This window comes from Alnus glutinosa, chromosome 10 (assembly GCF_958979055.1).
Source record: "Alnus glutinosa chromosome 10, dhAlnGlut1.1, whole genome shotgun sequence".
Taxonomy (NCBI): Eukaryota; Viridiplantae; Streptophyta; class Magnoliopsida; order Fagales; family Betulaceae; genus Alnus; species Alnus glutinosa.
This window is the reverse complement of record NC_084895.1, coordinates 11,263,211-11,324,354: the sequence shown is the minus strand read 5'-3', so window position 1 is coordinate 11,324,354 and position 61,144 is coordinate 11,263,211. Positions and strand designations below refer to the sequence as shown.

The following is a 61,144-nucleotide window of genomic DNA, read 5'->3' as shown; positions in this document are numbered from 1 at the left end:
ACTGAATGAGTGGTCTGATTAAGCAATTGACCGTAAATCCCAAAAGAAATCCAGTGCCATAAACTAATTGGACATGGAAATGACGGTAAACTAAGGGTGTAAATTCGGAGCTAGTTTTCGGTTATTGGGTAATAATCGGGAACCAGTTCCGGGGTCTTTCAATAACCGGCACCGGAACCGGGTACCTCGGTTAACCGGGGATCCTTTACCCTTGGTAAAATCGATTATCCGAACCGGGTAGTTATTTTATATATATATATATAGAAATCTGATGTGTTCCTTGTACTCTGCATTTGCATGTTGCAATTCAACTCATGAAAATGATATAACAGAAGGGAGTTGATACCATTTATTTGCATAAAGACTGATCAACAATGTGATTATATATGAGATCGATTATTGTTAATTTGATTTTTATGAAGAAAGTAGAAACTAAATATTAATAGTCAACAATAATGGTAGGGAGCTCCTAAGTTCCTTTGATAGCAAAATGGAGTACATTCCAACCTCTATTATCAACCAATTTGCAACAATCTAGACACCTTGATTCAATGAGAGATGTCCTACCCTTTGTGTCTTTCATGTATGCTACATTTCTATCTTTATCCAACAACATCATTGCTAAGTCATCACGTATGCAGCGAAATGAAGCGGACTATTCTACTTATACCTTCAATTTTATCCAGAATACTTTCGGTCATACCTAAAATAATTAAAATATGTTAAATGTAATGAGAGAAGCAAGAGTACTTGTTAGGAGATTGAAAAAGGCGTCCTACTTTATGATGACTCGAAGAGATAATTGAATCTCAATCTAATTTATTATTAATATTTAGTTTCTACTTTCTTCATAAAAATCAAATTTACAGTAATCGATCTCATATATAATTACATTGTTGATCAGTCCTTATGCAAATAAATGGTATCAACTCCCCTCCGTTATATACACTTGGAGCCGGTTACTCGGTTATTTACCAAACCGGTTTCTCGGAGCCGGTTAGTGTCCAAAGCCAATTTTTCGGCCGGTTATAATCAGTTCAGAATTACACCCCTACAGTAAACGGGGCCTAATTTTTAAGGAAGTATATATTGATAAATAAAGCAAAGAAACAAGAGCAGCAAATACAATACAAGGGAGGATAAAAGAGCAAAAACTAAACACAACTACAAAAGAGGTTGACCAGTCGGGAAAGGGTCTAAGAACAAAAGACAATACCTCATAGCAATTATAAACTAAACAAACGGCATAACAACAAAGACATGTTCAAAAAAATTATTCCACAATGTTGACATAGCAATCTCGACTAATCATTGGAGAGAGCATGAGGAATACAATCCAACTCTTTCCAAGCTTTCTACAGCCATAAGTCTGTTAGTCTTAGGAACTTCAAGTTACTCCTAACATAATAAAAATCAAGGTGACAGACACTGTACAGCTGCTATACTATTCTGCCCACTTCCTTCGAAATCAAATAAACAAGTGAAAGCCACAAAAGAGGTAAAAGAGTGCATAATAATAGAGAGCTATGACCAGATATAATTCCATTATTTTAGCAGAAGCATGTTGGGTGGAATTTTCCTCCACTTAGAGATGTGCTCTTCTATCTCATGAATTTCATCGACCTTTCTATCACAAATTAATTTTGCTTTAGTGGGACAATGTTATTCCCTTTCAATTATGCCCTCTCTCTCATTCCTCCTTTTTCATGTCGACAATGACCGCAACAGGGTTTATGCTTCGCCTTCCTTTCTTTTTTCTCGAGAACCCAAAGCTTCATTTTTCTCGATGTATGATTCGATAAGCTTTTATTGGTTTTTTTTTTTTTTTTTTTTAATAAGAAGGATTTTACTAAAAAGCGTAAGGCGCCCCTAAGTACATAAAAAGTATACACAATAACAACCTAGCCAATCCACAAAATAGAACCCAAAAAACCCTCGAGGACCTAAACACCAACACCATCCAAAACTTACATGAAACCCAAAACTCAAGAAATAGATAAGGCCCCATCAAACACCCAAACCTGCTCCGAAGGCACCCAACCCAACAAACCCCCCCAAACCCACAAGAAAACTCGAACAACCTTAAAAAAAAAAAACCCACAAACTCAAAACCCAAACCCAATCTGACTGAAACCAAAATAAAAAGCAAACAAAAATACAAAGGAAAAGCGAGAGGCGTGTGTGCAGAGAAAAGGTCCCAAACATCGTATAGATCTAACACCTAAGCTACAAAGTCCCTTGGTCACACGCACTGGAATGGCGTGTGGTAGTCACCTGCAGCAGCGCCGATGCTGGGGAAAAGCTGGAACACGACATAGAGTCCCCGAGTCCCCCTGATGAGGCACGTGCACGTAGAGGAGGTTACAAACACCGTAAATCTACAACCCAAGAAGCAAAAGAAGCCATTAGCCACGCACACTGGCGCTGCAACCATCCACAGAAACGACGACGACTGTTAAGACCGGAATAAGTTGGCAAGGCCTCGGGCAGAGTGTGCGCTTGCAGAAAATGACCCCACCACTGCAGATCTACTCCCAAAAAGCAGAGAAACCCAAAACTAACCAAAAAGAAGAGAAATCACTAGACCTAGGCTGGAAGAGAGGAGGGGAGGAGAACCTCACTAGACCAAAAAGAAGGAGAGAAATCACTAGACCTTGGCTGGAAGAGAAAGGAGGGAAGGAGGAGAACCTCACTAGACGAAATAGAGAGGAGACCCAAGGGTTTTTGGTTGGGAGGGAGACGAGAGAGAGGGAGTATGTTTTGTAAAACGCCCTGTTGGTGAAGGTACAAAAAAATCAATTCATCCCGATTTCTTCGCCTCTCACGCAAATATGTAGAATTTCCAAACAACTAGTTCAAATAGTTTCCTCTCAAGAAACTGAATATTTTCTTGGCCTTGATACAGATCTTCACATAACTGAATTGCAGGTAACCAGCAACAGAACCACAATGAACCCCATGGAAACTTAGCATGTCAGGACCCCACCCCCTACAGAAACTCTCATATTGCTTTAGTGCTGATGGCAAAACAAAATTGTACAAACAGCACAACTAACCGGGTGTAATGGATACAGCAAGGGAACCAACGTCACTCTCTCTACACAACCTGAATTGGTTTGAGAGATCAGAGCATAAATACAAATTTAGGTATTCACAGCTACCAACATTTTCAGATTCAGCAATGGATACGAGTAGTACATCCAAAGAAATTGAAGATAGTGACCTAAAAATATAGTTACAGACCCAAACGCCTATTATGGTACATAATGTGGTTTGCTTTCTTATTTCTGCAATAAAAGTGTTCCTGTGAAGCATAGCATGTGATGATCAGAGCTTTACAAATCAAAGCCAGATGCACACCAAAGCTCCCTATAAGCCTTCTAATTCCCTTCAATGCATATTCACTTTGATTCTTGGTGGAGTTGTCGCCAAAAAGAAAACACCTTAAAAAGATGAGCATAACTTGTGAGCAAGTTTTTTTTTTTTTTTTTTTGATAAATAGAACGTTAAGCCATAATGGAAATGAAAGCTGTTTCAACTAAAACCAGAGCTTGATGATTTTGAGGAGCTGACCTGTGTCCAAGCCAATCAATTACTTTCCCAGCTCTGGTATATTCTTCTTCTATTCTCATTCTTCATCATCATCCGTTGTAAAACATAGCCCTCAAAGACCTCATTTAAAAGATGGAATTGGTAAGCCCAGTGAGCTTCTTCATCATTCATCAGATATGCAAGAAGCCTCCATCAAAACCAAGATGGTCGAGTGGATAAGATACTGGTTTCCATAAATTAATACATCCACTTCGGTCCATCTCAGTCCTCTATGCCTGCACTCCTGCCAGCTAAGATAATATGTGAAAATGTGGAAACCCCTCATCATATTTCGAGCTCCAGCTGGCAGCGTGCAGGCATGGCCCATGCCCCTCATCGGGGCCGGGCTAATCCAAAACTTGCATCAGGTTGCTGTTGATGAGACTGCATCAAGTAAGCACAAGAACAGTTAATACAGTGATTTAAAATCCAAATTGTAAAAGGGAAAAGGGCAAACTACCAAAGTATGTAGGAGATATATCAGACATAAGAAAATAAGGTCCTAGAACCTTCTAAGAAATAGAGTGTAAACTTCGGTTCTCCAACCTTCATGAATGTTTCTATTCAGTTCTTGTTCTTCTTGTTGCAACAATCTTACCCTCCAATTTTAAGTACTGTTTCAATTTTATCCATCCATCCAAATTGAAATAACAAATTAGTCACTGAAATTCACATCACTCAAATTGCAGACAGGTTTTGCTCATATGGCACATATTTGGAATGGACCCCAAGGGGAGATTCCAACTAAAAATTTTAAATTAAGCATTAGAAGAAAAAAAAAAAACTTGCCCCTTCTTCCCCAAGCCATCTAAAAGCTAATCTGACTGACACCTTCCACCACTACTCTTAAATGTGAATCTTGGTGCACATGTCCTCCACGTCCACAGGCTCTAAAGTGTTCTCCACCCATGCTCACCAATCCCCACCTAAAATTGATGTTGATTATATCTTTGGTTTCTTCACCGTCATAAAAGTAACCCTGAGCTCCAAAACCTCTATACAACAATACCAAGAGTTTCACTTTTTTCTCTTTTGACTTCAGAATCTCACCCAAATCATTTCAATCCTTTCAATCTCAAACACCAAGCAAAGGAATATAAATATGTATAAATTTGAATGCACTGGTATACCATGAGGAGTTTGTTGTTTTAATTTAATTTTAGTTTGTGAGGTTCAATGATAAGAAAAGAAAGCTGCAACGCATTCAACGACAAACAGAGGCAAGTGTATTTGTACAGCTATGCCAAGGAGTAGTGCTCCACAATGACGTACAGCGATCTTTTAATCCAATCTCAAAAACCCAAACCCAAGGAAAAAAAAAACAGTAATTTTTATAATCAAACTGATACTAATATGCGGGATCAACAAATAGAGCTCCATCTGAGATAGGCCTCCAAAGAGGTCATTAGGAATGATATTGTGGAAATTGGATGGGTGTGTTGGCAAAGGAGGTGGTGGCCTTGGTTTCAATAAATGCAAACTCTGACAGTGGTTTGATGTTATGAATGAGTTTGGTGATAGTGGGATGGGGCAGGTTGAGCTTAGGGTTTGAAGGGAATGGGGAAAAAGGAGAGGAAGATGGTGAAAAATATACACAAAAAAATATTTAGGATTCTTGTATTTATATTAATTTTTTTTATAAGTATATTTAATTAAATAAAAAAAATTAGTCACATCCATTGCATGCCTCTAGCTCTGTTATTTAATTCCTAACCAATTAGGATGAAAGGGTAACATTGAAACACCGCTGAAAATTGTAGTGTATTGCTATTGCAATTAAAACAAGGACCAATAGAAACATTTTTTTATAGGTAATCAGAGAAGTTTTATAAAAAGCATAGCCGTCCCTGAGCATATAGGAAGTATACAAAAGGACACAAAAACAGAAAAGGCAAAAAACAAGAGAAACAAGAAAAAGACCCAATCACAACAGAAATCCCAAAACACCCTAGCGAAAACCAAAAACCATCAGCAACATTACAACACGGCAAGAGCTCTCTTGCTTTTGCACCGAGTAGAACCAAGGCTCCAAGCATCATAATTGGTATCGCACTCAAGGTTTTGTAGTCCTCTTTTCCCTTTAATTTTAGGAGTGAAAATTGGGACCTCAAGACGCTGCCCCTCAACCACGTGAGCCATAAAATCCAAAAAACCCTTCACATTCCCCTCAAAGGAAATCCCCACAAGCTTGAAGGCACAGCGTAGCGTCAAACACTGCCCCGGGAGAATCGACAGCCTCTTTCGAATCACCTTCCCTCGAAGATTCTCCCACCTCAATTGGCCGGGAAGGACTGCGCGGAAGAAGTTACCCATGCCAAAAAAAAGCTGACCGGAGGCTCCCTAACTACCACGCTCTCCATTGGAGGCGAAGAATGAGGACCAACGGAGAAGGAGAGGCGATGATCGCCGCCAAAGACTCGACAGTAATGAGAAAACCTCAACACCGACTTAGACTCTGATGGATAGATAGGCGCCCCAAACTCTGACATCACGGGAAGCGAGAGACAGCCGTTCACCCAACGCTGCCGCCCCTGAAAAATCTGACCCAAAGTGAAGCCCGGCACCGAACGAAACTCCTCAATACCCGTATCTTTGGAGAAGGAAAGGCAGCCTTCCTTGCCTTAAGGAAAGCAAAGGCTTTCATACGAAATCGAAATATTATTAAAAAAGCGCAAAAGCACAACCCATATACCAAAGTATACAAGAGATATACCTAACCAAAATGGGAAAGAAAATCAATTACCACTGCAAACAAGTAAAAAGGTTTACCACTCGTTTTGGCATGACCCAAGCTAACCCAACACGGCTGAAGAAAGAATTCCGCAAGACCATAGCAATCCCACGATAGAGCAGAAGACAATACACAAACTTCCCGCTCCTCTTACACATACAACAATAGTCAACCACTGAGACATGCCGCTTCTTTGGGTTATCCATAGTGAGGATCTTTCTAACGGCAACCAACCAAGCAAAAATCGTCACTTTCATGGGGGTGTTCTTCCACCAAACATCCTTCCAAGAGAAAGGAGTACTACCATGGGAAACAAGAACATTGAGAAAGATCTAACGTTGAACAACCCTCTCTTAGAAGGGGCCCAACATAGTTTGTCTTCACCTAGAAATTTCATCATAGAAGGCAACTCTTTTGTTATAGTCTCTTCTCTCACCAATAATTCTCCCTCATGCGAGTGGGAAATTGAATCGATCATAAAAGATGCACAGCTCCTCCGAGATGGAATCCTTGATTGCTCTATTTTCAGGGTAAATCACAGTGTAAATTGGTATACGCACAATCTAGATAGATGAGCCGCATCCACCTTCTCATGTGGAAACATTCCTACTCATTCTCTCCCTCCTATGGTTCCTCTCAGTGACCTTAACCCCTGCTTGAGCTTCCTCCCTCGTTGGTTTCTTTAAACCAGCTCTTTTTCTTTTTTCTTTTTCTTCTCTTTTGTGTTTTGTTTTTGGTGTTTTCTTTGGGTTTTTTTTTCGGTTGTGTTTTTGCCTTTCTCCTTTGCACTTTTCTTGTGTTTGCATAAAAAAATAGTATCAATTTCTAAACCATGTAGGAAGCACTTCAACAGGAGCAATAGAAAATTAAATATGTTAGCCACCACCACCCTCATGGCACGTAAGAAAAGATAAAAAGAAAGAAAGAAAAAGTATGCCAGAATAGATAAGGCTGAAATCTGATGGTTAAAACAAGAAGAATGATGGAAAATGGTTCACAATAAAGGGCTCTGAAGACACGTTATCAACAACCTTCACTGTTACCTCTCGGAATCAAATACAAAGCTTAATCCAGCAAGTTTGCGCCACTAGAAGAGAGTTAGACATGCATTCTCACATGTATTAGCATCAATTTTTTACTTTGCAGTTGTCCCCAACTTTCCCAGATGATAATGATCATTATTGCGGTCAATATAGATAACACCTACCAGAATCTAAAGCATAATCTTATTCCAAAAACACCAGAATATCATAAGCCACAAATTTGTGTGTAATTTGATGGTTTGTTAAAGTGGAAACTGCCCTATTGTAAATAACGGAAACATCATCATTTTTTTTTTATAAGTAAGAAAATTTCATTAAAAAAGCGTAAGATGCCCTTAAGTACACAGGAAGTATACACAGGAGCAACTTAAGAAACTAAGTAAACATGAAAAACCCAAGAAAACCCAAAAGAAACACCCAAAACCCACAGGAAACCCAAGATACAAAGAATCCCCCGTAATACAATAAAACCCAAGATTCAAAAGAAACCCCCATCAAACACCCAAGATACAATAGAAAACGGAAACATCATCATACTAAACTTTCTTTTGTAATATTGCCTAGGAGTCTAGGACATCATGCAAAATATGTAAGAGCTTAGTGAGAAGGAATATAGACTGTGGGACAGCAAGGGACTGGAAAGGGTTAGACATGTCCGATGTCGTTGTCGTTGATGTTGCATATATTTTGTTTGTGTGCGTGTCTTTAAGGGAGGGAAGAGGGGCGATGGACATCAACTGTCCAAGCCATTATTATTGAATTTACGGTGTTGTTCCATAAATTTGTCCAAGCCATTATTATTGTATTTATGGTGTTGTTCAATTAATTTGGACTAGAATGATAGAAACTACAAAGCAAAGCTATTTATAAGATCTGGGAGTAGTGTCCACTGCCCTTGAAAAGCAGGACATCTCTTACTACAGTAGCAAGTAAAAAGAAATGGTGCCTCATCCTGTTTGGGAAATATTTAATACTTCTATTTTAACAACATAGGAGAGAGGTGAACCACTGAAGTCATCATACCTGTGAAAAAGGTTGGTGAACTTGTTCATGAGGATGGATGAATGGCATTCCTGGCTGCTGACAGGGGTACTGAGAGGAATGCAGGTATATGGCAGATGTGGAGCGGGCACTGACATGACTAGGATTGAATGCCGTCATCATGGTCTCTGGATGGCCATAACCAATTCCTGTAGGGGTTGATGGTGCACCCCATGGCCCAGGCAGATGTTGAGGGAGCGGCCGGGGTTGGTGATCAGGAGAAATCTGAGGCCTATGATTAGATCCAAGTTGTGGGAACTCAGTATTGTAGTTCACTGCAGGTGTGTACATAGGCTGCATTGTGTATGGTCCTCCATTGAACCCAAATCCAGGATCAAATCTTTGCAAATACCTGAAACATTTTACTTTTAAAACGTTTGGGCTACCCTACAGAGATAAACACACTCTATCTTTCAGCTAATCAGTATCTCAATATGCACAAGAATAATGCAATATCTGGACATGATGTAGAACTTGAGACTCTAGAACAGTAAAATCATTCGGGTCTCTGCATTTTTTTCATATTGGATGTGTTACTGCATATGCCACAGGTCCCATCAAGGAGTACATATGGCAATGCAAAACCAAGCACCTTTTCTAATCGCTGGACTATTTGGGTTAAAATTATCTCACTTCCAGCTAGTAGTCGATCTTTCCATGAACAGCAGGAGAGAACTATTCAAGAATAATACGATTGATTGCAACTGGCACAGAAAAGAATATTAGCTTCAAGTGATTGATGGGGTTCAGGAGGAGGAAGAAAAGAGTAAGAGGGGGGTTCCTACACCCCAAAACTGCCGTGAAAAGGCATGCTTCCAAGAGTAATCAAACAATGCCCAGACGAGATCCAGGGGAAACTTGATTCATGATCCATGAAACATTGCTGCATGCAGCCACATAACCAGCAAAATAATGGAAGGAAAGAGGTGATCAATTTTGTGGACCATGCAGTATTAATATGGAAAGGGGGGTAAACAAAGTTTGGGGAGACAGAAAAAGGTTGAAGAGCATACAATTAGAAGTTGGACAATGCAAGTGAAAATTAGTCAAAAAAGACAATTGTCACAACATGGACAGACATCATCACAAAGAATGGGCAGAGGCTTCCTTGCTATACCTTATAGCCATATCATCAAGGAAACTAATTTGATAGAAGACAGTTAGGGGACAAAAGCCTTCAAAGATTTTTCTATTAGAATGTATGAGATTTTTCCAATACTAAAGAAACACAGAATCAAATAACTTTTCAGAAGCCAGCGAAGAGACCCAAATCACTCCTCCACGTTGCCCGGCAGGGCATAGAAAGAACAGAGAAGGCAAATAAAAAAACAATAGTGGCATACCTGTCATAATTCCGGTCATAATCAGGATCCTTGCGGTCAACCTCACGGTCCCTAAATATAGCCACCCTACTATTTGGTTTGTTCCGACCAATTGGCTCTTTCTCTGTTCTACTTCTAGCTGATCTACTGCTACTTGTCGAAGAATCGATCAGACCTCTGCCAGAATTTACTTCAGTAATGCCCGGAATAGATTTCTCTTCTATCCTCGGAATCCCCAAGTAACCATGCTGGGAATTATCCTGCAGCCTTGGTTCATTTTCCGGTTTCCCACTCACAACACAGTTAATATTATTACTAGAGTTGAATATTCTAGCACGAGCCTTGTTATACTCCTCTTTTCTTTCCTCCACGCTTTTGGAATTGCCTGCCTTTAAAGAATTTGAATTTGCACTACCGACAGTCTGAGACCGTTTCTGTGGTCTCTGTTTGATTGCAACCTTAATAACACCACTCTCTTCTGATGGTAAATTTGCAGGTATATCTGCAAGTCGAATCAGAGGAAGCCGGCACTCAGACGTTTTGCGAACAATAATTCTGGAGCCCGAACCATCAGGCAAACTATTGTCCAATAAAACCATTGACTGCAGTGAGTAGTGCTGTGCCACACGATGTGCAGCCAACCGTAAATAGGATGTAGGCAGCTGCGGGAACTCAAATTGCTGTTGAATGGGATCACGAATAAACTTTTCGACATCTTGCTCCATCCGTAAAACTGAGCAAAGGAAATTACAAGTCTTTGTCAGTGACAAGATGAAAGGCAATGGTAATCAACAAATCTAATTCTGAGGCACGCATTCTTAAACACTAACAGATCGAGACATAGATATGCATCATGTTCAAAACAACATGACAAATGAAAACACTGTCAATGACGACGAGGATGATAAAGCACAACCAATCAGAATGATAATCATATTGACTTATATGAACTCAAAAACCGAATATGCATGAAAACTGCAATCACATCATTGAACATATAGATAGAGTGAAATACACAATAAAAAAAGCCATTAAGCCAACCATTCAACTGAACTAATTCTACATAATTCTCAGTAGACCCTTTTTTTTCCCTCCCAGAAGAAAATTCACCCCATTCATTTATTTCCTTATGCTTCCAGGATAGATAACTTTAGTCATTAGTTTTCTTGTCTTTTCCCTAACAATTTTCAACAGTCTTCCCCCTTACTATTTGCCTATTCCTAAAAGTTCATCAAATCTTCTTCTGTAATGCTGTTTGCAAGCCTAAACATTATGAGCCTAAAATTAGACTCCTATTTAATTCCTCCCCACCCCTACCGGCAAGGGGTCTCTCACAAAGCTATACATAATTTTTGTCAATAACATTTATTTTCAAGACCAGGACATTCTCTCAATCACGGAAAATTGAATTCTATCATTCAACTTCCATATCTGTTAGAATAATGACTATATTCTTTCCATATTTTCTAAATTTATATTCCAATTCAAGCACAATTGGCCATCCATCCAAACAGCCTCGGGTTTTCTTAAAAACTCCTCTACATTGAAACAATAGCACCCTATGGCTCTCAAACTCACGACCTCACCCTCTACCACATTTTAAGAAGGAGAGAGCTAACATTTGAGCTTAGAGCTCATTGGCTAAACACTCAACAAATCTACAACACGGTATTCCATTAATTAGATTAAAAATTATTCCAGGATCAACAGATATCAAACAAGATAAACCTCGAGAGACACGAATGGGAGGTTACGTAAGAAGCTGCTTCTCCAACTGCTAGACACTTCCTGGTCAAAGCATCATGATACTCTTACGTTACATCCTACACTGATTGAGGCATAGTGATCCTATTTAAGCCACCTAGAATAGCAGAACCAAACATCCCAGACTCGTAGTCCTAATTTCTATTGATAAACACACATCATTAGAAGACCACAAAACAAAACCAGAATCAACCAACAAAACAAACGAGGAACCCTTTCAAGACAAGACCACTTCGTCTACCCACCCCTTTCGGATAAACCTCAGACCTATGCAAAACACCCGCTCCACACGAATCGGATAATACTCCAGCTTCGCCGGCTGGCCCCAAGGAATTGTTTGCCCCCAAGGGTATTCAAACCTTAGACTTGATCGAAATGCCAACAAGACCAAAGTCCTTACCACTTGAGCCAACCCCTTGGGTTAACCAACCAACAAGCTTTATACCATACACTGCCTGTAAAACATAGCAAGTACCCAAAATATTACCTTATTCTAATGAAACAGACAATTTTGGCAAAAACTTCTTGAGATAAACCACAAAAACACATAACACAGCACCCCTAGACACAAGACTCATACATACATACATTTTTTAACACGGCTTAAGAAACTACTCTTCACCATTCAACATCGTAAACTAATACAAGTTACAGAACGGCCAAAATCATCTTGTCAAATAACAGTAGTATCGCAGCTAACGCAAAAGAGATTAATTTTACACTGACTACATAATTAACCAACCAAACAAAATAAATTCATGGTTCGAAAACCCTAGAAAACAACAGAACGAATTACGAACTTCCAACACTCTTCGTAAAAACACGTACGAAAATACGCATATGGGCTTACTTGACAAGCGCTCACGAGGATTCTGCAGAGCTTCGCGAAGGAACTGATCAACCTGATTGAATACATCGTCGGAGGCATCCTCACCATCGGCCGACACCGAATTCGAAGCAACAGAAGCCGATGAAGCGGAAACTGAAGCTGAAGCTGAGCTATCGCTCAGCTCTTGAGCCGGCTTGGAGTCTTTCTTGGAGGAGAGCATGAGGCGGCTCATGGACTCGTCCAAATCGGCAACCTCCCACGACTCCGGGGCTCCGAGATCCTCCACAGAGCCCTCCATAGCCTCCGATAAAAGAAAACACAAAAACACTAAAAAAACAAACAAACTAGGGTTTGGGGGGTACCGAAGAAACCATCAAACGACGTCTGGGTCCAACAGCAAAACCCTAGGGTCGTCGAAGGGTTTGATGAACTTCATGACAAATCTAGGGTTAGGGTTAGGGTTAGGGTTTAGAATTTTTTGAGAGGAAGAGAGAGTGATCTGGAGGAGAGACGATAGAGGATGAGAGAGGAGATATGGTTTGACGATGGCGTTTTTTGGGTGAGCGCGTGGTATACTCCTCACGCGTGACGCGTGATAGTTTCGGTGCTTTATCAGTAGGAGGAGGTTTGGGTGGGTGCTGCGCTTATTGGGGTCGCTTCCGATGCACTCATAGGATTTTTATTTTTTATTTTTATTAAAGTAATGCACTCATAGGACTGAAATCCATGAAATAACTTTTTATTATTATTATTTTTTAAGCCGTACAAATCGTGATAAAAATTTGGATGATCGTTTAATAAATTATTGAGTTGAAACGCTATTTTAAATTGACTCTCACTCTCTTTTTTCAACATTATTGCTTTAAGTTTTTTGCGAATTTGAAATCAATCCTTCGTGATTTTTTCGTCCATTTTCGCAATCTTTGTTAGCGCCACGTCAGCATTTTCGACACATCATCTTAAAATATTAATTTTTTATTATATTATAAATTTAAAAACTTAAAATTTTATTTTATTTTATATATTTTTTTTAAAAGAAAAGGAAAATAGGGGTTTGGAGGTGGCTCGCTATATCCATCTAGGGGTGGCATGAAAGCCACCCATAGGGGTCGAGGGCAGCCATGCGGCCACCCCCCAGGCCCATGGGGTGGCTTGCGAGCCACCCTCATATTTTCCTTCTTAAAAAAGTTATATAAAATAAAATAAATTTTTTAATTTTTAAAATTTATAATATATTAAAAAAATAATATTTTAAGATAATATGGCAAAAATGCTGACATGGCACTAACGGAAGTTGCGAAAATGAAAGGAAAAATCAAGAAATGACTAATTTCAAATTCGCGAAAAACTTAAGCAGCAAATGTTGAAAAAAGAAAATGAGGGATCGATTTCAAGTGGCACTCCACTTCATGGATTTATTAGACATTTACCCTAAAAAGTTAAAACAATAAAATAAAAAATCGTTGGGGTGAATTTTTGGTTGGATGTTTGGTAGCTGAACCATTCAATTGAGTAGTTTGATCATCCCCAAACTAGGTCGAAGAAAGTGACTGAACCACCAGAAGTCCTTAATATGATTTGTTACCCCAAGTCGATTCTTCTAGGTTGATGGTTCGACCACTAAAGATCTAACCAAAATTCACTCAAACATTTTTATTTGTAAGATTTTATTTTTATTGTCATGATATTGGCGTTTATTTAAAATGAACGGCCACAAGCATGAAATCTCAATCCTTGTGAGAGATTCTGGAACATAGGTAGATAAGCGAAAATTAGCATAAAAGATTAGATGGAACCACCCACATGGTACACTAAAATTAAAAGGAAAAACTTCACTTAATACCTCGGCATATTTGTGTGTTGTATTATATTGAATTATATTTGATTATATTTGAAAAAGATGTTTGGGTTGGTTTTTTAAGTTAAAATTGTACTCGGGCTTTACTCGACCCCGTTTTTAACCCAACTCAGAAAAATTTAACACAACTCAAAAGTAATTAAAAAAGTTAAAAAAATAAAAACCTAAGGATGTTTGGGACTAACAAAGCGATTTTCAAGGGTGGCCAATTCGAGCCACTTGTAAAATAGTGTCTAGGGGTGGATCAAACAACTGCTGGGCGTGGTCGGCCACCCACTAAATTGCTTGGGAGTGCCCGATCCGTCTCTTACGGGTGTTTGAGCCACCCCTAAGCAATTTCGAGGGTGGCCAACCACCCCCTCTGGGGTGGCTTTGCCACCCACCCTAGGGGTGGTTCAAAAACCAACCTAATTTTGTTTTTTATTTTTATTTTTTTTTTAAAAAAAGTTTTTTAGTTTTATAATAATAATTGAAAATTATAGAACTTCTAATTTATCAAGTTTGTGATAATGTGCAACAAAATATCACAATGCAGAAAATAAAGAGACAGATATTTTGTTGACGAAGTGAAAATTCAATCAGAGAAAAACCATTTCGGAGCAGCCAAACCTAGGATATCCACTATTTAGAAGACAAAGCTAGTACATAAACAGTAACACTTACATACTCGATGCAGCGATTGTATCTAGCATTTTGACGTGTAACCCAATACGAATGCTTCCTAACCAAGTCACCTACTTGAAGGGGTCTTCAATGAAATATTTTACCTTAGGGTCAACCCCTAAGATAGACTTCAGTTCAGCACATCAACAGCACTTGGCAACGGCTTGAGAGAGACCGATTCAGCACTGGAATTCAATACCGAATTCTTACAAACAATATGCCTAGGGGCCTCTATTTATAGGCTACAGGAATCCAAATTCACGTCTGACTTGAATTACCTAGGCAGCGTCCAAACGGTAGCTGAGAATGTCCGGACGGACAACTATGCAACCGGCTTTCCACATTCACACGATATTCTTTCCTAAATAAGGCTGAGTCCGAACGGTGTTGCCCTAGCGTCCAAATGGTTGCACTTTAGTTGCACGCAATTTTCATATCAAGGCTTTGAGCGTCCGGACCATGAAGGCTGTCCTTCGGATGGTTGAATTGATGCACGTAATTTCCATATATGAAGCTTGAGCGTTCGGACCATGAAAAATAATGTCCGGACGATTGATCTTTGTATGCATGACTTGTCTTATGAAGGAGAGCGTCCGGACGGGAACACACATCGTCCAGACGGTTGCAGTTGTCTTCCCATATCTGTGTTTTTGGAAAGAATCTTTCAAGCTATCGAACACTGAGATCGTCCAGATGTGTTGCTGAGAAGTCCAGACAAATATAAGCTAGAACAGTTCAAAGGTTCTCGACACAGAAGAAGGTCCAGACAGAAAGTTCTCGTCATCCGGATGGATGATGCTTGGACAGTTGAGCGCCCGAACGGAATATCACGTCGTCCGAATGGATGCAAGGGATCCAATTTTTCTGTCTTGGAATCTGTGCAGAATCTTCTAGAAGCATATCTTTGAAAATGAAGACTTTGAAAATACCGAACCCCTGTATAAAAAACATCATTACATGAAAGTGATTTTGTCCAACAGAATGTAGCCAATTACAAACCAACAAACTCCCCCTTTGGCCATTCTGGGACAAAAATCACTTGGTCGATTAAAAATACAATCCCGGTTCAAATCAAAAATTACTCTCCCTTTTTGTCACAAAATTACAAAGGGTAAAATAGAGTAATAAGAAAAACCACAAAACACTTACTCCCCCTAAATGTCTTAGCAGGACAAGGGTAAACAAAATAATAATTATCCAAGAGTTAAAATATTCAACAATTTATCCAAACAAATAAAATGTCTCAAAATGGATAAAAACCAAACACACAAAAAAAAAAAAAAAAAAATCAAGCAGCCTCATCCATAGGCACATCATCCTTGTCATCATTGCTACTGTTGGATGGATGATGGTGCTTGAGGTACTCTCGAATATCTAGCTGGCTCTGCTCCACACGGAGGTTGATCGAGTGAACCTCCTGTTGCATGGTAGAAACGAACTGCTGCATGGAAGAAATTGTCAGCTACATGAAACTCATGCCACCCTGAAGTGCAGCTAAGGCCTCTAAGATTTGAGCATATCCTGCATCCTACTGTGGAGGTGGTGGAGCAGTTTGAGAAGAGGATCCTATATCAGGTACCACAACATGAATAGGAGGGGGCTGTGGGCATTTGACTTCATCAATGTATGCTTGCTGATGGGATCTTTTATCCTCATCTTAGGCTCTCCAGGTACAGAAATGCCTAACTACAGAATGATTTGAGTGAGCAAGCAGCCAAAGGGGAGGCCGGTATTATTCTCATCTTTGGCCTCTAAGATAATACCCATATTATGCTTGCACAGGCAAAAAGGCAAGTGCAGACAGATGGCATATACAAATTGTGCCCTCTTCAAAATCAGATTACTCTGCCGAACAATAGGCCAGAGATTGTGCTGGACGATCTTTGCTAGCATGCGGTGCGGGGGAGACAAAGCACCAATGTTGATGGCAGTAGATCACTCCTCACCCTGGGGGACAACATAAAAGAATTCTCAGAGCTCATCCAAAGAGGGAGGCAATACAACTTCATTATAGGGACTGGCAGATATCTGAAGAACTGGCACTCCATTGATCTGGCTGATAACCGGAGGATCAACCATAATAATATGCCTGGCAATGGTAGACTGTAAGACAATGCCATTGTCATCATTTTGCACTACCTCGAGATTTGCATAAAATTCCCAAACCAGCCTGGTGAGCACAATGCAAGGGCAGTTGTGGAGGTAGCCCCAATGATATGTCTGGATGATCTCATGAATACTATCTAGTGGATCCACCATAATGTCCGCTCGAACAACATTCCGCTCTACAATGATGGGCATGTTCATAATTTTGGCTCTGAAGGCTACCAAATCTTCTTCTGTCCTTTGTCGGACTCTGCTCTGAGGACTGCCACCAGACATGATTATGCAACAAAATGACCAACAAGATATGCAAAAATATTCTCAAAAATATTAGGTTCTTGTTAGTTAAAAAAAATTGGCATTATAACGACAGTAAAATGGACTTTGCCAAAAATTACAACCAGCAAATTACCCAATACAGTCCAAAAGAATGCCAACATATATAATCCCAACACAACAGATATCACAAATACGCAATATTTATCTCAAACAAATTCCACAAAAGATTCAATATTTTAACAGTTTAATAAAACACTGAAAAGAATAACGAAAACTTGAAAAAGTACCTGGAATGGAGAGAAATATGCACAAAAGGACAAAATAAGCCGAGATAATGCAAAAACCCACGAGAAAAACGCACTCGAAGACAAAGTACGAAAGACAAATTGAGTGAAAACAAATGAGATGCGGCAGCTAGGGTTTGAGCATTGATATATAACCTGTGGGGTCCCCGTCCAGACGGATCACTAACCCGTCCGGATGAGCGTTGCCACATAGGCATGCAACAGGCCGCTCGCGTCCGAACGTGTAACCTTATCGTTCGGCCGTCTGAGCCGCACCCGTCCGGACACTTCACACTGAAAAACAGAAACTGAAGGAAAATTTATAAAAAATTATTTTCCCTATTGTCAGCTTCAGAATACGCATGTATAATCAACTGATAAAGCAGTCAAATAACATCTCAAAAATATGCAGAGATATAAATGAGAGTTTTAGAGTTCAATCAGCATAAAAATTTCTTGTAGACAGAAATTTCAAATAAATTACTCAACTCATGCAATGCGTGTGTGTGTGAATACTTTCTCAATAAGGTATGAAGTTCACTGATATGACAAAAAGCAACCGGATTTTCTAAACAAGAGAGAAAATCAAAGAAAGATCAATCAAAAGTCAAACATTACTATAGCCTAGCCGCCCTCATCTAATACACTCCTCCTAAGATGCAGCACCTAAATGTTTTACTTGTACCATGAAGGACAAGATAAAATTTTTACTTGCACCATGAAGGACAAGAAATAAATTCAGCACAGAAGCAATGAATAACAAGTAAGCACATAACAAGTAATTCAGAAGAATAACTGCTTGTTTCTTTTTGGTGCTGCAACCTAGAGAGAATGCTGAAATTTTTAGGTTCTAGGTTCAACTAGCATATTGGTCAATTTGACCATCTTATCAAAAACATCTCTCATTAGAATTTTCAGAAGCAAGAAGTCAGAGAGGAAAAATGTTCCTTAGGAGAGCCTTGGATAGTGCAAATTTTCATTGCATGAGGAAAGTAACTATCCAACTTTTACATGCACAGGAGAAAAAAACTTGGCAGATATATAGACATAAACTTTCAATCATATCTAAGCATAGTCAATTAATGCACAATGAATTGAGATATTAGGCAAAAATACAAGCAATCTCTGACATGCCAAGAAAAGAAAAAATAAAATTTCCTACATTTTCTCTCCCAATTTATTTATTTATTTTTATAAAAACAATAAAAACATGCTATATGGAATCAACATCATAGGACTAGCATGCAAAGTAAGATCACACCTGTGAAGGATCAAAATTGCCAATACAGAAAAACAGTAGCCCGACATGTTTTTTCTGTCTTCCCCAAATAGTACCTGCAAAATTCTCTCAAGAGAAATAGGGGCAAATAACAGTGGTTCCTAATTGTAAAGCAAACACAAGATATAACAGTAGAAGATCATGCAATGCAATCAAACTTGATGCTCTAGGATTAGGAACCAAACCCTAGGCGTAAATACATTCACCAACTAGGTGAGTCCATTTCTCCTCAAGGGCTGAATGTCTTCCTTCTTTTTGACCCATGCCTGCCTTCCTGTAGGTGGTTGTTGATAGGATTTCATCTGATGATTCATCTGATGATTCATCCATTGTATCATGCTTTGCATCCAAATAGGTAGTTCCTTGCAGCATTGATCATCTTCCACCTTCTGCAGCTTTTTAAAGTGCCTGGATTTGTTAGTCTTGGATTTGTTACTTTGATTGGTAGGAGCAAATCTCTACAAAGGCCGCTGATGCTGGGGAGCTTGGCACCGTGGGGCATGATGCCTTGGGACTTGATGCCATGGGGCTTGATATTGAGAAGCATGATGCCTTGGAGCTTGATTCTGTGGAGCCTGATGCCATGGAGTCTGATACTGGGCTAGAGGCCTTGTGCTGGAATTTGCTTGTCTAGGCACTTCTTTCTTGACCTTTTCTCTCTTAGCTTTGAGAAGGGAGCATTGGGGTCGGACATGCCTGCTTAATCCGAAGTGGTGGCATATGGGAGATCTTCTGATGGTAGGGAGTTTTTGAGTGATCGGAACATCTCCATTGATTTGTCCTTCTTTTTATCCATGACAGTGGGTGGAGGCTTGAGGACTGTGGGCTTCACAAAGACAGTCCTAGAAGTAAAGGGAATATCAAAAGGAGGAGCTACATACTCGAGTCCAGTCTTGTTTGCTGGGCTCTTCTGGATTGACAGCATATGAGTCAGTTTTTCATCGGTGACCTTCTCCAACTGTAGTTGTGTCTCCAGTAGCTTCTCCTTTAGTCTCTGTATCTTGAGCAGCAGTGGGCTTTTTTCTGTCTGTAAACTGTTTCAGCTCATGAATGTGCTGCTTGTGTGCTTCCCTCAGCTTCTCGAACTGTACGTAGAGGGTTTTATAAGCCTTCTTGAGTTCTTCCCCATCTTCATCACTATGCTCTGAGTAAGCCTTCCCTTTTTCCTGCTTGAAATTCCCACAGTCAGCCAATATATGCCCAAACCTTGAGCATTCAAAACATCTTGGGCCTCTGGGATCCATCTTCTCAGCTTCCTCAAATTCAGATTCTCTGGGGGCGTTCTTTAGTTTTTCGAAAAACTTCTTCTTGAACCGATCATTCCTCATTGTTGGGCCACAAAGAGTGCAAACCCAAGTGTAGGTTTCGCAAGTAATAAATCACGGTAAGTCCGAGGTCGATCCATAAGGAATAATTAGACACGAGAGAATAATTTTTATTATTATGCAGAAAATAAAAATTAAAAAAAAAAAATAGGAATTTTGCTTATGGTTTCCACTCGAAAGTGGAGGAAAGGGATATAATTTAAATTAAAAAGTAAACTATGAAACTAAAATAAATAAATTTGATTTGGAAGACAATATTGGAAGAGACTAGGGTTTCGAGGATCCACCTAGTATTTTATTACTTATTCATGAGACATAAAAATATAAAATAGATCAAACATGGGTTGATTGAGAATTTGATTTCAAAAACATAAAACAATAAATTAAGCATTCCATATATTTTCGAATCATATCAAATCAAACAAAGTAAGCATTTGATATAAACAAAAATTATAAGGATAAAAATAAACTTGTCTCATTAAATTACTCTCAAATAAAAATCATCCCCAAAATTTAATCATTAATCTATGAAGAACAAACAACATGGTCTCAAGAATACATAATAAAAATACTAGGCTTCACCTCTAGCCCTAGCTAGAGGTTTAGCCACTCATGTTTATGAAGATAAATTACATAATCAAAGTACTAAACATAAATTAAAAACAAAGAAAATAAAAAATCAAACTCAGCGCCTCTATGCTCTTCTATGCTCCTTGGCTCTTCCCTCCCTCCTCCCTTTTACAAGAGAAAAGCATGATATTTATAGGCAAGTCCTAAGGTTCGGTGCCTCCAAAAACTAAAGAGCGCGTTTTTGTTGCCAACTTGTTGCCCATTATAGAAGGAGATTATGCATTGAATGCCCAGGTATGGAAAGAAACGCATGTTTTTTTATGGAAGGAAGATCGCTTGTCTTGGAAAGAAAAACCCATGCATTCATTGAATAGCCGCCCAGGGCTTGGAAAGAATTAGTAGATTCGGTCCCCACAGGTCTGTGCTATCTCATTGTGCATGGAAAAAAAAATCGTATCTCTTCAAACTTGCGCCGCACGTTCAGGTCTCCAACTTTCCATGTTTTGTTCTTCCTGGAAAGAAATTTATAAAACAAACTCATGCACGGCTACGTCATGGTGAGGAGGGCTTTAAAAATTTGTTTTTCCCCACTTCTTTGTAATTTGACAAAAAGAACATCATTTTCTCTTAATGACCTATAAAACACGAAGACACCAAAACTAACTAAAAATATTAGAAAATAACAAAACTAAAGGTCTAGTAAATGCAAATTAAAGGGGTCTAAATACACAATATTTGGCGTTCATCACTCATTAATCTTCCGAAATTTTTGGCCAGCATAGCCACAACTTTTTCTTCATCCTCAGAGTCGTCTCCAGACGAGACTTCGACCTTCTTCTTGGAAGCTTTCAGGGCAATGGTCTTCATCTTTTTGACCGGGGGCAGGGATAACTCATAAGTTTGAAGAGATCCCACCAACTCTTCAATCTTCATCTCTTCCAAGTCTTTGCTTTCTTCAATTGTTGTCACCTTGATTCTGAAACGCTCAGGCATAGATTTTAGAATTTTACGGATAGTTTTACATCCGAGACGGGTTTCCCAAGACTCACCATTGAGTTTCTTAGGTCGCTCATTTTGGAGTAAAACTCTCTGAATGTCTCCTCTTCCAACATCTTAATTTCTTTAAATCTAGAAATCAACATTTGAAGTTTGACAGATTTAACAAGTTAAGTGTCTTCATATATATTGTTTCTAAGATTTGCCATGCTTCTTTAGCGGATTCACTGTTTGAGATTCTAGAGAATTTAGACGGTAAAAGCGCTTGACATAGAGCATGGAGGGCTTTGGGCTTGTTTGGTAAGTGATTGGGTTGTGGAATATTTGTGTGTTGTGTAGTAAAAAGTGATTGATGTGATATAAAATTTGGGAAAGTTTTATAGAAAAGTGAAAAAGTTTTGTTTTGTAGTGAATTATTTTATTTGAATAATAATAAAAAATGATTGATGTGATATAAAAAGTGTAAAAAAGTTATAATGTTTTTGATTTGATATTTTTTAAAGAAGTAAAAAAAAAATAAGGGGGGAATGACAATGGGTTGCCAAACTAGCACTTTATCATTGAGAAGTCGTAAGTTTTTATCATTGATTGATTCGGGAGTTGCATCCGCTAGCTTAGTCCAACTAGTTTCAACAATTTTCTAACGGTCAATGGATTTTAAAAAGAATCCATACGAGCTTTCCAATAGCCATAGTTCGTACCATCAAAGGCAGGAATATTAATAAGATTTAGAGACATTTGAAAATAAAACTAGAAGTCAAAAGGAAATATAACACTCAAGAATTGAATCTTAAACAGAGTGTACCAAGCTCTGATACCAATTGAAAATTATAGGACTTTTAATTTATCAAGTGTGTGCAATAATGTGTAACAAAATATCACAATGTGGAAAATAAAGAGACAGATATTTTGTTGACGAAGTGGAAACTCAATCAAGAGAAAAACCACTCTGTGGCAGCCAAACCCAGGATATCCACTATTCAGAAGACAAAGCTAGTATATAGACAGTAACACTCACATACCCGATGCAATGATCGTATCTAGCACTCTGACGTGTAACCCATCACGAATGCTTCTCAACCAAGTCACCTACTTGAAGGGGTCTTCAATGGAATCATTTACCTTAGGGCCAACCCCTAAGATATACTTTAGTTTAGCACAGCAACACTTGGCAACAGCTTGAGAGAGACTGATTCAGCACAAGGACTCTAAAATATAACTCTTTAAGCTCTACGGAATTCAATACCGAATTATTACAAACAACATGCCTAGGGGCCTCTATTTATAGGCTACAGGAATCCAAATTCGCGTTTGACTTGAATTACCTAGGCGGTGTCCGGACGGTAGCTGAGAGCGTCAGGACAGACAACTGTGCAACCGGCTTTCCATATTTGCACGATATTCTTTCCTGAATAAGGCCGCGTCCGGATGCTGGCGTCCGGCAGTGTTGCCCTAGCGTTCGGACGGTCGCACTTTAGCTGCACGCAATTTCCATATCAAGGCTTTGAGTGTCCAGACCATGAAGGTTGTCGTCCGGACGGTTGAATTGATGCACGCAATTTTCATATATGAAGCTTGAGCGTCCAGACCATGAAGAATGACGTCTGGATGGTTGAACTTTATATGCATGACTTGCCTTATGAAGGAGAGCGTCCGGACAGGAAAACACATCAATCGGACGGTTGCAGCTGTCTTCCCATATTTGTGTTTTTGCAAAGAAATCTTTAAACCTGTCGAACATTGAGATCGTCCAGACGTGTTGCTGAGAAGTTCAGACGAATATAAGTTGGAACAGTTCGAAGGTTCTCGACACAGAGGAAGGTCCGGACGGAAAGTTCTCGTCGTCCGGACAGATGATACTTGGACAGTCGAGCGTCTGGACGGATGCAAGGAATCCGATTTTTCTGTCTTGGAATCTATGAAGAATCTTCTAGAAGCATATCTTTGAAAATGAAGACTCTGAAAATACCAAACACCTGTATAAAAAACATCATTATATAAAAGTGATTTTGTCCAACAAAATGCAGCCTATTACAAACCAATAATAATAAAAAAAAATCATATATATATATATATTATATTTTACTATATTTAAAATTGTGAATACCGAGGAAATTTGTATTTTTAAAATTATGTGTTAGATGGTTTATATATATAAAAAAAAAAAAAAAAAAAATTCAAACACCCAAACAAGCCTTGAACTTTTATTACTTTTTCAATTATGCTCCAAAAGTAACTCTCAATTTAGTATATCCAACATTTTTTTGAAAAAAAATAAAATAAAATTGCAATATCATCATCCATTATATTTGTCTTTCACTCCACTTCTTTTCTTTAATACTTTTGTCTTTTACTCAACTTTCTTTTCACAATCTTCTTCTACTTTATCTGAACAAATCTTCCTGTTCTCCTTTTGCTTTACTATCTCTTTTTATAATTCCTACAAAAGCACAAACTCTTGCATTAATATATCATTTAAGCTTAAGATTAATAATTAAACAATATTCCACAACTAAATGTAAAATGCAAGAATTAAATGATAATAAAGTATGATAATGCTTAACTTAATAGGGAAAATTAACACTTTTAAGCTATTATCACACCCCCAACCAACCTATTGCTAGTCCCTAACAATTCAAACGATTCAAAACACAAAGTAAAACAGACTCAAGAAAAGAAGATTTTTTTTTAGATGTCTAAAAATAACTAAAATAAGATTTCTAACAACACCACTTTCGCTGTCATTGTTGATTGCATTTAGTGAATGCAACAAGCCTTTAAACCCCTAGGTGTCTCTGGTGGACGAGTTATAGTCTCATGGGGGCTTACCAGAAGCGATACCCACAAACGCTATATTATTTCCAACAACCTGCTCAGTCTTGACTTCAAATTAAATAAATGTCAAACTATGTTATCTGTGATAGTGGAGTAGCACAAAATATAGTTCTTATTCATTAACAAACTTAGAATCACAAACTTCAATTTCACAAGTTTAGGCCATTCAAATAAGTTACATCACCTATAATTGGCTACTGAAACGCGACATGTCCCCTTTCGGTGTAAAGTGGACCATCACACAATCATGGGACTTCAAAGTAATTCATATATACATGATTCAATACCCCAAAATTCATTGGAATCACCATTAAATGAAACAACCAAAGCAGAAATTAAGATCATTTTTCTATTTCTTTATTTTTTTTTATTATTATTTTTATTTCTTTTTTTTTTAACTATGTGTGGACTGTGCAATGCTTAGTTCCCTTAAGTTTTCTAATTGACCCATGTATCGAGCTTTAGACCAATGATTCCCAAGCTAAAGGGCTTTAGGGCATTAGGTGTAGAAGGTTTACTAACTCAAGTCAAAAAGACTACGAAGCTAAACTAGCCACAACATGACATCAACCACTCCAAACTTCTCACATTTTGAGGCGGACATTCTCTGCTTACCGAGGCAAGAGGCCCGGTACTCAGCAAAAAACTCGAAGTGGTCAATAACTCTTTTTTTTTTAATAATATATATATAATATTAATTTCATTAAGGTCACTCATCCAATGAATCAACCAAATGAACTTAAGATATAAAAAATGCATATTTGGTTTCACATTTCATACCCCACGACTATATGCTAGTGTGCTTGTGCTAAGTTCAAAGTGAAACGAGTGAAGTATTCAGTAACTAAAAATAAGCAGCAAAATTTAGATTTCCTAGTCCTGTGATCATGTATTCATGAGTTTAAGCATGCCAATGAACTTCGAATTAAAATTAAGGTTCCACAACACTCTCAGAAATGACTTACTCAGGTATTTGAGTTCAACATAACCATTGAAGAAGTCAAGACGTCATTGCAATTATTATTATTATTTTTTTTAATATTTTTTTTTTAATCACTATCAACTCCTCCCCCCAACCTAAAACTTATGTTGTCCTCAATGTAACAAAAGGAAGCAAAAAGTATGGGTTAAGAAGAGTACCTTGAGTTGATGACAACTAAAGACACTTTATTATCTGCAATATGGGTTAGAAAAAATAAAATAAAAAGCAAAAGAAAATAAAAATAAAAACAAAAACAAAAACACAACCTAACTAACACTACTACTACAGTTGCCAGTCACATTCAGGGGTTTAGCAAATCTTGATAAACGAGATCTACCAGATCAAAAGACTCATCCTTAAGCTCAAAATTTTCAAAAAATGATTTCAAATATTTTTCTTTAAAAGCATTGCCAGTTTTTGGTTTTTCAATTTTCGGTGCTTTGAAATTAGATGGATGAGTTTTAATGGGACTGTACAAGTCCTCAAAACATGGGTTCCATCCATTAGTGTCCATCATTGGATTAGCATCCAAAATATCATTAGCCCTGTCCAATTCTATATCATCACTGTTGGGATTCAGTAAACATGCCTCTATAGGATTAGAAATCATATAATGAGCAAGTTTACTTTCCACCAAATTTTGGATCATGTCTACCTCAACAATTTCCTCCTCATCATCAATGGCAGGTTGCTTATAAATGTTGAAGATGTTCAACTCAACGGTCATATTTCCAAATGTAAGCTCCATGATTCCATTCCTGCAATTAATCAAAGTATTAGAAATAGCTAAAAATGGTCGTCCTAAAATGACAGGAACGTCAATGCTAGATGGTGCAACAAGCTTTGTATCTAAAACAATGAAATCCACAGGAAAGTAAAATTTATCCACTTGAACTAAAACATCTTCTACTATCCCTCTCGGTATAACAACAGATTGGTCAGCAAATTGCAAAACAAAGGTTTTAATTCACCAAGACCTAACTGCTTAGAAACTGAGTAGGGTAGTAAATTGACACCAAATCCTAAATCAATCAATGCTTTATCAATCTTAGAATCACCGATGATGCATGAGATAGTGGGTGATCCAGGGTCTTTTTGCTTGAAAGGGATTTTCTGCTGAATTATCGAACTTACCTGCTCTGTTAAAAACGCATTCTTTTGCACAAAAAGCTTTCACTTTACAATGCAAAGATCTTTCAGAAATTTTGCATATGATGGAATTTGTTTGATGACATCTAACAAAGGGATATTTATCTTTACCTGTTTGAACACTTCCAAAACATCTTGATTTGTTGTCCCCTTTTTAGGTGCAAGCAACCTTTGGGGGAATGGGGCAACAGGCTTGTACACTCTTTCCTCAACATTCTCAACCTTACTAGGCTTGTCATCATCCTTGGTTTCTAAATTTCCCTTGGGTTCTAAAACCTTTGTTGGAATTTCTTTGTTTACCTCCTTTCCACTCCTAAGAATAGTGACAGACTTAGCATGTTCCACTTGAGTGTTTTGGACTTCATTTACCCCATACTGAGGGTTAGGTTAAGGTTGAGATGGAAACTTTCCTTTTTCTTAAATGCTCATAAATGAGGTGAACTTGGTGAGAGTGTTTTTTTATATCATCGATAGCTTGTGATGTTCAACTATTGAAGGTGTCTTGCCCTTACATGAATGTTTGCAACGTATCCTCAAGAGTCCTCTTATGTGGGGAAACATAAGGAACAAAGTTAGAGGACTCTTGAGGTGGTGTTGGTGCATTATTCTCCTGTCTCCAACTAAAATTGGGGTGATTCCTCCACCTTGGGTTGTATGTCTCAGAGTACGGAGAATTAAAAGGCCTTTTGTAAGTGTTTATGGCATTTGCTTGCTCATGCATTACTTCTTTAAAAGTTGGAATAGTTGGACACTCATGTGTTGTGTGTTCAATGACTTCACAAATGATACACACTTCCTCTTTTTGCACAAATTTGATTTCATTATCCTTCCTTAATTCCATGGTTTCAACTTTTCTGGCCAAACTTGAAATTCTAGCATATAAGTCACCCCCTTCCCTATGGTGATACATAAGGTGATACATACCCCCACTAGATGTAGTGGTAAGAGGCTTGGTCTTACTAGAACTTTCAGGGGCAGTGGTGTCCCAAGATTGAGCATTTTCAGCTAGGTGGTCAAAGTATTCCTAAGCCTCATTGGGTTCTTTGTTTAAAAATTCACCATTGCACATCATTTCAACAAATTAGCGCATTTGGGGCATCAAACTCTCATAGAAAAAATTAATGGTGTGCCAAATTTCATAGCCATGATGTGGGCAAGAGTTTAACAAATCTTTAAAATGTTCCCAATATTGATAAAATGTCTCATTTTCCTTTTGAACAAAATTCATGATTTGTCTTTTAAGAGCATTTGTCCTATGAATAAGAAAAAACTTTTTGAAAAATTCAGTTTGCATCTCTTGCCATGTGCCTATTGTCCTAGGTCTCAAAGCATTAAGCCAAGTCTTAGCTTTATCTTTTAGAGAGAAATGAAACAATTTAAGCCTAACTAATTCTTCACTACAAGTTTGGTCATGAAAAGTGAAACATACTTCCTCAAATTCTTTTATGTGCAAATAAGGATTCTCAAACTCAATACCATGAAATTTAGGAAGTAATGGAATCGTACCTGGTTTGAAATTAAATTATTATCTTGGTGAGGAAAAATAATGCATGAAGGGGTACTACTGTGAGGGGGTTGCAAATATTTACGCAATGACCGCATTGGTGGATCATTATGATTCCAATTCTCATTCTCCCCATGATTACTACCATCATCAGCCATCGTGCCAAGTGTTTGAGAATGTACTGAAGACTCAAACAAAATTTTTGAACACACTTCAAACTCATTTTTATTAAATGACCACTCTGATCATGATACCAAGCATTCATACACCAACAAACACACAATAATAATAATAAAAAAGATGGAACGAGTTTACTAGATATGTGACGAATCGCACATCGAAGCAAACCTCATTAAAACAGCCCGGTGTTCTTTATCAACGCTGAAATCCCCGACAACAGCGCCAAAAACTTGTTGACAACTTAAGTGTGCGAACCCAAGTGCAAGTTGTCGCGAAGTAGTAATTCTCGGAAGTCCGAGTGTCGAACCATAGGAATTTGGGAAACAAAGAACACTAAAAAAAATAAAATTAAGAAAAATCTATGACATATGATTTAGTTGAATGATGCAAATAAAATATATAACGGAAATAACAATTAAAAGAAATCCCTAAGGCATTGGGGTTTTACTTTTAACAAAATTATAATATTTATTTCGTAACTCATGTGATAATCGAAAAATATATCACTGAATACCAAGAAAAAATATCATCAAAAGATTAATCTTAAAATTGATTGATTTTACTACGCAAAATTGGTTATTTGATTTGCAGGGAATTCAAAGCATTCACTGTACCCGTAGTTAACAATGAATCAAGGAATTTCGCAGAACAAAAATCTTTTTCTAAGGATAAATCATGCAATCAATTAAAAAGATCATAAATTAAAAACGATAAAAGAGTTGGAAAATAAATACTACAATCTTATTAAAAGTTTCACCCCTAGCCTCAGCTAGAGATTTAGTAAGACATGATTACGTAAATAAATTTCATTGTTAAAATCCTAAACATCATGCTAGCAAAATAAAATAACTAAGAAGAAAATAAAGACAAATCTTGAATCGTCGTCCCTGTCTTCTTCAATCTAGAGTTGAACGTCTTCTTCTCTTTTTCTGCAATTTTCGGCTCTCCAACCTTCTCCACAACATCTCCTATTTATAGAGAAGTTCTCTTCAACTTTTGTGTGTCCAACAGCTAAAGAGACGTGATTCTCGTGCAAGTGTGGAGCAACCATTATCCTCATCTTTTCATCTGCACAATTCACGCATGTTGGAGTCTTCACGCATCTAGGAGACTAGGACTCTAAAATACTTACTTCAATTCAATTTTGGCATTTTGTTCTCCTTTCTCGTGTAGACTTCATTTGTCTTTCACTCCACTTTTTTTCTTTAATGCTTTTGTCTTTTACTCAACTTTCTTTTCACAATCTTCTTCTACTTTATCTGAACAAGTCTTCTTGGTCTCCTTTTGCTTTATCATCTCTTTTTATAATTCCTACAAAAGCACAAATTCCTGCATTAATATGTCATTTAAGCTTAAGATTAATAATTAAATAATATTCCACAACTAAATGTAAAATGCAAGAATTAAATGATAATAAAGTATGATAATGCTTATCTTAATAGGGAAAATAAACACTTTTAAGCAATTATCAGAAAGTTGGTTGCACAAAAGACTGTCCGGACGCTCAATGCTTCTGTCCGGATGCCGCCTAGAGAAATTAGAAACAGACTCGATTTAGGTCTTCTTAGCCTATAAATAGAGGCCTCTAGATGTATTCTTTACGGAATTCGGTATTGAATTCTTTATAGCTTAGAAATGATGTTTAGGGAGATATTGTAAAGATTTGCTAGCTCTCAAGCTGTTGCCGGTGTGCTGTTGCTATGCTCGTGTTGAAGTCTATCTTAGGAAGGAGCCCTGAGGTAAATGAATCCATTGAAGACCCCTTCAAGTAGGTGACTTGGTTAGGAGGCATTCATGTTAGGTTACGTGTCAGAGTGCAAGATACGATCGCTGCATATGGGTATGTGAGTGTTACTGTCTCTGTACTAGCTTTGTCTTCTGAATAGTAGATTTCCTAGGTTTTGCTGCCCCGGAGTGATTTTTCTCTTAATTGAGTTCCACTTCGTTAATAAAATATCTGTCTCATTTAATTCCGTACTTTTGATATTTTGTTACACGTTGCACACACACACGGTTAATAAGAAGTCAATTTATTTTTCAAGTTCCAACATTGAGTGCACCCGAAGGTCCCCTCTCAGAAACCAAAGGACACTTTGCCCAAAGGTCCCCTCTCAGAAACGGAAAGGCTCTCTACCCGAAAGTCCCATTTCGGAAGTCGAAGGGCACTCAATTCGAAGGTCCCCACTTAGAAGCCGAAGGGCACTCTACCCGAAGGTCGTCTCTCAGAAGTTGAAGGGCACTTTGCTTGAAGGTTTCTCTCTTAGAAGCTAAATGGGACACTGCCCGAAGGTTCCCTCTCAAAAGCCGAAGGGCACTCAGCCAGAAGGTCCCCTCTCAAAAGTCGAAGGGCACTTTGCATAAAAACATGTGGTCCTTCGCTTGGCACAAGGCAAGACGGAGGTTAAGGCTGCATCGCCTCCAATGCAACTCCGAGGGGTTCACCTCCCCGTAACAACCCATGAAGTAGGATTTGCAAACCTTGAAGCCATTCATGTATCCATGCAGCCAACATCAGTCTCTAGCCCTCGGCACCTACTTCAACTCGGACTCCAAAAACCGACAACTTTGGTATGTCTATTATGTACTTGCACAAGCCCCGGCGGCATATTTATAATTCACTATTGCACAAACCCTAGCGCACGGTACATTTATATAAGATTGTTGCTTAAGATTCGGAGGCACAGTTATATTTCACGGTTGCTTGAACCTCAAAGGCTACTATCTTTAACTTAATTCTCATTGGCCTAGACAAGTAGTCCAAGGGAATGGAGGACTACTAGAAATGAGGCTTACATTCCCCACTGCCCAATAAATAGCCGACCCAATATCCATTTAACCCAAGCATAATTTTTGGGGTCACATAAGAGCTCGTAAGCCCAACAAGCACCTGACTTGAAGCACACACACGCCGCCAAAGAGGCAAAAAATTCCCATGATTACGAGAGCACAAATCAATCTCCTAAAGAAGGAAATAAATTTCCACCAAACGAAATCACCTAAAATACTTCAACGTGATCAAAAGTTCAATCAGCCACTAAATCAGTGATACTCGCCTTACACAGGCATCCAATCAAGCCAAGACCAAGACCATATCTATATAAGGTTAGCCAAAGGCAAGACCCTAGTATGGTCTCAACCCCTAATTTTCATCTATTTTTTAATTCTCACATTTATACTTTTACTGATTTAAGTATCAGAGATGATGCCGCCGCCCTTTCCCCCTTGGCGGCCCACCATTATGATGTTTGGCTGTCTTGCAAGAATCTCAAATGGAGGACTAAGTGTGCCTACTCATTGTTAATTTTCGGCATTAACAGTTAGTTTGCACCCTTCATGTTTTCAGCGGTCCAACTATCGACTACATCACATTTCGCTTTCCATGCATACCTCTCATCGACCTTTTGGTCTAGAAATTATGTTATTGGATCTGTTTAAAATCTTTGCCAATTTTATTTTTAGGTTTAATTTCATGCATTGTAATTTTTTGGAGTGTTCGTTGGGGTCCCGTCCTCGATCTCCTTTTGTAATTTCAATCATTTTCTTGTAATGTACATTATGATTATTTTGCTCTGAACAAACTGACCCGATAATTAGACAAGTAAAAAATTACCACAAAAACTCACCAGATACACACCTTTCCACACAATACAAAAGAGAAGATAGAATTGTCTATAAGGACCTTCCCAGCATTAGCTGAATACAAACTAACTGTTTTTGAAGGAGCCTAAACATTAATATTTTGGACCCATATATAGGTCCCATACTGCCTAGAAAACCCAGATGACACCACAACAAATGCTTAGAAAGTGGAAGAGACTCGTGAACCTTTATTTCCATTTCCACCTAGCTAATAGTTTAGGCTACCATGCATCACCAACACTACCCAATAAACAACCATCTCTTTTTCCTTCTTTTTACTAATCTTCAATCTCATTATCCCCTTCTAGGTCTGCTTGATCTTCATTTTCTATATCCTCGGTAAATTTCAAATCTTCCTCACGAATGGGTGACACTGCTGCTTCATTTCCTTCTTCATCAGCTAGTTTAATATCTTCTTCATCAGGGAAAAACAGTACTTCATCAGGTTCAGCTGTCTTGGATTCTGTCGGTGGGACATCTACTTCTGTAGTGGCCAACTTTTGTTCAACAGCAGGAGCCTCCTGTGTTGTTTCTTCTTTTTGGTTAGTCTCCTCTGGCACTGATGCTTTTTCATTGACCTAAAATATCACCATGTCATGTAATTTATTAGGAAGAATAATGCTCAAATTCATTGAGTGGCTCTGTCATGATTCAATGGCATATGAAATATAATAGTCTTTCTTGCTAATTTTTTTTTTTTTTGGGTGAATTTCTTGCTATATTTTCTGCTAGCTACCTAAGTAGAAAATATGTTATTCAAAATGGATCCACCATGTGTCCAATTCATCCCAACTCCTACTCTCATATGCAGGTTCCCAAAGTAAGAGTTAGTTAATAACAAGCATGAGTCCAATTAATTATCACCCTATGCGACTAGAGCTTATTTGTTAATGCTTTTTAAAACAAGTTTTTTGCTAAAAAGTAAAAGAAAGAACTTCACTTCGATCTAGCTCATAATCTTTTATCATTTTTTAAAAAATATACACAAGCATTAAAAAGTGTCAATTTAGGATATCTATCTTTCAATTTTTTTTTCAATTTCAACCATCTGTTATAATTTTTTGTTTAATCCTGTCAAAATTTCTAAAATACACATTTTTTTTTCAAAAAAAAAAAAAAAGAAAAAAATTGCTAGGATTTAAATGTTGGTTAGAATTTAACGGAATTTGAAAAAATACTCATGTCTGAATCTTTGAAACTTTTTATATTTTTTTTTAAAAAAAATAAACACGGGGTGTTTTGAAAATTTTCATAAGATTTAACGAAAAATTCTAACGGATTATTGAAACTTAAAAAAATTGAAAGATAAATACTTTAAATTGACAGTTTTTTAAAGTTTGGGTACCTTTTTTAAAAATTAATAAAAGATCAAAAGTTATAAGTGAAATTTTCCCAAAGTAAAAGCATTAAGAAACAATGACTCAACTCACAAAATATTCCAAATTACATTAACTCTTATTTTACATCACGTTCAACAAAAAAAAAAAAACACAGTAGCTATCTAAAAAGTTTTAACGAACAAACTCATTAATGAGTCTTAGAAACTAGCTTTAGGTCCCACTTTCATAATAAATCAAGGATTATTATGAAAATCCTTTGAGAGAAATCAACACTAACTTTCATTTAGGATTTCTTAATTAATTAGCGAGAAAAAACAAAAAGAAAAGAAAATAAATCTAAAAACATATAATGGTTAACGTTAAATTTTTATGTAACATGTAACGTGTGTGTGTGTACGTATATATATATATAGGGTATGCATTAATTTACTGCATATCATGCATGCAGTGGCTTGTTATCTAGTTATGCCTGCAGGGTGTATGTGTTCACAAGTATGAAATTGCCGACACCTGATCAATGCAAAAAGCTCCAGAATTATATGTTCGTTCCAAGTAATTTCATAATATCAATCCTTTTCAAAAAGCTCATTTAGGCTTCTTATGCGAAAATATGCTCATCAACTTCAGTTATATATATATATATATGAAATAATATATATTTACAAGTGTACATAGTGTGTATAATTGTTCTTCGAAAATGGAGAGAGAGAGAGAGAGAGAGAGAGAGAGAGAGAGAGAGAGAGAGAGAGAGAGAGCACCTGGAGGGAAGCCATGGAGATGGAGAATTGAGCGAGAAAGATATAGCAAAAAGGAAAGGATAGTTAGCTAAATGAAATGAAATAAGAAGGGTGATAGGGTGCTCTTTATATATTCGCCAAAAGGTTGATTATTATTTGGTCGAATCCTATATTCGCCCAAGTGTGCGTGGGTGACGTTCCATGGTTTCTTCATCCAAACGCCTTCTCGATCTCTCGATCTATTAGTAGTCTCTCCATTGTAAAAAGGATGGAACAATCCAGCCAACTCCGGCTTTTTTGCCATGTTGGCCGGTAGATGTTTTTAGCAGACTCCGAATGATGAACTATACTATCAGAAAGAGTGTAAGAATCAAAAGTTCAAATTTGATAAATGTTTACGGTTTTAAATAAAGAGAAACAATTTTATGGAAATTAAGGGTTCACTTAAGGTTTTTCTAGTTAACTGAAAATGTTTTCGGTTTGACTATAATTTTTGATAATACCAAACACTAAAAATTAGAAATTACATTTTTCAGAAAACATTTTACGTCAAAACAAATTGAACCTAAATGAAATGATATTGTAAGAGATTTATTTGACACATCAACATGTTTAATTAGTGGGAGCAGTGTTTCATCAAACCCTTCTCGGACGTGACCCTAATTTTTTTTTTTAAAGTAAATTACTAATGCACATTGAGTAATGCTACATATTACACCTCTATTCAATCATATTTTATTAGGTTTATGTTCATAGTAGTGCTTATCAGTCATTGTATCAACTATTATTAAAAAAATATATAAAGGTGGATGGACGAGCACTACTGCATTAATCCAGTAAAATATGGACATAGTATGTAATATTATTATTTACACTATTCTTTTTTTAACAAAACAAAGATTTACTTTATAAAATAAAATATTGAAATTGATCAAGAATGTAAAGGAACAGAGAATAAAGAGGGGTGGAAAAGCGACGGTTATCTTTGCCATTCCCTCCAACTCCATCAATAATGATTGCTTTAATCACTTCAAGAACCAATGCTAATCCACGTGTCAATAATCTAGTCGACATATTTGCTAGAATTGCAAAGCTGGAACAATTTCGTGGGTCCTGATGAGTTGAAAAAAAATGCAAAGATGAGGTGGTGGAGTTTTAGTGGGAACCTTTCATATACATATATATTATATGAAGGTTCTAATGCTAAAGAGATTTGTTCTCCTGTAAGATGCATTTCCCAGTGGAATTGGAACTTTTGCTGCTTTATTTACGTTCTTAAATATGATTGGATGACTGGGGCAATTAGCATGCTGTGCAAAGATATGGTCATGGTTTCCTTTGCCACGTGGTTGGACATCAATGGGACTAGTTGTAATAAAGTTGAAGCTACCCAATCAGCATTTGGATCCACTTCGATTCATTTGAACGAGAGAGGTTAGTTTAAGTGGGAGGGTAAAATTATCTAAAAAAAATATGAAAAAACAATTTTTCCCTTATGTTATAGCTCGAGAAGATTCTTGTCCACTCGATCAAGTATTAGCCGCTCCAACTCAGCTCAATGAACAAATATATTAATAACTCGAGTTTGAATCGAGCTTGGCCAATGACCACCATTGTTTGAAGTCGGCTCGAGTGATTTTCATTTTTTAGCAATTCATTTGGTTAGGACTCTTAACGAATAAACAAAAAAAAAAAAAAAAAAAAAGAAAAGAAAAGAAAAAAGGCAAATAGGAAATTGGTCAGCTTTACACAAAAATGGAACCATTCTTAAAATTGTTCAAGTTTACATAAAAAAGTAAAAAAAAATTACAGAATCTAGATGCATGGGAAACAAGATACAAATTTACAAGATTTACAGAATCTATCAAGATTTACATGAGTTGTATCTTGTTTCCCATGCATGGAAAAAATTGTTCAACTCGCCACTTCTCTGGTGTCCCGTGAAGATCTAGATGTGCTCAAAAATTCTCTAAGTGATCAAAAGGATCCCCGTCTCCAGCATAACTCAAGATATGAGGGATCTTGAACTTCTCAGGTAACTGGTAGTTTGCTACCCGCCTGGTGAAGGGTGAGCCAATACCAAATAAAAGCTTGTCCACCACTACAGATTTGCTTTTGTCCTTCCTCTCCATCTCAATGTACATGCACATTCTCTCCAATTCAGTAACAATTCAGCTCAGGTTTCCCGCATCTTCTCGTTAGTCTCCACGACGGTTGGCCCTTCCGTTTCTTTGTTCCCAGTGATTATCCTCTCGAAAATTTTCTTTTCGGTGATCGTCCTCTTGACGACGTGGCTGTTGGCATGGCTGTTCCGCTCTTCTTCTTCTTCTTCTTCTTCTTCTTCATGCTCATCTTGGTTCACCGCGGGATGGGATTGTCTCGAAGTTATGAACAGTAACTCCACATTCTGCCGTGTTAGGGCTTCAATCCGCTTTTCAACGCTACTATGCGGTCTTGATCTCCATCGCTCGGGAGAGGGAACGATGAAGGTTGTTAATTGTTTTGATTTTTTAGGGGCGGATTAGGCTGAATAACTGGTTCCAGCTTTTGTCTTCTCGGCCGGTTTACTCAGCCACCAAAACATGTGCTCACTGCCATAACATTTTTTTTTTTATGAGAAACGAATAATCGTTCCCACAAACAGCACCAAACTGTTAGAACAGTTTTCAGTATGGTGTGAACAACATGTTCTTCAATCTTCTTCATGCTCTCACAATTACTACAAAACAACTAAAATCAAGAGACTCTTCAAGGGGTTTGACTCTTATGCCTAAGAGCATTCCAATGGCTTACTTATATATGATTATCTATTTGTATAAGTTTGTATAATTTTTTTACGCAAGATTGCTAACCAAAATTTTATTTATTTATTTTAACTAATAGGGTTTTAAAAGGCTTCAGATATCTAATTATCTATTCTTACCTAAACAAATGGGCTTTGTTGCATGAGATTTTAAATAGGCTTGAAATTGTCAATCAAGTACGAGTGTGCAAAACCTAAAGAAAATAGAATAGAGAGAGACATCGAGAAATGGAAAAAGAATGATTAACCTGCATATGGCTCTTACGGGTAAGGAGTTTACATTTTGTCAGACTAATTTCCAATTGATAAATAATTTTTTGTTTATAAATAGTTAGTGACAAAAAAATTATAAAAATGAATGTTCTCAATTTAAGTACTCACAGGGGAGGTGAGTTATAATGAAGAGTCAAAATATTGAATTAAATAATTAAATTCTATTTTTCTTATTGGTTTTAAGTTTTTAAGTTTATAGGATAATTAATAATTTCTTGAGTTCGAATCATAATTCGATAGTTTAACCTCTCATTTTCAATTAACATTGAAAACACAACCTTTTCGTTTTTGTCATGTTTTTATTTTATTTTTCCTGTTCTTTCTATGAGTTATGACAGTAAGATAGTGAAAGTGCAATGGTTCTATGGTGACCTTCTGCCATGGAAGTCGGAAAAGGCGAAGGGACAAGGAGCCATAAGGGGGCGAGATTGTATTAGGCCAAAAAAGAAGAGAAAATTTAGGGGAAATGAATCTAGGGTTTCAAATGGGAACAGAGGAGTAGGTGAGAGAAGGGGGAGCTGGGGTTCAAAGGGAGAACAAAAATGAAAAGTTTATTCTCATAATTTGGAACATGAGATGCCTGGCGGGTTATCTCTTGTGAACTTCAATTGTGGCACATAAGCACACTTCTTGATGTTCATAACATTCACAAATGCAACCAAAAAGTGCCTCATTCATGTATATTAAGACCACCTAAACAATAACCTCCATCCATGAGCATGTTCAGAAGGACAATGGAGCCACCCACAAGTCATAATAATATTGAACATTCAGAAAAGAACAGATTCTTCTCAAATCTACAATGTGGTTGGCCATGGCATTATTAAATTTAAATTTTCCTAGCACAGAATCAAATTAAAAACCGACTAGAAAGTGATACTAATTCGAATGCAAGCGACGGATGTGTGGAATAAGAAATAATAGTTAATGCAATGAAGGGAGAGCATGTCATTCATTTGTCTTCGCAGTCCTACCAGATCGCAATCTACCATAAGAGTCGGGCAGAATTACTGAACTTATATCCATTTCTCTGATCTTCATAGGAGAAGATAGCCGGTCTTTTGACCATTCTTCTAGGGCCTTGCAATGGAGAGCGTTCATCCGAATATAAGGGCGTCTTTCTCGGATTAGCTTCTCGGCATTTTTCCAATCTTCCACCACGCCTAGAGCCACTAATAGTGCACACATGACAGCAACACTTCTTCCATGACCTAAAATAGAAAGAAGTAACAAGAGGAAAGAAAAAGTCAACTACACACCTCAGTACTTGAACACATAAAACAAGATTAGACCAGAAAATAAATTCTCATGTCAATTCATCTCAATGCTATAATGAAAACTTTTTCATAGTTTATGTAGAAATTCTTAGGATATAGGTTCAACTAGTCCTAGTTGTAATATGCCTTTATTCTTCATTAGCAAAATATGGCCCCTAGCTAGAAACCCAGTGCTTATAAAAGCTATAGATATGAATTGCAACAATGACTGGGCAGGTAACCTAAAAATGAAATCCTGTGCCATCAGAATGCTAGAAAATTTTTATGAGAGAGCCTGAGACCCATGGCAACCTATTCACCCTTTACCACTTCAGTTAAGGCTTGGGGGGTGGTCTTCATTTCACATATATTAGTTATTTTAATTTTTGGGGCGGCCTCGCCTCTGCATCTTTGCCCTCTATCTAGGCTGAGAGGCATTCTTTGTAAAGAATTTACTTGTGAATTTTAAACTTTGCATGCACAAATTGATTCAATTGGGTACCGATTCTCAAAGGACATCCTAGTAATGAACTCTTCCACAATCAGCACTAAATTTTTCCTGTGGAATTTTAAAAAGGCTAAAGCCCTGAACATGCAAGGAGTGTGTGTGTGTGTGTGCGCTTGGTATTTTGGGGGAGGGGACTCAAAAGGCTCACTGCAAAGAAAGAAGACAAAATAAATAAATAAAAATATGCCACTCGATATAAAAAATGAATATAAGAAAACATTTTCCTCTCATATGAAATTTCCTATTTTCAATCAATTTTATATTTCTCTCCATTCAAACGCGTTTTGAATATGGAAATCAATTTATGCCGTCTCCCATTGTGGAGGATCAACGTTATTTTTTTCCTGTACCCTACATGGCACACCAGCAAAAGAAATTTCGCCCAGAATTCGCCCTGAAGTCGGGTATCTCAATTGTGGTCAGCCGTAGAACTTTCTAAATCTAGTTACTGTCAGGATACTGTGTCAGCTGATACATAAAGATTAGAGCCAATAATCTCATACAGACCCATGTGTGCTCTTCATAGGACAACTCAACCCTACCCTCCGCCCCCCCCAAATCAAGTTTTTGAATTTTGAAAATACCAGAAATATCAAAGCAAACTAGTGATGTGACAAATTTTCAATATATTTCAGTTTTTGTTCAATTTTTTATATTTTTCATATATTCTTGCGATATTTCAGATACTTCTGACAACATATCCCACTATTTTGCATCTAAATATGACATGTCGGCTGATATACTTCTAAACAATATTTTCAGATATCACTCTCACTTCGTACAACTGACACCTACATATCATGAGATATTAACAATATCTTAAATCATGCCCAACACAAATATCCAATCAGCCACTAAGACAAACACCAGCAGTAGAAACATCCATTTTCTTATTTCTCTGCTCCAGATATCCACTCATTGCCAAAGTCAACTATCTGATTCAAAGAAAATAAAATGAAATAAAGTGGAAGCAAACTCCATCTATAACGGAAACCACGCACACATTCAAAGATTTAAGTTCATAATGATTTCATTGGATGTGACAACAGTAGAGCACGTGATGCAGGATCCTATAGTTTAGCACCTATCAACTACAAATCTAGGAATTTTGGAGTTGATTTAGAGGATACTGATGGATCTTATCCAGACAGTACAGATCAGGTCCATAGGTCTGCGTTTTGGCTGGGATTTTAGTATGTAGGGCTGGAAGAATCTGAGTAGAAGGGCTGGAACAAAGCAAACAGCAAGTAGAAAGAAAAGAAAATTGGGAAAAAAGCAGATCAACATAGCATCATACTAAGGTTCTTCAGCATCACCCCTACGATAAGATGCATGATGCATTAAACAAGCAGCTGTGTTTCTCGACATCTTTCATTGCCCCATGAAAATATCAGTACATGACTTACATAGGTCTAAACCTACCCTGCTTCTCACTGACTTCTGAAAACATTACACGCATGCCTTATATAAACCTCTACCTACCAAACTTTTTTGTGACTTCAGAAAACATTAATGATGTCTTATATAGACCTTGCATAATGAAGCCTAAGTAAACAGCTGCTGGGAACAACACGGAAAGACCCAAATACCTGACTTCTAAAGTTAAATCAAACTCGGTTAAAATAAAACCATCTTATTGCTGCCTGCATCATTCTTCCATTTGTCCTTGAGTTTTAAAGTATTCAATTAATAAAATTTCCAATTTCTTAAATTGGTTCCTTGACATAGGATAAAAGGCTTCAGCTTGAATGTCCTCTCCTTTGTTAATAGCAACCACAATGATACCAGAGTATCCTTTCCAATCTGAGTGTCAAATTTTTCAGGAATCAAATCAATAATGGGAACCATCAATATAGGTTGTGCGGCCTTAACTTGATGCCGCATGTAGAACTATCAAAATTTGCTTTTCTATCTCTTTCATTTTCCTTATTCCATGTTCCAGTCTTTCAATCTTCTCGGGAACTCTTTGTAGTAACAACAGGAGAGGAACCTGGATCTTTCAATTCTTTACTCCACAAAGTGTATTCCTTTACTTCAACTTTATCCTCTTTAAGGACAATTCTTGAATATTGTTGAGGTGTATTTGACACAGCTGAACTTTCAATTTTCTTTCCTCCAATAGCCTGTTTGACCTGGTTCCCTTGCCTTCGCACTTGATGTCCTCTCTGTCAATCAATTCAATAGCTTCCTTTTTGTCGAGAGTTTCCTCTATACCATTCAGGTTGCCGTTCTGACACACCTACAAGTTGTCTAGGCATTTTGAGTTGCTGATTAGGCTCTTTGCTTGTTGTTCCTGCTCTTTGGGCTGTATTGCGTATTTGGTCCAACTATTGAGCTTATTGTTTAGGTTCAACTATTTGCTCTTCTTGGTGTCCTACCTTTCCAACAATCTGTTTTAATAATTTTTTTTTTCCTGAGCTACAAGGGAAAGGGAAAGTTACACAAGGACGTCTTTCCCAGTCTTGATCTTGATGAAAGAGAGAATGGGAGAAAAAATAGGAATGCTTCCAAACATAAGGTGGAAAGTGGCCCACTTAGCAACCTGATGTGCTCGAGTATTTACACATCCAGAGATCTTCGAAGCTGTCTAACTTTGAAGGAGAAGGAGCTGTTGGTGAATATTTGCAATGATAGGCGAAAAGATCTAGGCAGCTAACTTTACTGTCAGCAGGGCAGCATGAGCCTCCCCTACATTGGCTTCCACAGGAGGAAGGCGGCGAGTGGCTACTGAGATGATGTTGCTTTCAGAGCCACTAAGGACTGCTGCTGCAACAACAAGATTGGAGCGCTTATGGAGTAGAGTTCAGCCAGGCCAATAGATGTGCCAGAGCTAAGAGTTATCTGCGTCATAGTGGGGACCTCTGACTTGACTGCTTTATGGATAAATTGATTTCTTGCAAACCAAATATGATCCATGGTGACTGCTGCCATGATTTGGAACTCATGATCCCTTTTGGGGATGGCAAGCATGCTATGAGGTCTTAAAATGGCCTTGATCCACAATTCAATGGACTGGTTCCTGAACACAGAAGTGTCCAAAGGCCATTTAGAGCTTCTCCAAATATTTCTTACAAAGGGGCAATCCAGAAAAATGTGTTGAACGGATTATGGAGGTCCTTTGCAAATAGGGCAATTCCAAGCTTCCAGATCTCTAGAGTTCCAATCAATTTTCCAGAGTAAGTGCTTTAATCTGCATTGGAGTTTTAAACTCCACAGACAGTTCCCGTCTTGAGGATCTAAAGGGGGGGCTGGTGGGTTGAGTTTGGATAACCAATTCCTGGGTTGATTTAACTGAAAATTGGCCAGAGGGGAGGGGGCCCAGATCCATCGATCAATTGAGTTGTTCTGTGCTAGATGAATGTTTTGAATTTGCTGGACAGTGATGGGATAAAAAGGAGATGCAACATAGCAGTATTCCAGGATCGGTGAGAGGGGTTTGTTATATCAGCTACTTGAATTGGGGGGGGTGTCAAAAGATTGGAGTTAGGATTTAGTCTGAAACTAGAAAGAGAATGGATCCAAGGGAAAGACCAGATATTTATTTTTTGCCCATTTGAAATAGCCCAACAAGCACTTTTTTCTACTACTTGTCAATTCTTTGAGGTTCCTTTCCAAAGCCAAGAAGCCCAAGGTTGATTGGAACATTAAGAAAAGCATCATTCGTCAGGTGCTTAGCTTTTAGAGCATCAACCCGCAACAAAGATTGATTGTTCATCATCTTCCAGCCCAACTTTGCAAGGAGAGTCGTATCAGAAATTCCATGGTTTTAAGGCTGAGCCCTCCAATAGATTTGACAGTGCAAATGTTGTTCCAAGCATGGAGGGTCAAGTTGTGTCTTTTGGTTTGAGAAAACCCCCCACCAGAACTTTCTAAGGGCTGAATCAATTTCTTGACAGTGTCTTTGGAAGAAGGAATAAGGCCATGGTGTAAGTGGGAATGGCATTGGCAAGCATCCTTTTTCTGGATTTTCAGCTTCCTTTTGGGGCAGTTTAGCTCTTTGTTTTAGGCTTTTCTGCTGGCTAGTCTCGCTGTTAAAGCCATCTTGCATGCAGTTTTGGCAATTCAGCCTTCTTTTTGGGCTTGAAAATTGTACTTTCTTCATTAATCTTATGAATATCTTTTTTTTGATAAGTAATGATAGTATTATTGAAATCGTAAGGCGCCCCTACGTACACTAGAAGTATACAACAGGAAACACCTAACTAGTAAGCGAAAAAGAAGTCAGAAATTCAGCAAAGCTGATAGATAAAGGGTACAAATAAGCCATCGACCAGACATACAAAGTATGGAGAAACATCTCTAGCACCTCCTCTAGGGAGCTTTCTAGATTCTCAAAACACCTAAGATTTCTTTCTCTCCAAATGCACCAAAAAAGGCAAATAGGCACCATCTTCCAAGAAGTAGCGCTCCCAGATCTCCCAGACTTCCACCAACAAGCAACTAAGTCCATCACACTCCTAGGCATGACCCACGCCATACCAAAGCGGGAGAAAATGTTGTTCCAAAGAGCAGAAGCCAGATCGCAGTGCAGAAGAATATGATCCACTGATTCTCCATCCTGCTTGCAAAGATAGCATCTATCCACAATAATTAAGTTCCTCTTCCTAAGATTGTCCGACGTCAAGATTTTGCCTAGAGCTGCAGACCAAGTGAAGAAATTTGCCCTCGAGGTAGCCTGAGACCGCCACACACACTTCCAAGGGAACCGAGTACCTCCATCACACATCATCGAACCAAAAAATGACTTCACCCTGAACACACCTTTCTTGGATGGAACCCATTTAAGACAATCAGCCCTCTCCATATTCACCTTGGTAGAGCCCAGCATTTGGAAGAAAGAGGCAAAAATATCGAAGTCGCAACGGACAAAGGAAGATACCAAAGGTTAGTTGGGAAACTTTTTAATATACCTCTCACATACTCGTCTTGACATTGCTTATGCCGTGAGTGTAGTCAGTCAATTTATGCATAATCCTAGTGAAGATCACATGGATGCAGTAATCCGGATACTAAGATACTTGAAGGGGTCACCAGGAAAGAGACTAATGTTCTCGAGGAATAGCCATTTGAAAATTAAGGGCTATACAGATGCAGATTGGGCTGGAAGTATCTCAGACAGAAGATCTACCTCAGGTTATTTTATGTTTGTAGGCGGAAACCTAGTCACTTGGAGAAGCAAGAAACAAAAAGTAGTAGCACTTTCTAGTGCTGAGGCCGAATTTCGTGGAATGGCGAAGGGATTGTGTGAACTACTGTGGATCAGGAGGCTTCTTACTGAACTTGGATTTACTCCTACTTCAGAAATGGAGCTTTTCTGTGATAATAAATCTGCCATTGCAATATCTCACGATCCAGTCCAACATGACCGTACAAAGCATATTGAAGTGGATCGACACTTCATCAAAGAAAACTTGGAAGAGAAGATAATCTGCTTCCCATTTGTAAAGTCTGAAGATCAATTAGCAGATATCCTCACTAAGGCGGTATCAAGTAAAGAGTTTTACAACTCACTTAACAAGTTGTGCATGAAAGATCTATATGCCCCAACTTGAGGGGGAGTGTTGGCGTGAGTTGTAAATAGTCAACAAAGTGTGAGTTGTAAATAGTCAAAAGTAAAAGACAGGAAAATCTAGGAGATAGACATGCAGTGATTACAGGCGTAATACTAGGCATAAATTGCGTATAGACTAAAAGTAAGACAAATGTAACTCTATTTAAAGAGTATTCGATCAAATGAAAAAATAAGAAACAAGATTTTATCCCTAATTGTTGACATGGTATCAGAGCGGTTGTGATCTTGCCTTGTTTTTTTTTTTTTTTTTTTTTTTTTTTCTTCTTTTCTCTGGTTGGCAGAGCTGGAGATTGAGATGAGGGAGGGGGAGACGACCCACCTTCCTTGAACTGATCGACGTCACCCTCCGACGACCCACCTGCCGAAAGGATCGGGTTCCTCCACACCCAAGGCTGCCTCCCGCTGCCGCACACTACCGCTACCAGAACGGCGCTACTGGAGAACACGCCGTCAGCCCACCACCAACTTCCGTCCCTGCGCTCAGCCCAGGGACACTGAGGCTCCGACGTTGCAGCACCGCGCAACCCACGCCTAGCGAGTAGCGACGAAGAAAGGGGAGAAAAAAAGAGGAAGAAGAAATCAGAAACGGAAAAAAAAGAAGAAGAAGAGGACAAAAAGTGAAAACAAACTTTCCACTTTGTTCCCCAACTTTGTTCCCCACTTTGTTCCACTTTGTTCCACTTTCCCGGATGTGAAGGGGATCAGTTTTTTTTAGTAAAAAAAAAAAAAAAAAAAAAAATATTTAGCTGCTCTTACCTGTTCTTTCTGCTATGGCCGACTCTGTCACCGATAATAACCCACCACCAATATCCTCTATCCTTACCAACTTCACCAACCAAATGACCGAAGCCCTATCTAAGGTGCAGACCCCGACCTATTCCACCGAAAACGTTGCTGCCCCGATTGGTATCAAGTTGGACAGTTCCAACTACGGCCTTTGGTCCCAAATTGTCGAGATGTATATCTCCGGCAAAGACAAATTGGGATTTATCAACGGTGACTATCCACCACCGCCGACGACAGACCCATCCTTTCGAAAATGGCAAACCGATAACGCCATTGTCAAAGGATGGCTGATCAACTCTATGGACCCGACGCTCATCGGAAATTTCATCCGATTTCCCACTGCTAAAGCAGTTTGGGATGCTTCTAACCTCCTCCTCCTCAAAGGCTCTCTCCAACCACCTCGCTTCTGACTCTAAAATGGTATCAAAGGAAAGATCATCCAACCGAGGTCTCCAGCTATGCTTCTCAGAGAAGAGATCTTGATAGAACTGAACCACATGCTCCCCTATCTCTGCCGGATTAGAAGAAACGGAATCTCCAATCAACAAGGAATCAATAGAGTTATACCTTCTATTTGAGTTGGCAATTGAGTGGAAGAATTTTGTGCATTTATCTCCTTCTTTCAACCACATCACCCTGGACTTTTGCCTCCAGGAGATCTCCTCCAGTAGAGAGCACCTCTCTAACTCACTGACAACCTCCAGCTTCTTTTGAATCTCCCCCTCAACCAAAGCCCTACTACCTTCCACTGTATCAATCACCTGAAGCTCCTCAAGAAGCTTTTTCTTGTTTCTCTCCACATTACCAAAGGCCTCTACATTCCACGTCTTCAAACAAGACTTGAGGGCCTTTAATTTACATGCAAGCACAAAGCTAGGAGAGCCATGAAAAGAGAAAGAGTCCCACCAATGTTTCACCAACCCCACAAAACCATCCACCTTGAGCCACATATTCTCAAACTTGAACGGTCTACTTCTTGCAGAAGAGTGAGCACAATCGAGGAGAATAGGAAAGTGGTCAGAGAAAAGACGGGGCATCCTCTTCTGAGCCGCCTCAGGAAACCTATTTTCCCAATGGAGCCGCCGGCTTGTTTCAGACGAGTAACCCGTCGCCGGAGGTCGTAGACCTGAGAGGTATCACTTCCATCAAAAAATGTTGTAGCAATCGCGTCCCAAACTGCTTTAGCAGTGGGAAATCGGATGAAATTTTCGATGAGCGTCGAGTCCATAGAGTTGATCAGCCATCCTTTGACAATGGCGTTATCGGTTTGCCATTTTCGAAAGGATGGGTCTGTCGTCGGCGGTGGTGGATAGTCACCGTTGATAAATCCCAATTTGTCTTTGCCGGAGATATAGATCTCGACAATTTGGGACCAAAGGCCGTAGTTGGAACTGTCCAACTTGATACCAATCGGGGCAGCAACGTTAGCAACGTTTTCGGTGGAATAGGTCGGGGTCTACACCTTAGATAGGGCTTCGGTCATTTGGTTGGTGAAGTTGGTAAGGATAGAGGATATTGGTGGTGGGTTATTATCGGTGACAGAGTCGGCCATAGCAGAAAGAACAGGTAAGAGCAGCTAAATATTTTTTTTTTTTTTTTTTTTTTTACTAAAAAAAACTGATCCCCTTCACATCCGGGAAAGTGGAACAAAGTGGAACAAAGTGGGGAACAAAGTGGGGAACAAAGTTGGGGAACAAAGTGGAAAGTTTGTTTTCACTTTTTGTCCTCTTCTTTTTTTTTTTTTTTTTTTTTTTTTTTTTTTCCGTTTCTGATTTCTTCTTCCTCTTTTTTTCTCCCCTTTCTTCGTCGCTACTCGCTAGGCGTGGGTTGCGCGGTGCTGCAACGTCGGAGCCTCAGTGTCCCTGGGCTGAGCGCAGGGACGGAAGTTGGTGGTGGGCTGACGGCGTGTTCTCCAGTAGCGCCGTTCTAGTAGCGGTAGTGTGCGGCAGCGGGAGGCAGCCTTGGGTGTGGAGGAACCCGATCCTTTCGGCAGGTGGGTCGTCGGAGGGTGACGTCGATCAGTTCAAGGAAGGTGGGTCGTCTCCCCCTCCCTCATCTCAATCTCCAACTCTGCCAACCAGAGAAAAGAAGAAAAAAAAAAAAAAAAAAAAAAAAAACAAGGCAAGATCACAACCGCTCTGATACCATGTCAACAATTAGGGATAAAATCTTGTTTCTTGCTTCTCCAAGTGACTAGGTTTCCGCCTACAAACATAAAATAACCTGAGGTAGATCTTCTGTCTGAGATACTTCCAGCCCAATCTGCATCTGTATAGCCCTTAATTTTCAAATGGCTATTCCTCGAGAACATTAGTCCCTTTCCTGGTGACCCCTTCAAGTATCTTAGTATCCGGATTACTGCATCCATGTGATCTTCACTAGGATTATGCATAAATTGACTGACTACACTCACGGCATAAGCAATGTCAGGACGAGTATGTGAGAGGTATATTAGTTTCTCAACTAACCTTTGGTATCTTCCTTTGTCCGTTGGAGTTTGGTCTGGATACTCTCCAAGTCGATGATTTTGAACAATTGGAGTATCTGCTGGCTTGCACTCCAACATCCCTACTTCTGATAATACATCCAGTACATATTTCCTTTGGGAAAGGAATATTCCTTCCTTAGACCTTGCGACTTCGATTCCCAGAAAATACTTAAGCCCTCCCAGATTTTTTATTTCAAAATCAGTGGCCAGTTCCTCCTGTAGTCTTAATATCTCTTCTTCATCGTCACCTGTAATAATCATGTCATCCACATAGACTATTAATACCGTTACCTTCTTTCCATTATGCTTTATGAACAGTGTATGATCTGAGTTGCTTTGCTTGAACCCATATTCCCGCATTGCCAAGCTGAATCGCCCAAACCACGCTCGTGGTGATTGTTTTAGGCCATATAGGGCCCGTTGTAGTTCACACACAACTTTGACATCCGTGGAGGCTGTGTATCCCGGGGGAAGGTCCATGTAGACTTCTTCTTCAAGTTTGCCGTGTAAGAATGCATTTTTTACGTCAAATTGATGTAGTGGCCAATCAAGGTTAGCTACAAGAGATAATAGAATCCTTACAGTGCTGAGCTTCGCTACTGGTGAGAAGGTCTCTTGATAATCAACCCCATACGTTTGTGTATAGCCTTTTGCCACCAATCTTGCTTTATATCTCTCCACTGATCCATCTGCCTTGTGTTTGATGGAAAATACCCATTTGCATCCTACTGTTTTCTTCCCTTCAGGTAGTGGAACGAGAGTCCATGTGTCATTTTTAAGGAGTGCCTCCATTTCTTCCTTTATTGCTTGTGTCCATTTTGGATCAGACAAGGTTTCCTGAATTCCAGCTGGAACTTGGATTGAGGAAAGTACGTGCACAAATCCTCTGAGAGGTTCAGGTAATCTCTTGGTTGACATATAGTTGGCAATTGGATACCTTGATCTTCGCTCTTCATCATCAGGGGAGTATCTTTTCGGTGGCTGGCCACGGTTTGTCCTGAAAGGTAGAACATATCCAGCAGGGGGATTCAGGTTACTGTTATCTAAATGTGTGTCAAGTGTGCTTACCTCAGGAATATTCTCAGGAGAAGAGCTTGTGGGTACTGTGGAAGAGGAGGGGCTTGCAGTGTCCTGTTCTGACCCTGAGTGTGCTTCTTCTTCTTCACCATGTGGTTCTTCTCTCATCACTGTATTGCTATTTGGCCAGTCAAAATGCGTCCAATTCTGTTCTTGATCATGTATCTCCCCTTGAAGAGCAGGATTGGGGCCAGAGAAGAACGGTTCAGATTCCAAGAAGGTGACATCCATAGTCACATAGAGCCGACTGGTTGAGGGGTCATAGCATTGATACCCCTTCTGATGCGTAGCGTAACCTAAGAAGAGACATTTGAGGGCACAGGGGTCCAACTTAGTTCGTTGGTTCTTGTGAAGGTGTACGTAAGCCACACACCCAAATACTCGGGGAGGGAGCATAAGGATCGTGGGTAGGGAGACATGGGACGCCAAGACCTGGGAGGCCGAATTTCGTGGAATGGCGAAGGGATTGTGTGAACTACTGTGGATCAGGAGGCTTCTTACTGAACTTGGATTTACTCCTACTTCAGAAATGGAGCTTTTCTGTGATAATAAATCTGCCATTGCAATATCTCACGATCCAGTCCAACATGACCGTACAAAGCATATTGAAGTGGATCGACACTTCATCAAAGAAAACTTGGAAGAGAAGATAATCTGCTTCCCATTTGTGAAGTCTGAAGATCAATTAGCAGATATCCTCACTAAGGCGGTATCAAGTAAAGAGTTTTACAACTCACTTAACAAGTTGTGCATGAAAGATCTATATGCCCCAACTTGAGGGGGAGTGTTGGCGTGAGTTGAAAATAGTCAACAAAGTGTGAGTTGTAAATAGTCAAAAGTAAAAGACAGGAAAATCTAGGAGATAGACATGCAGTGATTACAGGCGTAATACTAGGCATAAATTGCGTATAGACTAAAAGTAAGACAAATGTAACTCTATTTAAAGAGTATTCGATCAAATGAAAAAATAAGAAACAAGATTTTATCCCTAATTGTTGACATAAGGATCCTTCGAGGCAGTTTGTGCGTAGTCTTTGGGGGTGTAATTATGTGAATTGGTGTTGTTTGGATGCTAGTGGGGCCTCAGGGGGTATTCTTATCTTGTGGGATAAGAGGGTGGTGGAAAAGGTGGATGTGTGTGTGGGGAGGTTCACACTTGCAGTTTCTTTAAGGAATGTTACCAGATACCCATTTTTCAATAGCATCTTCAGATTTTCTCAAAACACACGAGACATCTCTATTTTAATTTCAAATTTTGGCCAACTCTTGAATATAGTGATAGTCATATGATCACTCTCTACCACTCCCAAAATTTGATAAATGCTTCCTTACATTTCCTTGCATAATCAATTAAAAACAAATCACCTTGTTCAGAGTATTCAGTCGATCACGAAAATCATCCTGAAGATCTCGTAGAAGAATTTCTTCTTTAAGAAGACCCTTACCCTCTTCCCAAGCAAATCCACTGATGTAGAAATCTCCATCATGTGAAAATATCATGGCAGATAATTTTCTGACACCAAATATGGTGCAGAATCTTATAGTTCGGTACCTAATAACTAAGAATTTTGTGGCTGGTTTAGAAGATACTAACAGATCTGATACAGATTGTACATATTAGGTTTGTAGGTATTTGGGGCTGGAATATTAGTGTTTAGGGCTGGAAAAGTCTGAGTAAGGGGATGAAACACAGCAAACAGCAAGTAACAAGAAAGGAAAATAGAAAGAAAAAACGAAGTCAACTAGCATCCCACTGGGTTCTTGTGCATCACAATTCACACCCAAGAGAAAGATGCATCACACGTCCAACCAGGAGCAGTGTTTTCCATATATTTCATTGCAAATTGATATACATGCCTTACATAGTAGGCCTCTATCCATCCTTCTTTTTATGGACTTCTAGAAAGATTAATCCATGCCTTACATAGACCTCATACATAACCAAGCCCAACTAACCTGCTGCTGGGAAAAGTATGGAAAAACCAAAATACCCCTGATTTCTATAAACAAGTAGACCTAAATTAAATTAAAACCATCTCATTGTTGCCTGCATCATCGTCATTGAAAAAATATCTCACGTAATACAAGACACCACTCTCGGCACCTCTCAACATAAATTCTGAAGGCTAATCAAACACTAGAAAGCATGTAAGTTGCAACTGACAAACTGGGAAAATAAAACTAAAGAGCTATCCCATTTGAAGTTTCAATTGAACTCATTCCTCAGTCCTAGTTTACTTACACAGCCTCAAGATGAACAATAATATTAATCTTGGACACCCACCTAATTTCCTGAGATCTTAGTGACAACAGTAAAGTGTTGCACCCACAAGAAACGGGGTAACTGAAATTTAAATATAAACACCTTTATCAGATTATACACCTTTAGAAGAGGGAAGCAAAAAGAACTACAAAAGCAATAATGAGAATTTTGCTCCCTCTTGGCTTGTTAATTGTCTTAGGGAACAACTTCAAACCCTGGCATTAAAGTAAAGACTGAAGTCATTTGCATATGCAAAGGACATATAAGTCAGTATGCTCGCTATTTTCATGTATAAGCACGTGTGCAAAGTAATCATGTCTGAGGAATGCACAAAACTAACATGAATTGTATCCAACAATTTCATTTCAGAAGACAAGATTGGATGCTATATTATCTAGCCTTAAAAAGCAACTATTTGAGTAGTATTTCCAGGAAAGCAAAAAGTAGGAAACTTAAAAACAAAAAACACACTGGCAAGATTTCAATTTGAAATTTTACTAGCACGTAACTGATGCAATGCATAGGTCATTTTCTGTTACACTTCTATTAAATTTTGATTGGCTATTTATTAGTAAGATGTGATTTCTCATGCAAATAGTTAAAAAATTTCTGCAGGACCATGTTTTTTATTACTTTTGAATACAAAATAATATTGAAAGTATTTTAAACGAATCATAAGGGACATTGCTATATATTTTTAAATTTGGGACATACTATAAGCTAATTCTCTTCCTTGTATATCAATAGCAATTACAATTATATGTAACAACACAACTATAACCCCCACTGATTTAAGTCAGCAATATTAATCATAATTATTCATTTCAAATGACAACTAAATCCATCATCGTAGACCATCGAGCATGGCCATCTCTCATATTTACAGCCACATAACACTATCACCAGCATAAAGCTACTTAACACTGAAGAACACCTCCTATCAGTATAGATCTTTGAAAAGTATTACACACCTCACTGATCACTTCATTTACCTTATTGACGTATATCTCACCATAAATTTCTTATAACAATTTTATATTCTGATCGACGACTATGAGAGAATGTTAAAAGTTAAGAGTTTGAATCCAAAATAAAACTAAGAGGATAATAAAGTAGAAAAATTATATTAAAAAAAGAAGAAGAATAAGAAGAAGGAATTTGGTTACTATGAGAAAGTGTTAAAAATTAGAAGTATCAATTCTTAAATATAACTAATTTGAATGCCAACTATAAAAGATAGTAGATTCATTATATGATAAAAGAACTACAAAAAAGGAGAAAACGAAGAACTTTGTTAACAAACATCTCTCTGAAATGTGGCAGAATTTCAACCCGCTACTAATAAAAAAGAAATGAAAATGCCATTTAATTCCTTAAGGAAAAGAATAAAAAATGAAGGAAAAAGAAGAAGAAAGAAAGTAAAAAAGATATGCTTTTGTAACACGTCTCTAGCATGTGGCAAAAGCAAGGAAAAAAAAACTACTATTAAGACAACCTCAGGCTTCCATGTACAGATGACAACACCCACTAAGGGGTTGATGGGATTCAACCTGCAATTGCTACAAGGAAAAGGGAAATGCACAGAGGTGTCTTTGACGCAATTACAGATAGCATGACGGACCTATGATTAATAGTTGACCCTCCATGAAAAAAATAATAACAAAACATCATTATGTGATTACTGGGATAGAAGGTATTCCACGTGATCAAGTATTTAGGTTGTAAGTTAACCATATTGATTTGAGTAACCAGGTCATTGCCAAAGACATACAAGTTTTCTTACTAATGTAATTAAGTGTGGAAAACCCATCAACCGGAAGACTCATGCTTAGAAACATCTCTATTCTCACTTACACCAACAATCTGTAATATGCATTACAAAAAGCAGAAGCAGTACTACTTCCAAGTGAAATTAATTAAATGGTTTCAGAATTGAGTAACATACCATATGCACAGTGGATGAACACAGGCCTGTTCTGAGCTCTCTTTCGACAAGCCCACTGAACAGCTGACTCGATCTCAGCCGGCTGAGGACTCCTCGTATCCCAAGTTGGGATACACAAATAGGCATGGCCCGAGAATTCCAGCCTTCTTGGCAATTCACAAGTACAATCGACGACAGCAGGGTTACCGGACGGCAATTTTTCCGGCGAAGAAGGCCATCCGCCAACATACAATCCCTCGCAAATTTCATTATAAGGGGCTTCCCCGCTTCCCAATCTCCGCAATGCTGAGAAACCTCGAACGAAGTTCAAAAAAGGGCTGAACATAATTATGGACCAAATGGGGAAGCTCCCATCTGAGTTCTTGCCCAAGAACATGGGAAGATTGATAGAAGGATGTGAAGCAATAGAAATTAACAAAGATATCAAAGAGGTATACAAGAATGGCATTGATAACAATGTGAAACCAAAGCTTCTAAGGTATGCAAAGAAGAGGAACATAACAGCTGCCTTAAATCCTATCAAAACTGAAATACCCAACCCCATCTTTTCTTTGCTCAAGCTATACAATATTGGAACCAAAACAACAACTTCAAATCAGCAATTCAAAAGAAGCTGAACAAGAGAGAATAAGAAGCTGTGTCACATTCAAGACTCCGAAAGGTATACAAAAAAAATAAAGGGTTCAGATTTAATTAGGACTTTTTTAATTTAATCTGCGTCGTTTCTTTTACCAAACAAAACGGCGTGAAGGAATGGGATTAGAATCCCTACATTAATGTTGGTCAGCATTGTGAGCTTTGTGGGTAGGTAACAGTTATGGAGAAGGGAGTACGGAGATAGGTGGTTGACTTATCAAAGTGGGACCCATCTCCCCCTGAGTTCTCCTCTGCTATCCTTCTCCTCCCTCAACATGAACACTCCTCCATCGCCAGGTCAGCTAACCTTTCCTCTTTTCCTCTCCTTCACTCCCTGTTTGCTTGCCGAGAAACGAAATAACAAGAAAACCACAAAACTAAAAAAGTTTTAATGAATATTATGATGCCTGTTTCAGAATTTTGCATAAAAGCTCTGTTTGGTTACCGAGAAATTTTAAGAAGAGAAAAATAATTGAGAATTTGAATATGTAGTTTATATTTATATTCACACACTAGAATTGCATATAATTTTTTTTCTTTTTTCAACTGAGAGTTACTTTGGCATCTTTTCTTTATATAAGGTGTAATTTTTTTTCAAGTTGGTATACTAGATTGTAGGTTGTTTCAATAATGTCAAATTTGTAGATCTTTTGTGTAAGATTCGATGACCTGTAAATGTGCTTTCACATTGGTAGATTTTTTAGAATGGAGGACAGAAAACGGGCACTTGTGAGCCGATTGCTTCAATATGCTCTTGTCCATCAAGTGTTGGGAATCCCATTTGATGAAATCATCATAAATCGCACGGTGGAGGGCAAGCCATATCTGGTATAACCAAAGTCAACCATTTTTATGTGTTTTTCTTTTAGTTTTAATTATGGCCAAAATTAGGGGGTGATTGCATATAATGAAAATTCTTAGAAAAACTGTTTGGTTACTTCTACCAAAACAGTGAGAATTCATTGTATATATATAGCCAAGTTGGCTTGAAGCATTTGTACAAAGGTTTTTACAAGAGCTGAGAATTGTTACTACAAGAAGCTAAGAATCAAGGGGATCAACATGATCAGTAAAAGAGGAAAACCAAAGCAAGAAATTTGAGAAGACTCCTCTTGAGGCTTGTCCTAGGCGCATGGCTGTGAAGAGTGCAGAAGAGCTGAATGCAGGGGCTGCTATAGCTACAGCTGTTTGCAGAAAACATGGACACATGTTTTCTGTCAAAGGCTGCTGTCAATTAGTGCTTTGTTGACTTGGATTTGTTGCATGAGATGCTAAATACGTGGAGGATGCAGGATGACTTTGTGGGGGCTGCTGATTTGCTGCATGAATTGAGGAACACGTGGAAGAAGTTGAATTCACTTTAACACCCCCCTGCAAACTGAGAGGGGGTGGAGCAACTCTCAGTTTGTCACGGAGAAGGCAGAACTGAATGGTAGTATGCCCTTTTGTGAAGAGATCAGCAATTTGATCCAAAGTGGAGATATATTGAATTTGAATGTCTCGATTTGTGACCTTCTCCCAGATGAAGTGGAAGTCAACTTCTATGTGTTTAGTTCGAGCATGGAAGACAGGATTGGAGGTAAGTGCTATAGCCCCGGCATTGTCACACCACAAAGTGGGAGGAGAAGGAAGTGAGATGTGCAATTCACGGAGAAGCATGCGAAGCCAGAACAAATCTGCAACAGCAAGAGACATAGAGTGGAATTCGGCCTCGGTGCTTGACCGAGAGACGACATATTGTTTCTTGGCAGACCAAGAAACCAGATTTGAGCCTAGGAAGATGCAGAACCCTGTAATGGAGCGTCTGTCATTAGGGTTACTAGCCCAATCTGAGTCACAAAAAGCATTAAGGGAGACTTTGCCTTTGCTGTAATACAAGCCACTATCAACGGATCCTTTAAGATACCGTAACATTCTCTTAGCTGCTGTCCAATGAGTTGTGGTGGGATTGTGCATGTGTTGACACAATTGGTTAACTGAGTATGCAAGATCAGGTCGAATGAGTGTGATATATTGTAGGGCACCAACTACATGCCGGAATGCCGTAGGATCCAAAAGAGCCTCACCATCAAATTTGGACATTTTAGAACCTGCAATGCATGGAGCACGATAGGGCTTGGAATCTGCCATGTTAACTCGCTGGAGGAGATCAATTGCATATTTGGATTGGTGTAGGTGAAGACCCTCAGAGTTTCGGACTGCTTGTATGCCAAGGAAGTAACTGAGGTCACCTAAGTCTTTTAAGGCAAAGCTGGATTGCAGTTTGTCAATAAGCAGAGTAATGGTGGCAAGGTTGTTTCCTGTGATTATGATGTCATGTACGTAGATCAACAAGAAAACATGAATTGAACCAGAATGATAAATAAACAGAGAATAATCCACATGAGACTCAACAAATCCATGCTCTAACAAAGCAGTAGATAATCTCTTGAACTAGGCTCTTGGTGCCTGTTTTAGTCCATAAATGGACTTATGCAACCTACATACATGATTGGGAAAAGAAGGGTCTACAAATCCTTGAGGATGTTCCATATACACCTCCTCTTCTAACACTCCATGAAGAAAGGCATTAGATACATCAAGTTGTCTCAATTGCCAATCGAATTGCACAGCCAAAGCAAAGATTAACCGGATTGTGGCTGGCTTGATTACCGGGCTAAAGGTTTCATGGTAGTCAATTCCACTCTTTTGTTCAAATCCTTTGGCTACCAATCGTGCCTTAAACCTGTCCACACGGCCATCAGATTTTTGCTTCACCTTGAAGACCCATTTATTTCTTACAACATTGTGGTGAGAGGGACGTGGGCACAAGGTCCAGGTTTGATTAGAAAGCAAGGCATTGTACTCATGTGTCATGGCTTCAATCCACTCGGGTTTGGTGGAGGCTTGTTTAAATGTGGAAGGTTCAAGTGGTGACAGTGCTGAGAGAAAGGTTGAAAGGGGGTATCGTGAGACTTGGTACATTTTGAAGTCAGGGAAAGTTTTAGGTTTGAGAGTGCCGGTTTGGGATCTAGTAACCACATGGTTTGGTTGAATGGGAACAGCAGCAGGTGAAGAAAAATCTGGTTGAGGAGATGAGGGTGTTGCACTGTCAGAATCGGTTAAAGAGTCTGTAGGGAAATGAGAGACTGTGTAAGGTAGTTGCTGTGATGGAGAAGTGGAGTGTGAATCAATTTCTTGGTCTACTGAGGAGGTAGAGTTGGAAGTATGAGAGTGTTGAGCTGATGGGGTTTGAGTGTCTAATTGGGAGTTGAGATGAGAAGAGGAATTTTGAGAAGTAGATGAGATAGTCAACAAAGGGATAAAAGAAGTACTTGGAGAGGCAGTAAGCTTGCAGGGACTTTGTGAGAGAGCTGTATCCTTGGCAGGGAACCTGGATTCATCAAAAACCACATGACGAGAGATGTATATTTTCTGTGATTGAGGATCAAAGCAATGATAACCACGTTGGTTAGCACAATAACCTATGAAGATGCATGGTTTGCTATAAAATGAGAGTTTATGAGTTGTATAAGGTCTCAAGAGAGGAAAGCAAAGACATCCAAAAGACCTAAGAACAATATAGTTGGGAGGTTTACCAAAGAGTTTAGAGAAGGGAGATTCCTTTTTTTAACATTGGAGTTGGCAACCTGTTTATTAAGTAGACACTTGTTAAGAATGAATCAACCCAATGTTTTGATGGTAAACCTGATTGAGCTACGAGAGTGAGGCCAAGTTCCACAATGTGTCTATGTTTTCTTTCTGCTATTCCATTTTGTTGTGAAGTGTGGGGGCATGTCAATCTGTGGAAGATACCATTTTGACTGAGATAAAGTCTGAATTGATTGGATGTGTATTCACCTCCATTATCACTTTGAAATTGTTTAATGGGAGTGTTGAATTGCTTTTCCATAAGAACTTTGAATTTAAGGAAGCATTGATAAACATCACTTTTATTAAACATGGGATACAACCAAGTAAATCGGCTGTAATCATCAACAAAGATGACATAGAACTTGCAGCCAGTCAGAGAAGGAATGGGAGAGGTCCAAACATCTGAGTGTACAAGTTCTAAGGGTACAAAAGTCTGCTTAGATGACTCACAAAAGGGTAGTTGCTTGGACTTGCCAAGCTGACACGACTCACAAATCCTAACTTTGTCAATCGAACCAGCCAAGGGAAGATGTTGGTGACTCAAAAGATGCTGGAAGACAGTGGTGGACGGATGTCCAAGTCTCTGGTGCCATACCATATCAGTGGTCTTGACTCCTAGCAGAGCTGCAAATCCTTTCAGCTTATTTTGAGAGATGCGGTGTAGAGGAATGGGGTACAACCCGTTCTCACTGGGTCTCTGGAGCAGCACGGTTCCCGTCAATGTGTCCTTGACAGTAAAAGAAGAACCAGTGAGTTCAAACATGCAATGATTGTCAATGCAGAATTTGTTGATTGATAACAAGTTGGCTGAAGCAGAGGGACAGAGAAGGATGACTTTGAGCAGAAATTTAGATGAGAAATTTGCATGATTAGAGTTAACTAGAGTAGAGCCAATGGCTTTGATATTCAAACCTGCACCATTTCCCACTCCCACGGTCTCATTTCCTTCAAAAGGGACAGGATTGTTGATGGTATTGGGATCGGCAGTAATGTGAGTGTTGGCTCCTGAGTCTGCAAGCCAATCTTGAGTTTCAAGGTCAGCATTGGTGTGTGCTACCATTGCTGCAAGTTGGGTTGGAGGAAGCCTGCCTTGGTAGGCATAATCCATTCCGTGGTAACAATCCAATGCACTATGATTTGGCTTTCCACAAATTTGGCAAGAAGTGCGGGTACCTTGCTGAGTGGGGAACTGAGAACCACCTTGTTTTGGTCCAAAGCTGTCTTGTTGTGAGTTGGTGTTGTTGCTGACATGTGGTGAATATTTGGGTGCAGGATGGCGTGGAACATAATTCCTGGGAGAGAGCTTGGGCTTCCTATTGGAGGGAACAAATGGTGTTCGAGTGCTGTTGGGGTGAGCCGAGTGAAAACCAGTATTTGGTGATTTGTTGGTGTAGAGAGCAAATGATCCTGTTTCTGGAGTGATGGAGTGTTGTTGTTGGTTCTTCAGCAAAATTTCGTGACTTAACAATTCAACTTGAAAATCTGCAAAACTCATTTCTTTGTCACGGCAGGAAAAGTTAAAGATGGTGACAAAGGTATTAAATGCAGGATTTAAACCACTTGTGATGAATGAGATTAGGTCATCATCATCCACGGGTTTGCCTCCGGCAGCTAGTTGGTCTGCCCACTTCTTTGCTGTATTAAGATACTCAGTGCAGGTTTTGCTTCCCTGCTGCAAGTTTTGGAGCTGCCCTCTTGAGGTGTGAAATTCGGGACTTTGATTGAGATGCAAACTGGGTAGCTAATTGAGATGCAAACTAGGTAGCTAAAGCAGTCCAAGCTGAGTGAGAAGTATTCAACCCGTACATAGAGGACACCAATGATGGTGTTAACGAACATATGATCCAGCTAAGGAGTTGCTGGTCTCTTTTCTGCCATAAGACATAGGCAGGATTCAGCTGCTGTTCTTGAGTTTCAGCATTGGTTAGTGTTTTTGGTAGACAAGGCTCAGAGCCATCTACTATCCCCAAAAGATCATTGCACCGAAGGATGGGCAGAAATTGAGACACCCAATCAAGGTAGTTGGGGCCATCAAGTTTGACAATGTTAAGAGGTGTTGAGTTAGGTAAGGTAAAGGTTAATGAAGCAGATTCAGGGGAAGGAATGGTAGTGGATGAAGAAGAGGAGTCTGCAGAGGATGTGGCCATGGAGGAGCGTTGGCTTGTTGAATGCTCTAATACCATGAAAATTCTTAGAAAAACTGTTTGGTTACTTCTACCAAAACAGCGAGAATTCATTGTATATATATAGCCAAGTTGGCTTGAAGCATTTGTACAAAGGTTTTTACAAGAGCTGAGAATTGTTACTACAAGAAGCTAAGAATCAAGGGGATCAACATGATCAGTAAAAGAGGAAAACCAAAGCAGGAAATTTGAGAAGACTCCTCTTGAGGCTTGTCCTAGGTGCATGGCTGTGAAGAGTGCAGAAGAGCTGAATGCAGGGGCTGCTATAGTTGCAACTGTTTGCAGAAAACATGGACACATGTTTTCTGTCAAAGGCTGCTATCAATTAGTGCTTTGTTGACTTGGATTTGTTGCATGAGATGCTGAATACGTGGAGGATGCAGGATGACTTTGTGGGGGCTTTTGATTTGCTGCATGAATTGAGGAACACGTGGAAGAAGCTGAATTCACTTTAACATATAATACCTGTGTGTATATGGGTTTCTTGGTGATTATGTGGCTAATCTCAAATTCAAATATAATTTCAAGTCAAACCGACTTACATATTTAATGGAAATTTTTTTGCTTCTTATTTGTTAAAGGCATCTAGCCATTCCAAGGAAAAAGAAATGGAAACATTCAGAAAAGTGAAACATCTCTTAAAGTATGGTGAAAGACAGAAAAATATTTGGAAAATATAATTAGCTTTGGTCTCAAATTCGGTAGCCAATCGAAGTATGATTTAGGGATAAGAAAGTATTCCTCATATTGAAAACCCTATGTTAAAATCATGCAGTTGGTTTTTGGTTTCTCAAGCTCGTATTATGGTATTCTATGACTTGTATGATATTTAAACGTGGCCCTCAAACATATAATACTTATGGATGGAGATGGGTTTCTGGGTATCTTGACTAGAGATGGTTGCTAGTTGTGATGACTCTATGCATCATGCAATTTCTTTTGTGCATCTTTGTATCCTCTAGTCATGTATTGGCTATGTAATTATTAGGCACGAGATGGTTCTGTTGCAACATGGAAATTAAATGGGGTGCTATTATAGTTAGTTTTTAATTTTTTCTTATGGTAATGGATTTAGTTTTTACACTTAAAGAGTACATGCTTGTGCCTCTCTCTCTCTCTTCTCTTGCTTTGCATTCGTGGTTTGTGCTGAAGCATGTGGAGATAGAATTAGGCTTTGTTGGAGTGTACACTAGTACATGGCATATGCTCTATAAAGGTTCTCAATCAAGGTTGTTCATGCAAATGTGTTTAGTAGGCCAATAAATTCTCTTTCTGAACCCCAACTCCCCCTTCCTTGACAATCTTGAGAATCATTAATTTTATTGTAATAGCGAAAACTATCAAGTATAATATCTGGAAGCATGTAACAAAGTGATCATGTATTATTATATTAATGGGTTAAATCCATTTTTAGTGCCTGTGGTTTGGATTGTTATCAATGGCTACCTAGGGTTTAAAAACTGCCAGATTGGTACATGCGGTTGTCTTACTAGCTTTTGTAATCCCTCCGTCCTTTGGGCATGTTTCATTGTTGGAATATTAATTTACTTCAACATGTGATAAAGTTCTGGATATTGATTTCTTTAGCTTTAAAAGAGGTTTTACATTCTAAATAACGAGAGCTTTCTAAAATGATAGTAGTGCTATTCTTTTTCCCCATATTTTCATCCTCAATTC

The 61,144-nt window shown here is 38.6% G+C and overlaps 5 protein-coding genes and 1 non-coding gene across 6 annotated transcripts in view; 2 read left to right on the top strand and 4 right to left on the bottom strand.

Moving 5' to 3' along the window:
• Window positions 1-3,018: 3,018 nt before the first annotated feature.
• On the bottom strand, window positions 3,019-12,944 carry LOC133879506 (uncharacterized). The gene is made up of 5 exons (XM_062318079.1): window positions 12,343-12,944; window positions 9,750-10,461; window positions 8,389-8,758; window positions 3,574-3,975; window positions 3,019-3,443 (listed from the first exon to the last, which is right to left on the bottom strand). Exons 1-4 carry the CDS (start codon window positions 12,617-12,619, stop codon window positions 3,925-3,927), a joined length of 1,410 nt encoding a protein of 469 aa, XP_062174063.1. The 5' UTR covers window positions 12,620-12,944; the 3' UTR covers window positions 3,019-3,443; window positions 3,574-3,924.
• Window positions 12,945-19,487: 6,543 nt separating this feature from the next.
• Window positions 19,488-27,365, bottom strand: LOC133879035 (uncharacterized). The gene is made up of 5 exons (XM_062317586.1): window positions 27,157-27,365; window positions 26,756-26,957; window positions 26,467-26,650; window positions 25,833-26,344; window positions 19,488-19,781 (listed from the first exon to the last, which is right to left on the bottom strand). Exons 1-5 carry the CDS (start codon window positions 27,363-27,365, stop codon window positions 19,488-19,490), a joined length of 1,401 nt encoding a protein of 466 aa, XP_062173570.1.
• A 418-nt stretch (window positions 27,366-27,783) lies between these two features.
• On the top strand, window positions 27,784-27,890 carry LOC133880800 (small nucleolar RNA R71). The gene has a single exon (XR_009902416.1). It is a non-coding gene; the product is annotated as a small nucleolar RNA R71 (small nucleolar RNA).
• A 4,028-nt stretch (window positions 27,891-31,918) lies between these two features.
• Window positions 31,919-34,217, bottom strand: LOC133878840 (uncharacterized). The gene is made up of 2 exons (XM_062317384.1): window positions 34,066-34,217; window positions 31,919-32,545 (listed from the first exon to the last, which is right to left on the bottom strand). The coding sequence occupies exons 1-2, from the start codon at window positions 34,078-34,080 to the stop codon at window positions 32,246-32,248; spliced, it is 315 nt and encodes a 104-aa protein (XP_062173368.1). The 5' UTR covers window positions 34,081-34,217; the 3' UTR covers window positions 31,919-32,245.
• A 3,831-nt stretch (window positions 34,218-38,048) lies between these two features.
• LOC133880201 (uncharacterized) lies at window positions 38,049-53,711 on the bottom strand. The gene is made up of 2 exons (XM_062319103.1): window positions 53,016-53,711; window positions 38,049-38,331 (listed from the first exon to the last, which is right to left on the bottom strand). Exons 1-2 carry the CDS (start codon window positions 53,557-53,559, stop codon window positions 38,069-38,071), a joined length of 807 nt encoding a protein of 268 aa, XP_062175087.1. The 5' UTR covers window positions 53,560-53,711; the 3' UTR covers window positions 38,049-38,068.
• A 5,979-nt stretch (window positions 53,712-59,690) lies between these two features.
• LOC133879034 (uncharacterized) overlaps window positions 59,691-61,144 on the top strand; it is a 2,858-nt gene continuing 1,404 nt past the window's right edge. The window contains exon 1 of the mRNA XM_062317585.1: window positions 59,691-59,744. Within this exon, the coding sequence (XP_062173569.1) occupies window positions 59,691-59,744 (54 nt within the window). The remainder of the gene's footprint in view (window positions 59,745-61,144) is intronic.

Excerpts from the sequence above, each read along its gene's own strand:
- LOC133879506 (XM_062318079.1), bottom strand. The coding sequence starts at position 12,619 with ATGGAGGGCTCTGTGGAGGATCTCGGAGCCCCGGAGTCGTGGGAGGTT. Across the intron at positions 10,462-12,342 it reads TCCTCGTGAGCGCTTGTCAA|TTTTACGGATGGAGCAAGAT; the intron begins GTAAGCCCATAT and ends TCCTTTGCTCAG. Across the intron at positions 8,759-9,749 it reads TATGACCGGAATTATGACAG|GTATTTGCAAAGATTTGATC; the intron begins GTATGCCACTAT and ends AAAATGTTTCAG.
- LOC133879035 (XM_062317586.1), bottom strand. The coding sequence starts at position 27,365 with ATGCATGAGCAAGCAAATGCCATAAACACTTACAAAAGGCCTTTTAAT. Across the intron at positions 26,958-27,156 it reads GATACGTTGCAAACATTCAT|GAGTGGAAAGGAGGTAAACA; the intron begins GTAAGGGCAAGA and ends CACTATTCTTAG. Across the intron at positions 26,651-26,755 it reads TTTTGGAAGTGTTCAAACAG|AATGCGTTTTTAACAGAGCA; the intron begins GTAAAGATAAAT and ends TTTGTGCAAAAG.
- LOC133880201 (XM_062319103.1), bottom strand. The coding sequence starts at position 53,559 with ATGGGGTTGGGTATTTCAGTTTTGATAGGATTTAAGGCAGCTGTTATG. Across the intron at positions 38,332-53,015 it reads GTTCATCCACTGTGCATATG|GTCATGGAAGAAGTGTTGCT; the intron begins GTATGTTACTCA and ends TTTCTATTTTAG.